We start from the raw sequence: 72,089 nt of genomic DNA on the forward strand, positions 1-72,089 counted from the left end.
GTATCATATTAAAGAATCTTATGGAAATGATTTTTGAATGATTTCAAAACATCTTTATTTATTTAAAACAGTTGAGCGAACAAAACATCGGCCCTCATTGGCCTTTAATCATAAATCACATTTTTCTGTAAAAGAATAGTGAACATTTCAACTATTTATCTCTTTGAATCAAATCTTTGTTTGATTTTATAATCATAAACTATTCAAAAAGGAATGTCGTTAATGGCGATCAACAATAAATTAGACTAGACACTAGAAACCAATATATGCACTATAACCTACTGATCAGTCAGGATATAGTGCGGATCTATATCCAACTGTATATACCCACCAACATATGGAGTACCCAGGCACTATGGCCTAATAATCAAGGGTCCAGCTATCCCTGGCCCTTAGGGTCCAGCTCATTCCTGGCCCTCATTATAACCATCCAGTCTGTGGAGTCTTTTGATATCAAATCATTTTAATTTTAAAGCATCCCAATTCAGGGTTCGCAAATAACCTGGAACAATAGGTATTTTCTTAGGAGATCAATCGATAATCAAGGAACAAGATCAAAAAGTCACTGGCATAAATAAGAGTAATTGCAGCGAGATATAAGAATATTTAACTATTCTGAACTTAGAATAGGAATGAAGAAATATTTGCAGTATTTTAGAAGAAAGTGTAGGAATACTTGCCTCAATTTATAACCCTCTGATCTTTAACTATCTGCCATCATACTTAGTCTTGATGTATTTGTATTTCCATTGACAGGCCACTCGACCTTTCATGTCAATCACCATTTCAGGTTTATCTCTATTCAGAATCCATTCATTTCATTACTACAGGTAATCGGGCTTTACCTTCACTATCACTGCCTGGCTTTGAATGCCTTGAGCTAGTTATATCTATCATAAGATAATACTATTCCAATTAACCGAAAATGTATAATTGTCTATTCTACACTTATTCTTATCGTCTATCCATCTGATAATAACATATAAGGATCATATTCTGATAGGATAATGTTTAAAAGATACGTTGACTCATAATTCACATAAAAGGTACACATAAGACATGTAATCATATTATTCATATAACATATAGTCACATAATTCATGTAGCGCATAAGTTGAATCGTCAAAAGATAGGTCTCTATATGTTTAGAATTGAAATCGGATCAAAACGAGTATTTTATCGATCAATAACCGACTCAGAATGATTAATAAAGCAAACACCCTTTTGATACAAAGGAATTTAGGTCTCGAAAATATTTTTACTAGAAGAAAAATATTGTTCTGAGTCTAGAGGCATTTATTTCGTATTAAACGGACGAACGGTTGATTTATTATGAATAAAATAAGAATAATTCAATTAATAATAATATTAATTGAATTTTAAATACCTTCATATAATTTTAAAGGCTCAAAATGATTTTTAAATCATTATTTGGCTTAATTATAAATAATTATGTTAGATATATTTGATAATGTCATGTGTAATATGATTTGTGTTTAGTTTTCACATCTTAACTAACAGGACAAATCAGTACTTAACTGGAAATCAGCACTTATACTGAAGACAAAACTTAAGATATCAAAACTTAAGTTAAGTTATCAGAAGATATTTATCAGGAGATAATATCAGGACTTAAGATGACTTTCAGATAAGGCAGGCGGCTGATTGAAAGGAAAGAAGATCGAGACTAAGACAGAAAGAAATATGCATAAAGAAGGAATTCTATGAAGAATAGAATACTTGGAAGAAAAGATAACTAGTTGATATATTTTAGGAAGCAGAATTATATTCCATATCAATTAGAACATTATCTTGTAATTGTGTAGTATATAATCACAGACATAAGGTTTACACTATATGTGTTATCAATATCGAAGTTATTATTCAATATAACCCTAGCAGCTCTCGGGATAATTTGTTCATCACCGAGATAGAACAGTTCCATATTATAACAGAGTTTATTGTGTTGAATAAAATCTGTTTTCTGTTACTTGAGTTCTTATATTCGATTTGATTGTAGTAAACATTGTATTCAACCCCCTTCTACAGTGTGTGTGACCTAACAAGTGGTATCAGAGTAGATCTGTTAACACACTTACAGTTTAAGATCCATAAACAATCATGTCTGAAGAAGAAACTCCAACCAAGCCCACCAAAACTGAAGAACCTCCAAAAACCATAACCCATAGTTGATATGAGACTATAAGAGTTCCCATGTTGAAACCGTATGAGTATTCCATATGGAAAGTGAAGATGGCTATGTTTCTGGAAGCTACAGATCCAGAATATCTCGACAGGATTAATGAAGGACCACATATACCAACCAAACTCTCTGTGGAAGTTGCAGGTCAGCCAGCAAAGTCTGTACCAAAGGAGAAAAGTGATTACACTGCTGAAGATATCTCATCGATTGCAAAGGATGCAAAGGTAAGACACTTGCTGCATAGTGCCATTGATAATGTCATGTCAAACAGGGTAATTCAATGCAAGACTGCAAAAGAGATATGGGATGCTTTGGAAACAAGGTTTCAGGGAACTGATTCAATCAAGAAGAACAGGAAGACTATACTCACTCAAGAGTATGAGCACTTTGACTCAAAGCTTGATGAGTCATTAACTGATTTATATGATAGATTTGTCAGACTCTTGAATGATTTGTCAATAGTTGACAAAGAGTATGATATTGAAGATTCAAATCTTAAATTCATGTTAGCTCTTCCTGAAAGATGGGATTTGAAGGCCACAATAATAAGAGACAACTATAATCTTGATGAAATAACTCTTGATGAAATTTATGGGATGCTCAAGACTCATGAACTTGAGATGGAACAAAGAAGCAAAAGGAATGGAAGAAAGTCAAGGACAGTTGCCTTTGTGGCTGAGGAGGAAAGTCCCAAAGAAACTGCCTCAAGGAAAGGCAAGGGAAAAGCTCTCATCACAAAGCCTGATACTGAGTCATCAACTTCTAATACTGATGATGACTCAGAAACTGAAAGTATACCTGAGATGGACCCTGATGAAGAGATGATGAAGCTGTGTGCTATTATGGTGAAAGGAATCACAAAGATTGCATACAGAAAATTCAGGAGAGGAAAGAAGTTTTACAGGAAAGGTGCAAGTTCTGATAAGAAAGGTTTCAGAAAATCTGAAGGCAAAGGAGGAAAGTCTGACAGAAGAGATTACTCAAATTTTAAATGCTACAACTGTGGTGAGAAAGGCCACATATCTCCTGATTGCAGAAAAGGGAAAAGTGACAAAGGCAAGGCTCTTGTCACAAAGAAGAAAAGCTGGTCAGATGCTTAAGATTCTGAGGATGAGGAAAACTATGCCTTGATGGCAAATGCTGATAGCAGTTCTGATACTGCTGACTTAAAGGTACCTCAAACTACTTATGCCTTTCATATTGATGATATTACTGAGTTGAGAAGATATCTTAAAACCATGTTCATTAATTATAAAGATCAAACTTTAACATGTGAAAGATTAACTTCTGAAAATATTGCTTATAAAAATAGGAATGATTATTTAGAAAAAGAGTTAGTCATGTTCCATCAAACTCAGAAAGATAGAGATGATGCCTTTTATATTGGGGATGAAGTGCTAAAAATGAATGAATCTCTAAAAACTGAGTTAGAAAAGGAAAGAGAGATTATTAGGACTTGGATTAACTCTGGTAGAGCAACTCAGGATATTCTTAGTAGTGGAAACTGGAAAGAGGGCTTAGGTTATGGAGATGATAAGAACAGTAAGGGAACTGTAGAAACTAAGCCTATTGTTGTTAAACAAAAACAAAAGGTAAATCCTGTTAAGTTTGTAACTGCAAAGTCTAATATTGAGAAATCAGAAGTTAAGGAGAAAGTAACTTCTGAAAAACCTAAACAGGATAAGCCAACTGAAGTTAACATAGGCTTAATGACCAAGAAGCGGCTTAAGCATAAGCTGAAAGAGGTTAAAAATGTAAACAAGGTAAAGCCACCTAGGAAAAATAGGAATGGAAAGGAAGGTGTGAACAAAAGTAACAATTATAAGCCTGTTCCTAATGCTCCTAGAAAAACATGTCATAACTATGGAAATTCTAACCATCTGGCTTCTTTTTGCAGGAAGAATAAGAACATAAACTCCTTACCCTCAAAGTTAGGAGTTAAGAGTCAGTCTGTTAGATATAAGCCAAAAAATCCTTATTTTCATTGTGGTAGTTTATGGCATTCCATTTATACTTGTAAGAAATATCATAGTTTGTACTGTGATTATTATCAAATAAAACCTTCTGTAAAGAAAGTTAGCATTATTCCTTCTAGTGTAAGTTCTGATGTAAAGTCTGATATTGTAAATTCTGATAAGAAAACTGTTAACATAAACTCTGATGCTAAATCCGCTGCAAATGTTAACAAACTTAATAAGGCCAAAGGATCCAAGCAAGTCTGGGTCCTTAAAACTAATCATTAGTGGTCTTTGTGATTGCAGGGAAACAGGAAGAACATCCTAGTTCTGGACAGTGGATGTTCAGGGCATATGACTGGAAATAAAGCCCTACTATTAGACTTTGTGGAGAAAGCTGGCCCAGGTGTTTCTTATGGAGATGGCAATATTGGAAAAACTCTGGGATATGGCAATATCAATCTTGGGAATGTCATCATTGAAAAAGTAGCTCTGGTCTCAGGACTTAAACACAATCTGCTGAGTGTTAGTCAAATTTGTGACAGAGGTTATCATGTGGATTTCTTTTAAGAACACTTTGAAGTTGTAAGCAAATCTACAGGCAAAGTTGTTCTAAAAGGATACAGGCAATGTAACATTTATGAAGCCAAGCTTTCAACAAGTACTGATGGTTCTGCAATCTGTCTAAATTTGATCTAAAAGCTGATCTAAAAGCTCATCTCAAACAACTATCTAAATTTGATCTAAAAGCTGATGAAGGAATTTTTGTTGGATATCCACTTTCCACAAAAGCCTTCAGATTCTACAATTTAAGAACAAGGGTTGACATGGAATCTATCAATGTCTCTTTTGATGATAAGAAGATTACTGGACTTGAAGATTTCAATGATCATGATCAGCTGAGATTCGAAAATAAAGTGTTAAATTCTGATTCTGTAAATCCTGACAGTCTAAATCCTGATACTACAAACTCCGATGGATTAAACTCTGATGTTATTAAAACTGTGGTGACTATGCCAAAGCAAGATGCACCTGTGCAGGGGGGCATACTGAAGATACAACCACATCTCAAGAAGCATCAAAACCTACAACAGACTCTTCAAGATCTGATGGGCCAAGTTCTGATAATTCTGGAAACTCATGTTCTGATATTTCTGGAAACTCAAATCCTGAAGGATCTAATTCAGAGAGCATAATTTCAGGGGGAGCATCAGAAAATGTTGATGGAGACAGCATGGATCATGGGGGAGCATTCAGTTCTAGAGATAACCTTCCATCTTCAAGGAAGTGGACTAAAGCACATACACCTGACTTAATTAGTGGAAATCCTGATACAGGTGTCAGAACTAGAATAGCTACATCAAATGGATGTCTCTATCATTCTTTTATATCTCAGACTGAACCAAAGAAAGTGGAAGAAGCTCTTCAAGATGCTGATTGGGTGCAAGCAATGCAGGAAGAGTTAAATAAATTTGAAAGAAATAAAGTCCGGACCCTAGTGCCAAGACCAAAGAATAGGTCTGTTGTTGGTACAAAGTGGGTGTTCAGAAACAAAACTGACAGTGATGGCATAATTACAAGGAATAAAGCAAGGCTGGTTGCAAAAGGATACTCTCAACAGGAGGGAATTGATTATGGTGAATTATTTGCACCAGTTGCAAGATTGGAAGCCATAAGGATATTTTTTGCTTATGCTGCTCACAAGAAGTTTAAAGTCTTTCAAATGGATGTGAAAAGTGCTTTTCTTAATGGAGAATTGGAAGAGGAAGTATATGTTAAACAACCTCCAGGCTTTGTAGATTCTAAATTTCCAAATCATGTCTACAGGCTTGATAAAGCACTTTATGGCCTTAAGCAAGCTCCAAGAGCATGGTATGAGACATTAGCTCAGTTTCTTCAGGAAAGTAGATTTAACAGAGGGACTATTGACAAAACACTGTTCTACCTCAACCATGGAAAGGACTTACTTTTGGTGCAGATATATGTTGATGATATCATTTTTAGTTCTACAAATGATAGACTTTGTAAGAAGTTTGCCAAGCTAATGCAGTCAAGATATCAAATGAGTATGATGGGAGAACTTAACTATTTTCTGGGCCTTCAAGTCAAGCAGAATGAAGAAGGAACTTTTATTTGTCAATCTAAGTACACCAGAAATTTATTGAAGAAATTTGGAATGCAAGATTGTTCAAGTGCATCCACTCCTATGGCCACTGCAACAAAGTTGGATAAGGATACTGGTCAATCAGTAGATATTACTGATTATAGAGGTATGATTGGTTCACTACTCTATCTAACTACAAGTAGACCTGATATCATGTATGCTACATGTCTTTGTGCAAGATTTCAAGCAGATCCCAGAAAACCTCACTTAACAGCTGTGAAAAGAATTTTCAAGTACCTTAAGGGTACAGCTGATCTGGGATTGTGGTATCCTAGAGAATCAGACTTTAAGCTAATAGGTTACTCAGATGCAGATTTTGAAGGATGCAAAATTGACAGGAAAAGCACAAGTGGAAGCTGCCAATTTCTTGGAGGCATATTGGTTTCTTGGTTTAGCAAGAACAGAAGTCAATTTCCATATCAACTGTAGAAGCAGAATACATTGCTGCAGGAAGCTGTTGTGCACAGATTCTTTTGATGAAGAATCAGTTACTGGATTATGGGTTAGAATTTTCTAAAATCCCTATTTACTTTAATATTCAAAGTGCTATTGCTGTGACAGGTAATCCAGTTCAACACTCAATGACAAAGCACATCAGCATTAGGTACCACTTCATAAGGGAACATATGGATGAAGGTACAGTGGAATTGTATTTTGTTCCAACAGATCAACAACTAGCAGATATCTTCACAAAACCACTGTGTGAAGCTACTTTTATAAGATTGGTAAATGAACTTGGAATGGTTTCAGGTTCTTTCTCTAAATCTGCCTAGTTTATGTTCTGATACATCAGGCTTTATGATCAGTATTTACAGATATTACTATCTTTGTGTATTATGTGCTTAAATTGAAATTTTCTAAGTGTTGATTGATTGTCTGATGTGAATTCTAAACTCTGATAGTGATATGAATGTTTTCGTGACTATTCAATCCAATGAGGATAACTGTGCTAGATGCTGACCTCGTAGTCTTTAATATACTAAAGATCCCATGTTTGAAGTAATTGTTTATGTGGAAATCTTTTAACACAAGCAAATTCTGATGTTGAGCTTAGTTAAGTTTACTTTGTATATCTTATTATTAAGTCAAAAACTAGAATAGTGCTTCTTATATGTTAAGTTCTGATGTCAGTAAATCTGATAGATGTACTAAGTGCTGATAAGCCTCACTTATCAAAAGAAAAAGAAAAGAAAAAAAATAAAAATCAGGTACTCCTTTGAGATCTAGAGTAAAAATGTGGAAGGGAAGACCCAAGTGCATTGCTAGTATTAAGTAATATGCATTAGAAAAGCAAAATAAAAAAAAATTGGTGACTTTTCACACTCTATGATTACTGGAGAAATACTCTGATAACAGCATAAATTCTGATAAGCAGTTGTGACTTACTTACACTGAGAAGCCACTGTAAAATGGAATTTCAAAAGATGCATAAAATGAGCACAAAACAGTTGAGGTGGACTCATGCATGAACTCATTCTAAAGTAGACTTCAAAATTATTACATATTTTAAGCACAGTTCTTAGTTATGCCTTATTTCTAAGATGTACTGAAGTGAATCAGACTTTACTCTTTTTCTGATATTTAGCTTAATGCACACATATACACTCCATATGAATGATGAAAATTACTGTGGTAATAAATGTTGTTTTAGATGAACAGTTTATGTGTCAGATTGCATAAATTCTGAGGACAAGTTCTGATGGAAGTTCTGATGATTAAGTTCTGATGAAACCATACCAGTATCTGTGTGAAGAATTACAGGAATAAACATTCACTTTTTGAGTTAAGGAGCCATATTCTGATGACTTTTAAATCCTGATAATAATCAAGTTATGATGCTAACGTGGCAATATTTATTTACTTGGTTTATTTTTTATCATTATTTGAACGATAATATTTTTACAGCATATTGGTTAATGTGAGATAAAACAGTCATAATCATTATGGGTTAGTGGTTAGCATGTATGTCTTGAAAAACTGCATGCGCACAGTAATTATTATTATATCCCGTGCCCATTAACTCTGGCTTTAGATCTTTTACTGACTGTTATTATTACTCATCAGTCTAGGGAGTCGAGGGGTCATTATTTTTACTTATAATTTTTAACCAGTCCTCGCGTTCCTTATTATTCCATTGCCTATTTAAATGACTGATCATTCATCAGTAAAACCACATTTGTTCATTTCTCTCAAACAATGGCACATTTTAGTTGGTATTACTCTTATGGCAGAGAAACTGTGACTATCTTTCGAAATGGAATTCCGACTTCATATTCTATCAACAACATTCCATTTGTCATCCGGTTTCAACTTCCAGAGAACATTAAAACTGATTGTTGTCTTTCCAAAGAGAAGCTCATCTTCGTATTCTTAAACAGCAGAAGCAAATCATTCGTCTTACTGTTCTCTTTGTTGAAAGTAGGAAGAAGATTTAATTGTCATCCATCCATTTCTCTTCACCGTCAGCTTTGTCAGCCTTCTTAGACTAGGACTAAGGATGTTAATGTTAAGAATCGTAAAATAGGACTATCTTGTAATTTTTGCATGTAATTGCTAAATTTCATCAAATGTAATCATCTGATATATCAATGAAATTTTCTTTATTTGCAATATTTGTTCTTTGTTTCTCAAATTATGTGACTGTGTATGTTTAATTGCAATTTATTAATCTTTACATCATCGATTTTTAATTTTATTTTGTGATGAATGTTTATATTAAATTCTGTTGATTTGAGGAAACAACTGAGGAACAGGTTTCAATATCAGAACTTGTTATTGTAGAAGCTGAGAAGGTTTCTTCTCAGAATGATACTGTAACTGGGAGTTCTAGGCCCCCCAAAAGGCTTAGAAAGTTAAATTTTGATGATAAAGCTCCTACAGTGTCTCAACCTTTGAAGAAATTAAAGAAACAGAGAGCTCACAGGGACATAGTTGAGTCAGATTCAGAGGATGTAGTGGAAGCAGCTAAGGAAGGGCATCAGGAATCTCTGATCTCAACATAACCAATTGTTATTGAATCACTTCCTTCTGCACAACCAGAAACTGCTCAAGACAGAATACCTACACCTCCTATGTCACCTATAGTTGATCAAGTACATACTGAAGAACCAGGTACAAGTGCTGAAATTGATATTAATAACTTGATTGTGCTTGAGGTTTTGTACTTGGAAGCTCCACCAATTCAACTCACTCCACCAACAACATCAATTTTGGATGTTGATTAGAACATGGCTGCTGATCAGAATTTAGAGGATGATGTTGAAGTCTCTATAGCCTCGCATACTGCTATTTTATCAGAGGATACAGATACTACAGGATCTACAAGTTCTGATACTGCCAATGAAGAAACTACTAGTGAAGCTGCTGCTAATTTAGATGTTGATGCAGCTGGTCCATCAGGACATGCACCTCAACAAACAGTTAATAAAGCTAATTTAGTCAAGAAGTGTGTTACAGGGGAAGCACCAGTACCTTAAAGTGAAACTCCTAGAGGAAAAGAGTGGACTAAAGAATGGAACACAGTTAGTTTTGTTCCTTCTGAAAAGATTCTTGTTGAGCATCTGGTAAAAGATGATGAAATGTTATTAAATGATGATTTCAAGGCACAGCTGAGAGTTACTGCATTGAGTACTAGGCACCTTCAAGGTCAACACTCAACAACTCATGCCAAGCTGAATAAAATTCAAGAAACCTTGATCCAACAAGATATGAATGTGAAACTTGAAAAGAACAGATTTTTCAAGCCAGCATTTGACAGAATTGCCTACATTGAGGAAACTCAGGAGAAGCAACAAACTCAGATTTCTAAAATTCTAAAGAATTAAGCTTTTCATCAAACTCAACTCAATGAGATCCAATCCTCAGTGGAATTGCTTGTCTCTCTTCTTTTACCTGGTGATGCCAAAAAGGGGGAGAAAGTGATTAAGTCCAAATGCTAATCTATTCAGACACTGATGGGAAAGGATGATGGAAATGATGACCAGGGAAACCCTGATAAGGGTCAAGGCAAAGGATTTTCATCAAGTAAAGCTAGAATTACAAGTCAAGGAACAAGTTCTGATACTGGGAGAAGAATAAGTTCTGATACTGGTAAAAGGATAAGTTCTGGTGAATATCTGGAACTTGATGAAGAAATTTCAAAGCAGTTATTTCTTAAAGAAAATCCAGGAATGGACTTTGAGAGTCTAAAGGAAGAAGAAGCTAGACTCAAAGCAGAAGGTGTCAAGACAAAATCTAAAGCTTCTATTGTTGAAAAGAAATTTCCAACGCCTAAGGGTATTGTGATAAAGGAAAGAACAAATTATGAGGCGACCAAATCCAAATCACAAGTGGAAATTGATCCAAGGTCCAAGGGCAAAGAAAAAGTTGATGAACCTGTAAAGATTTATATGCCAGTCATGGATGAAGAAATAATTGATGAAGAAGATACTAGTCTTGCTCTTTTGCAAAAGAAGATTTCTCAAACAACCTCTAACATGGCTCATGTTGTTCAGAGTCAAGACTTAGTAAGTTCTGATATGACGGTGAAGCAAGCAACCTCTGACATAGCTAGAGTTGGCTTGATATCAGAAGATAAGGAAAAGGAAACCTCTGACATTGCTCATGTTAAACCTTCAAAGATACTCCTACCAGGATTCACCAAAGCTAAACAGACTCAATCTTTGAAGACTGTAACAAGTGGTTTTGAAGCAAGAGTTGTTACAGGAAAGGAAGCAAGAGATAAATCTGGATTGGGTAGTTCTGATGAAAGAAGAGTACATAACACTACCAATGATCCAACTTCCTTAAGTGAACCAGGTGTTGGAGCAACTCCTGAAAGATTGAATCGACTTGAATCTGTACAAATGGTTTACCATACCTTTTTGAAAGAACATATCTTGTTATATTTTATGACAGATGGAAGGGTATACCATATCAGGAAGAATGCTATACCACTGAAGTATTTTGAGGAACTGGAACATGTTCTATTCCTACTTCAAGTGAAAGATAGATTAACAAATAGTGTTGCAGGTTATTTAAAGTCACAAATTCAAAGACAGAAGAAGCTTTATTCTGTAAAGTTTGACATCACATACTATCCCAAGTACAGAGATCACAAAGTTAATATTGTCGAAATGAAGTCTAACTCTGCTAAGATTATAACTACTTTTCTGGGTTATAAGGCGGTGGAATTCAATTTAGAGTCTGACAAGGCATATCTGATCAGACTAGATCAGGAGATAAGAAAAGCTAAGATAAATGATCTCAGAGCAGCTATTTTTCAAACTGGTGAAGATACAGCTGAATTGATAAATGCTAAAGGAGGATGATCAATGAACTTGAATATGCTGAGAGATGTTTGTTGAAGAACTCTCTCAGAACAACTCCTGACATCAAAGAGATCAGAAATTGAAGCCAAGTCAAAGATCTACAACTGCTTAAATTCTGAAAGTGTATACAGACTGAAGCTGTTATCAGACCTTAAGATGGTAAAGTTAAAAGGACTGTAAGTTGTAGTAATCTAGTCAAATTCTCATGTATTTGTACTTATGTATTTGACATCATCAAATATCTGTTGAACTTGTATATTATGTTAATTTACAAATTGGGGGAGATTGTTAGATATATTTGATAATGTCATGTGTAATATGATTTGTGTTTAGTTTTCGGATCTTAACTAACAGGACAAATCAGTACTTAACTGGAAATCAACACTTATACTGAAGATGGAACTTAAGATATCAGAACTTAAGTTATCGGAACTTAAGTTATCAGAAGATATTTATCAGGAGATAATATCAGGACTTAAGATGACTTTCAGATAAGGCAGGCGGCTGATTGAAAGGAAAGAAGATCGAGACTAAGACAGAAAGAAATATGCATGAAAAAGGAATTCTATGAAGAATAGAATACTTGGAAGAAAAGATAACTAGTTGATATATTTTAGGAAGAAGAATTATATTCCATATCAATTAGAACATTATCTTATAACTGTGTAGTATATAAACACAGACATAGGGTTTACACTATATGTGTTATCATTATCGTAGTTATTATTCAATATAACCCTAGCAGCTCTCGTGATAATTTGTTCATCACTGAGAGAGAACAGTTCCATATTATAACAGAGTTTATTGTGTTCAATAAAATCTATTTTCTGTTACTTGAGTTCTTATATTCGATTTGATTGTAGTAAATACTGTATTCAACCCCCTTCTATAGTGTGTGTGACCTAACAAATTATATTTTATTTAACTATTTATGGATAAAATTAATTGATTAACTGGATTAATCAATTAATTAGATCAATAAATAATTAACTAAAATAAATTATAAATAATTAAATCAAATTTTGAATTTTTTTTGGAAATAATAAATAATAAAGAAAATAATTTCCTGGGATTTAAATAATTTAATAATTATTTAAAATAATTAACTAAATTAAGTTTTAAATTAAAAACCAAATTTTGAAATTAAAATAGGAATTTTCAATTATTTTTAAAAGCAAATTCCAAAGACAGATTTTATAAACTGATTTGGGAAAAGAATGAATCAAAACCGGGTCCAATTCCCGGGTTGTAAAGAACACAACCGGGTCGGACTCCGGTGACCCCCCTGCTAGAATCAGGCCGTTGTCGATGAGTTCCCGGTCGACTCCGACGAGGGTCAAAATCACCCGATTCGAGCTGCTTTATGATTTAAATCAACTTCGGGTTCAGTTTTATACCCAAATACAACACCAATTCAAACAGCCAATCCACCGATCACAAAGTCCGGCCATAACCACCATTAAAGCCGGCGGGTATTCAAGAAAATCTGGCAAAAATTCGATTAGGGGCAACTCTTAACCAAAAACAACGATTCAGGTGTCAATTTAAAGCTTATAATACATACAATATAATCACATCATCAAAATTTAACAACAACATCATTATTATTCAGAAAATTTGAAAAAAAAACTTCAAAACCCATGAACTCGGGTTGATACTTCCGGGAATCGTTTGGTACAATTAACTATGTAATTCGATTGCAAGTCACCTTAGGAAGTTATCCCAATCATCCAAATCAATCAATAACCCTTAAATTAAAAAGTCCCAAATCCAATTAAGAACATTCAAAGCTATAAACCCTAATTTTTAATTTCAAGAATCAAACTCAATTTTAAACATGTTATTGAACTCCAAATTAGTCATATAACATACCAAAATGACCAGGAAGAAAAGATCTACATGATTCTAGCATCAAATCACACAAACAACATCAAAATCAAAATTTCATATATTAATCATAATTAAATTAAAATTAAAATTAATAAATAAGAAAATCACCTTGATTTATGCACTAAAATTGTTGATTGATTCAGAAAGTACTTTGTAAGAGCTTCGATTTGATATATGGCACGCCCGAATCGGAGTTCGGTAACGCCTTCGTTCGAGAGTTTGATTTTCAAGAACGCAACGAATAATTAGGATTTTCTCTGTATTTTATAAGTTTTAACTGACTGACTATGATTATACGAGTGAAATAAGATAACAAATTGGATATTTATATTTATGGAATATTGGTTCGTGTTGGATCGTATTGAATCGATAAATTAGTTACTTAGCCACTAAGTAACTGTAATGACGATCCGATTTGATACCCGTATTGAATAATTATTCAAACCGGGCTTTTATAAAACACTTTATATGAAAATAATGTAAAATTATCTCATCTTTCGAGAATACGGATTTTGTTGATTTATCGAAATGAATTTCGTATCGAAATATTTGCGCTGGGACGCGAACGGGTCAAACCTTAATCCAGATTGAAAAAGTCAAAATACGGAAAATGTCCGTAAATATCATATTAGGTTAAGAAAGAGTTTTTGGAAGAGTTTCGGGTTGTAAGAACGTAAAAAAGTAAAAACGGTTGAAGTTAGACGATTCCCGGCTTTATAAAATAGTTTTGTAATTATTCAAAAAATAATTAATAAATTCATAAATTCATATAACACTCCAAAAATTATCAGAAAAATATCACAATCATCTATATTTTATTTTGGACATAATAAAATTAACATACTTATATTTTACCACATATAAACATCACATATCAACACCAATCATCAGATAATTCATCAAAAATCACATAATAATCACTTAATAATTATTTATTGATAAAATAATTACACATTATTTCCCGGATGTTACATTCTTCCCCCCTTCAAAGGATTCTGTCCTCAGAATCACACTAAGGATCAAATAATGATACATTTAAGTATCTCACTTTCATTCTCTCAGGTGGATCTTTCAAACTTACGACATTTCATAAACTTTATCTCGCAGCATCAATCATTACTCAACAACATCTTGCTGACATCATAATTTATTAGTTGCTCATAACTCAACTCAAGCCTCCATTTTATATATAATGGAGCCAAATTTACTCTTCCAGAGTATACACATATAAACACCTTATGAATCCACTATACGGGTGGCGGTGAAGCCCACTCAATTCTACTTATCTTGCCTCTTTTATCATTTCAAACGGGACCAACATAACGCATATTAATTCCCTTTTCTTTCTAATTCTAGTAATTGTTGAACCTCATTCCCATATGTTTCTTTGTTCAGTTAACCTAGTTTGTAATTGCTTCCAATCGCATTCGAGGCTCTTTAATCGTTCTCTTATTTTTTCTTTCTCCATTTGTGAATGATATACTAAGGTCATGGCGTATTTGATTTTCAACGTTATCGAAGTTACACTAGACTTAAGAATTAACGAGAAAATCTCAATTAGAAACGATTGATGGATAAACGTATCATTATACCTTACTTCCCTTGAATCACAATCGAGTAGAGAAATTTACTAACCTGGAGGTATCACCCGCATATTCTAACCCATATTATCATTTATTTTGGTTCCAAGGAGTTCTCATACGAAACTAACTACAATGCTCACCCTTGATGTCCAGTCACATATAACATTTATTATTTTCGTTATGTCATATTATCAGAAAGTCTTCTTTGACATCTAGATCTTGTATCCCATTCTTGGAGTAACTTGAATCCCTTGAGTCAACGATGTTTAGCCAAATTCCTCTTTTTTAGTCCTGCCTTACTTAAAATTCGTTCATCTAGAAGTGGTATATACTATTCTGGTTCAACATAACTCATTGTATTCTAAATATTTTTGTCAAATCTCCAATCAAATAGTATTGATCATTTATAATCAATTCCTGTATCTGATGACGTACCACTATTTCTTCAAGCAGCAACTAACCCACTTTTTGGACAAGCTGTTCATTAATAAAAGAAAATGACTAGGTTTGGGATAATCTATCAATAATGATTCAATTGATGTTTTCCCCCATTTTCTCTCCATGTCTGGTCACTAGATATTTCTTCTAGCCATCAGTACTTAATCGTATTTCTGGGATGCATTTCATATCTCAATTTACTTTTGTCCAAAAATATTAGATTAAGTCATAATATCTATCACTTCCCAATCCATACTTGAATCTGACAACACACCACCATCTTCTTGTAGAAATATCAACTTATTCCTCAGGTAAAGTATTCGTTAACAAAAGAATGGTTGGGTTTAATTAACCTATTCTTAATAATTTAAATAATGCTTGCTTTATCTTAGGTTTTCAAGTAATTCTCTATATCACTCCTTAACGAGCTATACTCATTTTTGAAAAGGTTTCGGTAATAGGTTCACCCTCTGATGTTGGCTTTGATTCTTCAATAAATATGACATTTATTTACATGTCCTTCTATTTCCATTCTCATGCCATGTCAATCCATACCTTCGTTTAAATTTGCATACCTAATTGTAGTCTTAAAATGAATTTTCTATCTTCAAATATAGGCGTTTCACTCCATTCCTTACATTAGCTCTGGCACCTGACGTTCATAACTTATTTATATCCTGGTCAATCTTATAAAATTTCTTTATCATCCTTTTGATTCCACTTCCCTTTCTAGTTAAGTTCTTTATTCTCCTGACTTATTGTCTCTTCTTAACATAAGTGATCCCTTCTTTCTAATTGTGCTTATTTGGTTATCATTAGATATGCCATTCTGTGGCTAATATTGGAATGAAATATTTCTATTAATAAATATTTGGATTCTTATTAGCAAAACTATCAAAATCCATTAACAGCTATTTCCATAGCCTTACTTACCCAATCACTAATCGCATAACTTTCATTTTTAATCAACTTCAACTATCTTTTATCACATCTTTAGCTTCTTCGCATTGAAGATATGTTTTAGATTATTGAGGTATATGCCCGCTATACATCATCTTTCCTGCATAATCAAAAGATCTTCTTCTTTAGTTCACATGCCAACATTATCAGCTTATATCATACGTCAAATACTTGTATTCGTGAGTTCTCCAGTATTTTGGAATAATTCTTGTCACCTTGTCGTTCTATATTGATATACTTCCAAATCTTTTAATAAAATTTTATTGCAGATGATAAAATTTCTTTAATCGTCTAACAACATCCATATTGGTGTAGTTTCCAATTTCTTCTTTATTCAACCTCCATTCTCGATTCTCTTCCTTCCTTCTTTTGGTTCTTATCTTGACCCTTGAATTCTTAAAAAACATTCTTCTCACTCGCATGTGCAAATAATGTTTTAATTCTCTTATCTATTATAAAGGCATATTTATCCAATTAAAGCCTTGCACACTTGCAGTAACATCGCGCTAATTCCGTTAAACTTCTGAATTCTACCGGTGTCCTTATTTCCTCCAAATTTCTCATTGCTTTGATATGGATCTGAAAATCACATCATAATTTGACTTAATCTAATTGGAATAGATTTCCATCTAACTAACCATAAGTTGGTAAAATTAACCAATTAACTTTTTTAATTGATCAATCGAACCAAGTGATGACTAGCTAAATGAAATCAGAGACCAATTATATCAAGTCGGTTTGGCTACATCCACTTCTTTCAAGAACTTAGATCACAATCATTTGGAGTTCCAATAGGAATATTAATAACATAGGGAAGTATACTTTTGCCTTTAAAATTTGGGTATTTCCAAAAATTTGGGCAGCATCTCCTCTACATTAGGGATTACCAGTCGGACTCAAGCCGACACCAATAATCAGCCAAACAACCAACAACCATATCAATTCATCACCATCAACCAAACTCATCATTTTATCATACTTCAGAATATATTATGTTGATAACCACATATACTACTAACCAACATAACATACGTCTTTTATCAAACTAGGACATAACCATACCTTTCCTTTATTCCATCAAAATATCTCGGAACTCCACTAATGAATTATTCTGTTGTTTCTCAAAAACTTTATTCCAGGATTCTTCTAGTTCATCATTAAGCTCTTTAATTAACAATTCATATCACTTATACCTGTATGTGGATGCTTTTAAGAACCTATACTGCATCTTTCAACCAATCAACGAATCCTCTGCCCTTGAGAATATATGCTTCTTCTCATTAGTTAACTTGTCTAATTCCTGATAACCAACACATGGTCCCAATCCACACTATTATATTTTATAAAAACTCATTTGGTTTTAAAGTGTTACTAAGTGAGAAATTTCGCAATTGGATCCCCATTTCTTCATTTCCACTTATGTCTTTTTATATGGAACCTTCTTCACTGGCCCAGTTATAAGTATTAAATTTACCATAACTAACTTACTTGGGTTAGGAGTCCTAACAGTTATTTGAAGAACATGCTTAATATTTATCATACACGAGATTTCTTCGATTTTGAAATTTCATGACAAACATCTCCCCGTGATTGAAGTATGTTTCACCTTTTTACGCATTAATCGCTTATCTGGATCATTTTTGAGAATTCCTTCATCTACTCCTGTTATCCCGTCAATAATTTGCCTCGTCTGATGTACGCAACTTTACTTTCTTATTTCTATGGTTAATTTACCTCATACGGTTTGCTAACTACTCCAATTCATACCCGATATCTCAGACTTGAAACGTATCACGTATACAGATTTCCGCTTCTGATTTGATGTCATTGTGATAACCGCGTTATTAGTATAGTGATTCTTCTTTGCACGAAAATTTCCACCATTTATTGGCTTGTAATTATTCATACCCAATATGTAACTCCATCTGCTACACGAGGTCGTTTCACTTCTTTTAAAATACTCAAAGAATTGACCTTACACATGAAGAGAATTTGTGTATATAATTTTGATTGGAAATCTTTTGTAAAGAATAAGAGTACAAGGAAACAATCAGAAGGATCCATAAATCAATAAGTCAGAATAGAAGAGGAAATAATGAATTATGATTTAGATATGAATGAGATAACCATATTTGTACTCAAGATGATCAGTTTTTCATACTATATGGCATACAGCACATGATTAGGTGGCGTCCCACCAGACTCTTCGTTATTTCGATAAAGCGTCATATCATAACACTGCTTGTCTCATTCAAAAAGAAATATTCTGAGAAGAGAAATAATTTGAAAGGGATACAATAAATTTTCTTTCCTTCTTGTCTCATATATTATTGAGAGAAGCTCACACATATTCAAGAATCAAAAAGAGTATATGCAGTCGTGGAAAAGAATGACACCGTTGGTCGCCGTTTACATTTCATGTATGCATACTTTCAGGGCTCGTTCGAGTAACAAATTCCAGATCCACGTCAGATAATAGATTCGGAATATCTTTTGGAAATACCTTTAACATTTTAAATGATTTGAGCATAATTGTCTTCTCGTTGGATTTGCCGTCATCACTTCTTGCTTTATCCCTGCCATGTAGGTTTTGTATTTTCATCGTCATGCTTCCATGTTTGATACTTTAATAATTCAACCATAATCGCGTTCTTACGGAATTTATAATCATAATTTCTAATTTCTTCTATGCCACGTAACGTAACCATTGATCCTGCAACGCCTCGACTTCGTCGATAGAAATATTATTCTTCTTCAATCATCGGGAAGATTCCTCCATTTTCTTCAATCATCCTCGAGCTTCTTTTGGGTCAATGAACCCATCTTAAACTTTAATAATTTCATAAATTGGATAAATAATGTTTCTGCACGTTGATTCGATGGTTGATACTGTTAAACAAGGTTTGCACTCTTCTTTCGAGAAAATTTTAAATTTATCTGTATTAGCGGCTCTACTTGGCCTTCTGCATTAACAATATTGAGTTCGATCAAGTATTCTTCCGGGTAATCTAATACTTATAACAAGAAGAACTCAAGTAGTAGTTTGACAACTAAAATTTTAAAATTCATTTTATGTGAAGGTCTTTTAGAAATTCTGTTGAGAAAGTCTTTTTCGAAAACTTGTTTTAGAATTTTGAAAATCAAACTTCTGGTCGTCCTTACATGCGTGGTTGATGTTCTCTTCAACCATAATAAGGTACCTAATTGAAGAAATGACCACCTAAGGGTCCATCTACTTCAATATCTCTTCTGCTTTTTATTGAATCCATTTCTCCTTCACTAGTCACCGAGAATTTCATTTACCGCTGCATGTAACTTTAACTCCAATGTTGACATCTGGCACTATGTTCGATATTTTCATCGTTGTCCTTGATGTCATAGTTACAACCGATTGATGTAATTCGACGTTATGTCCGTACATAAGGTCGTAACTTCTTGTTAATCTTCAGTATATCTAATAAGATAGATATCATTCCTTACGCGGCGCCCGAAAAGAGTTAAGAAGCTTTCCGCCACAGTAGTGCCTTAAAGCTTGCGACGTTGGCTCTTTTTCAGCTTCAATCAACTCATTGCCTCCGGTCTAAAGCTTGTCCTACTACATAATTCTAAGTTGGATCATCCTGAAACTCATCTATCTTTTCTTATACGAAGTTCTCACACGAATCAATCTCCTCTTTCTTTAAAACCACATAAAAGTAGGGTAATTTAGCCATTCTCCATCAAGCTATCGACTCTTCGCAACCATAGGATTTGGGAACTCAATATATCTATATCGTCAATATACTTACCTTCCACTTATCTTAATAATATTTTATCTTACTAATCCATATGAGATCCGCTAATCTTAATTTACACTCAACTCGAACTCAAAATGAGTATACTTAAGGTCTTCCTTATCTTATATGACCTTTCAATCATATCTTACTTCCACCTATTCTTATTTCAGGGACCAATAACCTGTAGCTCTGATACCAACTGTAACACCCCCAAATCCGGGGTCAGGATTGGGTGTCACTAAATAACTTTAAATAATATAATCTTGTATATTAAAACAAATATACAAATAACCCCTCATTATTCCAGATCGCTTACAGGTTATGGTATGAAATAAGAATCTAATCTTCTAAAATTAGAATATCTAAATACATTTTTATTACCTCTTTACTAACTTCCTCGTATTGATCACTCTCACGCCTCCAAATCCCCTTCAGCTGGAATCTCTTCAATTTTGTTGTCTATTGAAAGCTATTCACTTTTGCCCTCATTTGATACTGAAAGAAATAAGATTTCACAAAGCAAGAGTGAGCCAAAAACACCCAGAAAGTATCATAAATGGTTTCCAGGTATAAGATCAAAGAAACTTCTGGAAACAATTTTTGAATGATTTCAAAACATCTTTCTTTATTTAAAACAGTTGAGCGAACAAAACATCGGCCCTCATTGGCCATTAATCATAAATCACATTTTTATGTAAAAGAACAGTGGTGGTTTCAATGATTCATCTCTTTGAATCAAATCTTTGTTTAATTTTGTAATCATAAACTATTCAATATGGAATGTCGTTAATGGCGATCAACAATAAATTAGACTGGACACTAGAAACCAATATATGCACTATAACCTGCTGATCAGTCAGGATATAGTGTGTATCTATACCCAACTATATAGACCCACCAACATATGGGGTACCCAGGGACTATGGCCTAATAATCAAGGGTCCAGCCATCCCTGGCCCTTAGGGTCCAGCTCATTCCTGGCCCTCATCGTAACCATCCAGTCCGTGGAGTCTTTTGATGTCAAATCATTTTGATTTTAAAGCATCCCAATTCAGGGTTCGCAAATAACCTGGAACAATAGGTATTTTCTTAAGAGATCAATCGATAATCAAGGAACAAACTCAAAAAGTCACTGGCATAAATAAGAGTAATTGCAGCGAGATATAAAAACATTTAACTATTTTGAACTTAGAATAGGAATGAAGAAATATTTGCAGTATCTTAGAAGAAAGTATAGGAATACTTGCCTCAATTGATAACCCTATAATCTTTAACTATCTGCCATCATACTCAGTCCTGGTGTATCTGTATTTCCATTGACAGACCACTCGACCTTTCATGTTAATCCCCATTTCAGGTTTATCTCAATTCTGAATCCATTCTTTTCATTACTACATATAATCAGGCTTTACCTTCATTATTATTGCCTGGCTTTGAATGCCTTGATCTAGGTGTATCTATCATAAGAGAATACTATTCCAATTAACCGACAATGTATAATTGTCTATTCTACGCTTATTCTTATCGTCTACCCATCCGATAATAACAGATAAGGATCATATTCTGATCGGATAATGTTTAAAAGACACGTTGACTCATAATTCACATAACACGAACACATAAGACATGTAATCATATTATTCATATAAAACATAGTCATATAATTCATGTAGCACATAAGTTGAATCGTCAAAAGATAGGTCTCGTTACGTTTAGAATTGAAATCGGGTCAAAAAGAGTATTTTATCGATCAATAACCGACTCAGAATGATTCATAAAGCAAACACCCTTTGATACAAAAGAATTTAGGTCTCAAAAATATTTTTAGTAGAATCATAATATTTTTCTGAGTCTAGAGGCGTTCGTTTCGTATTAAACGAACGAACGGTTGATTTATTATGAATAAAATAAGAATAATTCAATTAATAATAATATTAATTGAATTTTAAATACCTTCATATAATTTAAAAGGCTCAAAATGATTTTTAAATCATTATTTGGCTTAATTATAAATAATTACATTTTATTTAACTATTTATGGATAAAATTAATTGATTAACTCGATTAATCCATTAATTAGATCAATAAATAATTAACTAAAATAAATTATAAAAATTAAATCAAATTTTGAAATTTTTTTGGAATAATAAATAATAAAGAAAATAATTTTCTGGGATTTAAATAATTTTAAAATTATTTAAATAATTAACTAAATTAAATTTTAAATTAAAAATCATATTTTGAAATTAAAATAAGAATTTTCAATTATGTTTAAAAGCAAATTCCAAAAACAGATATTATAAACTGATTTGGGAAAAGAATGAATCAAAACCGGGTCCAATTCCCGGGTTATGAAGAACACAAGCGGGTCGGACTCCGGTTTACCCCCCCGCCAGAATCCGGCGGCCGCCGGCGAGTTCCCGGTCGACTCCAACGAGGGTCAAAATCACCTGATTCGAGCTGCTTCTATGTTTAAATCGACTCCGGGTTCAGTTTTATACCCAAATACAACACCAATTCAAACAGCCAATCCACCGATCACAAAGTCCAGCCATAACCTCCATTAAAGCCGGGGGTATTCAACAAAATCCGACAAAAATTCTACTAGGGGCAACTCTTAACCAAAAACAACGATTCAGGTGTCAATTTAAAGCTTATTATACATACAATATAATCACATAATCAAAATTTAACAACATCATTATTATTCAGAAAATTCGAAAATAAAAACTTCAAAACCCATGAACTCGGGTTGATACTTCCGGGAATCGTTTGGTACAATTAACTATGTAATTCGATTGCAAATCACCTTAGGAAGCTATCTCAATCATCCAAATCAATCAATAACCCTTAAATCAAAAAGTCTCAAATCCAGTTAAGAACATTCAAAGCTATAAACCCTAATTTTTAATTTCCAGAAAATTAAACTCAATTTTAAACATGTTATTAAACTCCAAATTAGTCATATAACATATCAAAATGACCAGGAAGAAAAGATCTACATGATTTTAGCATCAAATCACACAAACAACATCAAAATCAAAATTTCATATATTAATCATAATTAAATTCGAATTAAAATAAACAAATAAGAAAATCGCCTTGATTTATGCACTAAAATTGTTGATTGATTCAGAAAGTACTTTTCGAGAGCTTGGATTTGATATATGGCACGCCCGAATCGGAGTTCGGTAACGCCTTCGTTCGAGGGTTTGATTTTCAAGAACGCAACGAATAATTAGGGTTTTCTCTGTATTTTATCAGTTTTAACTGACTGATTATGATTATACGAGTGAAATAAGATAACAAATTGGATATTTATATTTATGAAATATTGGTTCGTGTTGGATCGTATTGGATCGATAAATTAGTTACTTAGTCATTGAGTAACTGCAACGACGATTTGATTTGATACCTGTATTGGATAATTATCCAAACCGGGCTTTTATAAAACACTTTATATGAAATAATGTAATATTATCCCGTCTTTTGAGAATACGGGTTTTGTTGATTGATCGAAATGATTTTTGTATCAAAAATTTTACGCCGGGACGCGCACGGGTCAAACCGTAATCCGAATTGAAAAAGTCAAAATACGGAAAATGTCCGTAAATATCATATTAGGTTAAGAAAGAGTTTTCGGAAGAGTTTCGGGTTGTAAGAACGTAAAAATGGTTGAAGTTAGACGATTCCCGGCTTTATAAAATAGTTTTGTAATTATTCAGAAAATAATTCTTAAATTCATAAATTAATATAAATTCATATAACACTCCAAAAATTACCAGAAAAATATCATAATCATCTATATTTTTTCTGGACATAATAAAATTAACATACATATACTTTACCACATATAAACATTCATATATCAACACCAATCATCAGATAATTCACCAAAAATCGCATAATAATCACTTAATAATTATTTATTGATAAAATAATTACACGTTATTTCCCGGATGTTACAGGTTGAGTAAAATATCAAAAGATGGACATTTTCTGAACATACAAATTGGCAGATTCACAAGATTCAGAGTTGGTTACCTAAATATTTACTCATTGGATGAATGGATCAAGTTGGTGGAAGCTCTAGGAGGGACATAAATAATTGAATAACTTCAAGTACTAGTAAATCTGAGGGACCTCATTAGAAAAGAATCAGCTAAGAAAAATTTACTTGATGGATGTAACTCTTGAACGTATGTAATCTTCAAATGTATAAAAGTTGTATTCTTTAATCTGTCAGTTTTTATGTAATTGATTATAGCTTAGGGTTAGTCTTTTTATCATGCATGAATTTGTGATAAACAATCTTCTCACAAATTGGGGAAGATTATTGTGCAAGACATTCATGTATAATAACAAGACAACGTCATATTGACAACCATGAGATTTAGTTGTTTGATAATCAATTTTGTATTTTGTATTGTATTACTTGTGTCCGTAAAAAAGTTAGAAGATTATACTGGAGTATTTTTCTGTAAACAGATTCAAGCTAAAAAATAAACTCTGGAAAAAGATCGAGCCATGATCATGCCTCAGAGAAAAGTGAAGAAGCTTGGAGTTGAATAAAACTGTTTTATGAAAAATGTTCTAAGTCAAGATATCGACAAGTCACAGATCAAGTAATATCGAGAAGTCCAGAATGACTTATCGAGAAGTCCAAAATGCTTTATAGAAAAGTCTCAGAGATATCGACAAGTCAAATGAAGATGTAGAGAACTGGAGATATCGACAAGTCATTTCTGCATGTAGAGAACTCAGAGATATCGACAAGTCAAAATAATTGTTGGTGAGATTACGTAGCTGTATGAACAGTTACGTGATAACTCAACACGATAACAACACTAGAATAGGACAGGTTAATAATACTACGTCTACACAAGAAATCGGGAAGAATGAAGACAAGGCAAATACAAAGAATCAGAAGATTAGAAGAAAGCCTGAAGTCTGTCTACAGGTCACTGAATGAAGTCATTAATATGATCATGCCTCAGTGAAGAACAAAGGTTAAAGACTTTCAGGGTTTCAGAAATGTTGAAGATTCAGTATACAAATGCTACCGGAAGATTTCAGTGTATTGGCATTGATTGAAGATAGAGAGTGTTCGAAGCATAGGAATCTAAAGAATTGAAGACAGGTTATAGACAGAGGGTAATGAAGATGTTGTCTAAAGTACCAGAAAGGATTCCAGTAAAAGTATAGTTATTTATTGAAAGCCAGTGTTCACAGCAATAAAGCTGAGGCAAGCTTAACAATGTAATCAAGACTATAATACGAAGACTTGAATCGGGGTTAGTCGTCTGTGAACCAGACCAGTTGCACCAAGCGTCAACAGCTCATGAAAGGAATATGGGTATTATTTATAGAAGAATTGTTAAGTTGAGGAACGTACTTGTATTGAACGTTTATCTGTTAAAGTACGAGAAGAGGTGCGCGGGGTATACAGCTAAATAGCACAGGGGACTGGCGAAGCTCAAAGTTTAATTGTTAAATTAAATAAATTATTTAATGGACTTTAATATAATTTATTTAATAAACTTAAAATGATTTATCTTATAAACTTTAAATAAGTTTATTTTATAAATATAAATTAGTTTATTTATATAAGTTATATTTAAGTTTATTTTATAAATTAATTTAATTACAATTTAAACTTAAAAAGAAAAAAAAAACAAAAACAAAAACAAAAAGAAAAAAAAGAAAAAGAAAAAGAAAAACAAAACAAAACAAAAAGAAAAAGAAAAATGAAACAAAAAAAGAAAAGGAAAAACAAAAAAAAATCAAAGGAAACAAATGTGTACATGTTGGTTAAAGTTTATGTAAAGTACATAAACTTGTACAAGTGAAGCACTTGTCGCCAGAGAGCATTCCAACACCCCCCTTGTCGCCACACGGCCTGTCGTCACAGACCTCTTGCACTCCTTGTCGCCACAGAAAAGCTGGTCGCCAAAGAATTCTCAGCCACACATTTTATTTTATTAAGTCTACACAATTGCAGCAGAAGACAATCAACCATTCATTCTGAATTATTTTCTGTTCATCTTCTCTCCCAAAAGAGAAGTGAAAATGGCAGCATTGATTTAGAGAGAAGCTCAAGCTATTTGTATATCTGTTTAACTTCTCACCGGAGCAACGTTATAATGCCCGATTTAACTCTTGTATATTCTTAGGGGAATTATAATCGTTACCCGGTGATTAAATCATATTACAAACAAAAGCTAGATTATTGTATAGGATTTGATTTGTAAATCTTTGTAGTAGCTAGGAACTTTATTGTTCTTAGATTGTAGCCGGTTAATTTATTTACCGGTGTGTAGCAACACCCCTCGAGGATTTATATACGAATATATATTTCCCCGAATATCTTGTGTTCCTCATTTTTATCGTTCCAAACATTATTCCTCTCAAGAACACGAAACCACTAAACGAGCACTAAATATTTTATCCGCTAAAGATTCGAAAGAATTTTTAATTTAGTGATTATCGTATTCAACCCCCCTTATACGATAATTCGGGACCTAACAATTGGTATCAGAGCAGATTGATTGATACACAAATCAGGATCCAGAAATAAATTTATTTTATTAATTTGAATTTACATAATTTATTTTAAAATTTTAATTCAGAAAATTTATTCAATGAATTTAATTTAAATGAGTTTATTATTTAAACTTGATTAAGTTTATTTTATAAACTTAATTTAAATAAATTTATTTTATAAATTTGATTTGAATTAATTTATTATTTAAATTATTGTAAATAAGAATGTTTAAGTAAATTTATTTTTCAGGTATTTTTTTGTTTTTGTTTTGATTGCTGCCAGACTCTACTCAATTTAGCTGCCATTTTCAATCTAATTTGTTTGTTTAGAAAAGAATGCTGCCAACTTACAGACTTCCAAGCGCGCGGCTCGTCAGCTGAATTCTGTGACGCGTCTGGAAAGGAAGACACCGCACGCGCAGAAACAAATACAGGGTGTTAGGTTGCCGGTGGAAGTTATGCGCAGGAGGTGGTTTAAACAGCTCGCTAAGTTTGTACTAAACGCGCCTGCAAGTTTGGTCCTGAAGATCGCCACACGTGCCTGACACACTCAAAACAAAGGAAAATAGGGGAGTTTGATTTTGAGTCGCCATAGAAGGAAACAGTCTCCGCACAGGGTAATGTCGGCACAGAAATGGTTCAAAAACGGCCCACAAGGGAGCTGAGTCGCCACACATGAAACATGAGGGAGTAATAATTCTAAAGCAAAGACGGTGCAACTGTACCAAGTCCTGTCGCCACAGACTGAATTGTTTTTAAGGCAAAAACTCTTCTACGATCTGTATTGTTTGATCGCCACAGAGAAGTCCAGCAGTCGCCACTCAGCAGTAATTTTTGTTAACCTAAATTAATTATTTTTTATTAATTTATTTTTCCATAAATATTTAAAATTCTTAAATTTAAATTTTTCTTAATTAATAATTTACGTTTGATTTAATTTTTAAGAAAATTCAAAATTCTTGAAATTTAATTTTCTCGTAATTATTTATTTTTGATTAATTTATTTTCTAAGAAAATTAAAAATACTGGAAATTTAAATTTTTCTTAAATATTAAATTAAAGGTACTCAAAGGATTGGTAGACTCAGGATTTCTCCGGGCTTTTAAAGTGAATTTTAATCTTTTGAAGAAAACGAAGACCATGTGCTATTCAGACGGAAATTTCCCGAATACGAAAATAGAAGATAATGGTTTTCTTACTCTGATGGAACTGATTTCAAGACCTACAGACGAAAATTGTGTATCTTCCTCAAAGGCTTACTCCATAGGATACCACTGGGTTTTCAGACGAAGGAATTGAATGAAATTTCTACGGGTACAGTTTTTCTCGGAGATTTTAAGACAACTCTATGATTCCAAATTATACAGTCATACAGTGGTTTGTACCAATGCTACATTTATCAGGGAATCAATGAGATCAAAGAGGCAGGAATTGTGGAGGTCAGAGAGAATAGTGGGGACATACAAATATCTCAGTTACATGCAGTAAAATTGGAACCTCGGGACAGAATGTAGGAGTCACTGAGAGTTGAATCAGAAGAAACTCATGTAGAAGTACTTGAGAGACTGGATGTCAGGGCAGTGTTTCACTTGTCAGGGAAGTTTGGTCGCATCAGATTCACAAGGAGTACATAAGCTATATCCAAGGATCAAGCCTATATATTCTGAAGTAGAGACTTTTACAGATTCAGCTCAAAAGTTGATTACAAGACTGAGATTGGGACAGATACAAGATTTGATAGCTACAGTTATGACAAGACATATGTGTCAAGTAACTATCAGGCATTTTGCTATAATAGAACAAGAAGCTTGACAAACAAGTTTGAGTAGGGATTCAGTTGAAGAGTTGAGACAAAGGTGGAATGTTTTCTTAGGGAAGCAACCAGTCAAAACTTATAGTGCACGAGAAAGATCTGGGATGGATCAGATGACGAGAATCATGAATATCTTGCTTTCACAGCAATCTCTGAAGATGGTCCAACTCACATATCTCAGGTTTCAATTTCTTGAACCACTGCAATATTTTGTTTTCAATATTCAATGCATGATAAGATCTTAGTGTTTAAATGTTAACACTCGCACAAGCATAATAGCATCACACATAGATAATTTTGAACTAGTTCACTAGACTATTTTTCTGGTAACTAGGATTGATGTTTAACTTGTGCATGTTACTTTAGATGATCTTAAATGTGTGTTTGAATATTTGTTGAATATGATTAATTTATTTAGTGAGATATATGTTTCTCCAGCATATAAGACCTTTGTTAATGCGTACTATCTGCATCCTATTACAATGTGATTTATTCATTTAATCTGAATTGTTTGTTAAGATGTATTAATTTATATTTGTATTGAGATAGCTAGATGAGATACATCAACAGGATTGGACTAGATAGAATTAGTGATTTGTTTGATAATTTTGTTTGTTCCATATCATGCTTGCCTTGTTTAATTCTTATGTGTAATGTTTCTGAATGAATGCCATGTGTTCTTGATACAATGCTTACTTAATAATAGTAAAGCATGTTTAGGATTACAATAAGGCAAAGACTGCTAGTCCTCCTTATGTAAGGTTGGAACCAATTTTCCCCTAGCCTAGAGACAATTATGTCAAGGGTATTAATATGGAGAAAAAGGCCAGTCAAAGATAAGAATTAGCATGATAAGGGTGCAGCTGTTGTTATATCTATATATAATAAAATATCTAATCCAACTGGACCCAAACTGATAAGTTGGGTACCAAAAACTGTTAATCCATTTGAGAGTGCATGACATAACAGGTTAATTGATTCATATGTATTCTTGGTAATTCACAAGGCATATTATCAAAGAAAGATCCTCACAATCAAATGTGATTGACAAAAGCTATTCCATCAATAATCTTTGAAGATGACAGCAAAGGTTTTTATTACGGGACAAGCTACACAGAAAAGGGATGTCATCATGAATTGAACAATTGATATCACTGATAACAACTAATTATTGGAGTGATTGGTAACAGTTGAAGCAACTTCTTGCTGGAGAATCAAGGCACAAATCCTCTTATCAGACTGTTCTGCATCAAATGACAAATTGTCAATTCAAAGAAGGATTAGTGTCTCATCTGAAGCAGGAATATTGAGAAGCTTTCTCTGATTAAGAGTAAGTTAGAAGCTCTCACCCTTGAACATCAATACAAGGAACTCTTTTGTAAAAAGGGTTTAGTGAGAGGACTGCCTCATCTAAAATTCAGAAGATGATAAATGTGGGGCATGTCAGAAAGAGAAGTCAAAGATAACATTGCATCAAAGCAAAGATATACTCAGTGATGGTGGTTGACTACTATTATTAAACAAAGTTATGGATTCGTGCATTCTCAAGACAAGACATCACAGATGTTGATTGATCACAACAAAGAAGATCAAGCTGGAAGCAACTATAGAAGAAATGATTTGGTGATCAGATAATAGGACTAAATTCAAGAAGCAGTTCTGATTAATATCTGTAACATCAAGAACATTTTGAGACAAGTTCAACACTAGGAGCTCCGTGTCATAATTGAGTGATACAAAGGAAGAACCAGAACTTGATTAAAGCTACAAGGAGATATCAAGCTAATCAAGACTTTCTAAATACCAAATGGCTGGAGCAGTCAATATAGTTTGCAACAAGTTAGATCAAGCCTTGATCAGGATGTATACATGAAGACCACTAATGAGTTAATGGCCAATAGGAGCAAACACTGGATAACCTGGAAGTGTTTGGAGAGAATATTCTACAGAAGCAAATAATTAAATGTTTTCAGTTGTTTGAGGATCTTGGAATTTACAGCTAAGACTAGATAGGATATTTTCCATGGCTACTCAGTGGAGTATACGACCTACAGGGCATTTGTGGTTGATCAACCAAAGGTGATAGACAATCCAAGTGCACAGTTCAACAACTCCATGCTCCAAGCTGTTAAAGGAGAAATTAATGGTATTGATGATTCATATCCAAACAGTGGAATGGCAATGAATAACACAACTCATTTCTTCAATGAAGCCATTCAGCAAGGGTAAGGATTTTCAGGAAATCCCAGCACCAGCTTAGGGGGAGCAATAGAAGGATCAACTAGTCAGACACAACACCACATTGAAAATTGAGAGGGCACAACAAGAACATATCTGCTGAGACAAAGGGTTTAATATTAATGTTATTCCCAGAGTCTAATTCTTAAGTGGTCCAGATGGTAGAGTAATGATTAGTAGGGCTATTGAGTGCGAATGATTATTTCTTTAGTTTTCTATCTGAGGAAGAAACTAAGAAAGTTACAAAAGCTCTGAGAGATCCGGATTGATTGGGTGATTACAAAGTAAGATGAACTCAATCAGTCAGCAAGCAGATTATAGGGAAGCTGGTATCCAAACCAAATGACAACTTTGTAATTGGTACAAGGATAACCAGAAGTCAAACTGGATGACAATGGCATTATTACGAGGGATAAGGCCAAATTGGATGCTAGGTTATTATCAGGTGGCAGCATCTAAAAGATAGCACCAGTGACGAGACTTGAGAATATTTTGACATATCTGGCATCTGATGCACATTACACTTGGAATTGGACTCTAGTAGATGTGTACAAATGCACTCCTGATTGGCGAGTCAAAAGAGGAAGTCAATGCACAACAGTTCATGGACTTTGCAGTAGCAGATTGTTATTCCCAGTGGACTAACAATGAGATTTACAGAAGGGGGGTTGAATGTAAATCTCAAAACTTTTTCAAGTTTTGAGCAGTTTCTAAGGCTAAGTGTTTTTGAGAGCAAGTGTGTGTGAATTGCTTGAAGCTAATGCAGACAGATATATATTCAAACACAAATGTAAAGAACACAGAGAACTTAAAAACTTTTCTGGTGGATTTGTTGTTCCACCAGAGATGTGTTATTTCAGAAAATCTGTGATTCAAAGAATTAAATCACAACTGCTTCCTAGTACAAACTAGATGATTTTCTCTCTGGATTTTTCTAAACAGCTCTGGAAAATTCATATCTAATTACTAGCTTCTACTTGGTTTATATATCACCAAGTTTACAAGTGAAGACAAAACTGTAAAATACAATTAAAAAGGCTCTTCACATGTTTCTTCTTCATTTCTCTATCCAATGCTATTTAGACTTAGCTGTTAATCTTTGAATACTTCCTTGTTTGCACCAGAATGGAAATGCTGCATTTTCTTGATTCCTCCTAGAGGCTTCCACATTCCAGTTTGTCTCTGTCAACCCATGTGCCTCTGTCAGCTTATGAATTGTCACTATCAACTGCTAATGAACTAAGCATCCGTTGAAGCTTTCATCCGTTGATGCCTTATCCGTTGAGGCTTTATCCGTTGAAGCTTTATCCGTTGATGCATTAGCAGTTGAAGTCTTTATCCGTTGAAGCACTTATCCGTTGATGGATATTATCCGTTGAAGCTTTAGAGACATCCGTTGAAGCTTTGTTTCTTATCCGTTGAAGGTCTTCAATATCAGTTGATACTTCTTCACTAATACAAAATTACAAGGCATGAAATATTTACAATTAGCCCTCCTATTTGCATATCCACTAGTAGTCAACATGACTGATAATTTCCTACAACATCTAAGAATACAACTTGAATCCAGAGAATGAAATGTGCTACAATACTGAACTTATTGCTAAGTAAAGCTACTCCTTCAACGGATAGCCAAGATGGTCTTATCCGTTGAGGCTACGAACACTAGATTTCTACTTAAGTGTTTTGTTTAACTTATCATCAAACTAATACACATATTCCTAACAATCTCCCCCTATTTATGTCTACTAGAACTATAGGCATAAATTTGGGTTTAGCTTGATGATAACAAAACACTTGACAAATATATTAACTGTAATAAAGCAGAAATTTAAAAGTGCTGCAAAAATGTGTATGTTGAGATGGAATTGAAGAATTATATTATTTCCAAGGATGCTCCTTTAGCCTGAGCAGATTAATTTCTTTTCCTTTGATCCCTTGTTTTCTTTCCTAGCCTCCTGTCATTCTCCTCTATTTGAAGTTGAAGTTGTCTGTAGAACTCAGCTTCATCTTCTTCATTGATGTCCAACTTAGATTGCATATCCTTGAGAGTTTCATTACTGGCAATCTTGAGCTGATCTTCAAGTCTAAAAAATCTTCTGACTCCTTTGTTGTCTCTGAACTCCATCAACCAATGAGGTGATTTGTGAACTGTAGTTCCTCTTTCTTGAATGAGTAATGTTCTAGGCAAGGCATTGGGCTCCCACCAAGTCTTCCTTATGTTGACAATCTTGTTGAGAATCTCAGTCTTGGCAGTCCTGGTAAAGCCAGAGTCCCTTTGTATGGCTGAGTAGACTCTAACCAAGGTAGAGTAACCTTCATTCAGAATCCTGTAGAGAGGCCAAGTTCTTTCCCCACTTCCTTTGTATTAGAACACTAGTCTTTCTGGTAGCTGTCTATAGGCAGCTATTCCCCTTACTTCCTCCAGCTCATCCAGATAGAGTTCAATGTCTGAAAATTCTTTTATGTCACAAATGTGAACATAATCATCCTTAGAGGCTTGTGGTTTAGGCTTAGGCTTCTGAGTGAATTTGATTGAGGTTTTAGAAGGTTTTGATTTGATTCTTCTTTTCTGCTTCTTTGATGGTGGAGAAGAGGTTAAGAAGGTGGGAAATTTGATGGTGTCCCAATCAATTGGTTCCTCCTTAGGAATGATTGTTTCACCATGAATGTTTATAAAGGGGTCAGGCACAATGGGTTCAGGAATAGAAGGTAGTGGTTTGGATTTTGATTGGGTTTCTTCAGTCTCATCTACCATCTTTCTCTTTGCATTGGCTTTCTTTCTGTTCCCTTTCTGCCATTCCTCTCTTTCCTTACTTCTTTCTTCCATATCATTATCAACCATGTCCCCCATACCTTCATCTTCACTTTTGTCTTTAATTTCTTTCTTTTCTTCAGCTTGACTTGACTTTAGCTATTTTTCAAGATTTGCTTGTGCTCTTTTGTCAGCCTTTAGCTTTTTGGCTTCTTCCTTCAACCTTCTGGTTTCTTCCCTCTTGGCTATTGAGAATTTGGGATGTCCTTGCATCACACAGATGCTCTTTCCCTCTCTAAAGATAATAGCCATGTTCCTCCTTACAGCCATATCCATGGTCTCTTTGTGCTTTATGATACTTCCACCCAAAACCTTGTCTTCATCAGGCTTTGGAAGAGGAAAATCCATTTCTTTCATCTGAGCAAGGCTTAGAGGATTCTTTGTAGAGTCCTTATTGGATCTGTTGTTGGGCTTGAGAACCATAGGTTTCAGATTCTTGGAAGAAGTCTCTCCAACCTTATTCCTTCTTACTGGCTTGAGCTCCATACTAATTGATTCCACCTTTATGCTATGCTTCACAGATTGTGATTTAGAAGCTGTGGAACCAAAAATTTGTTGCACCTTTTCATCAATTTTCCTCCTTTGCTCCTTGACTTGCAATTCAGCTGCTGCTATCTGGATTAGATCAATTCCATCAAGCTTTCCTTTGATTTGAATAATTGGAGAAGTGGTGATGGCAAGAACTAGCACTTGAGATATTTGAACTAGCACTTGAGATATTCATCTGTAGTCTCCTAAAGGGCCTTCTGAATGGTCATTACTTGCCTGACCAAAGTTACACCAAACTCTCCTGGTGTAGATGCCGTTGCCCATGCCCAATCAGGTAGACCTGGAACAGAACTTGGGCCTGCTACTCCCCCTAAATTCATGCTTTCATCCAAAGAATTAGAGTCATCATCATTAGAATTTACTCCAAATTCTTCAGATGGCTCACCAGCTTGAGAAGGCAGCCTGTTAACAGCAGCTTTGTCTCTGAGAAGAGATTCTGAAGTGTGTACAATGTGCAAAGTCTGTTCTGCCTCCACATTGCCCTGAGCAGCCAATAATTGATAGGCTGGAATAGGGTGAGTAAAAGTGTCAGCATCCAAGGAAATGTTATCAATTACAGCTTTGTAATGTTACTGAAATTGTCTTTCCTTTTCTGCATCATCCACTATCATTGACTCACTAGCAATGGCTGGATCCACCCTTATAGCTTCTGTACCTGCCTTTCTCTCATTTTCTCTATTTTCTTGCATCAGGGGCTCCCCCTGGCTCACACACACCCTCACGCCCTCACCCTCACCTTCTAAGGTGGAACTCCCCTCACTTACTTTTGCCATGCTGGAAGAAATAGCATGCATATGATAACTCTCAACCTCTCCTTTTGCCTGGGAGCAACCCAGCCTCTCACTCAAAATATCACTCCCTTCCCTCAAACCTAAAAGTGATTGTACAGTAACCATGTCTTCTACAGTTGGAGTTGTTTCTGTTATATGTGTAGAGACCATCAACGGATAGGGAGTATTCGTTGAAGTAGAAACTGATGGTATCAACGGATAACTGCTGTTAAGCTTATCCGTCGAAGAACAACCACTTGTCAACGGATGAGAGATATCCATTGAAGAAGGAAAAGATGTAGATATAGAAAGTGACATAATTGTTGAATCTGTGTGAATTGATTTTAAGTGAGTTGACACAGATTCTTCAACCATATCTGAAAGAATTGGCTGATGATCCAACAAATCATCTAAAGATGATGATCATCAGGTTTTGAGTGGGGCTCCTCCCTGAGTTTTAAGGAGGGAGAATCAGGAATTGATGTGAATATCATATCCACATCCAGAGAGGGTGATGGAGAGTTTGATGATTGATGTGTTTCTATTATGAGAGAATGGGGTTGTGACTCCACATTTGTTGGAGTCACATCAAGCTGAATTTGAGAAGGCAAAGATACAGGTGGATGTATTTGTGCTGTGTGTGCCCCTTGTGTGGAAACTATGGTCTTGACCTTCTTCTTTCTTGAAAAGGCTTTGATTGGTGAATTTGTGGCTTCAGTATCCCTCCCTCTTTTGTTTTGTGTCCCTGGTTGGGGACTATTTTCAATAGTTGCACCCTTTTGGGAGGATGCAACTAGGGATGTGTTTGACTCCTTTTGAACCACCACAATCTTTTGAGAGACTGTGGCTTGGCTGGCTGGGGTACCACTCACCTCTCCCACCTTATCCTGGGGGGTTTTTGATGTTCACCCCTCCCCTCACCACTCACACCCTGTTCACTCCCTTCAGGATTTATGGTAGTTGTTACAATTGTTGTCTTTTGAGAGACAACAGAGGTGGTTTTCTTTGACTTGTGTTTTGAAATTTTAGTTTTGGTGGCTTTGGTAGGAACATGTTTGGACAAAGACACAGATTCCATTGCCACACTGGTAGGCAAAGAAACAATGGGGTTGGAAACAGTAGGAGTTATAGAAATGTTTACCTCACTTACTTGTGGTGCATTCATGATTGGAAAATATACCAATGGCACCTGGCTGTTGAGGTTCATTCTCAAAAGGTCTGCAAGGACCCTTTTCTCTTGTGCCCAGCACTCGAGTTTATTGTTCTCATTAGATATAACCAATCCTTCAGCAACATGGTTAGCCAATAACATAAAGAATCTAGCATAGTAGATGTTATGTGGTCTATTAGCTTTGTTACCTAATCTGGAACCTAATTCTAGCATGACATAATTGCTAAAATTAAAGTACCTATCAGAAACTAGCATATAGAGCATATTAACAAGAGATGAAGTTATGGCATCAAAATTGCTAATCTTCCCAGAGAAAACCTTGATAAAGGCATCTCCAAGAAAACTCCATTCTTTCCTAAGGCCCTTCCTTCTAATACTACCTAAACTAGCAGAATCAAAAGCATAGCCTATGGAATCTAACATAGCAGATACATCTTTATCAGTGTGTGGTGTCATGGCATTATTCTCAGGAAACTTAAAGCAAGACTGTATATCATCACAGTTAATGCAATAATCCTTACCTTTGAGAGAGAAGGCAATAGTCATATATGTGGAGTTGAACTCTGCAGTTGTCCAAATCTCCTCAATCACCTCACAGTAGATGGTTGGGGCTTCCAGCATTGCATAGCTTAGTTTGCAGTTTTTGATGAAGTCCATCATCTTGTGATAATCAGAATGGGCTTCATTCTTTTCAACCAAGGCTACGAAATTATTCTTTTCATAAACAAATCCAGATTGAGACATAATTTAAACTACTGGTGCCATTGTTGTGGGTAGAGGTTGCAGAGAAAAACTTGAGAATTTTGGGAGAGAAGGAGAATAAAAATTGCAAGAAAGCGTAAAGTGAAAATAAGAATTCAATGGGTTTTTATACTTTCTTGAATTAAAACATAAATAAAATGATTAAATGATACTTTTAAACAAATTACAGCCGTTTAAGAATAAAGAAAACTGTAGAAATTCTGAAAACTGCCTTTAATACAAATACATACAACAGTGTATATCTGTATCAACGGTTAAGGAAAAGAATCAACGGCTGTGACTTACTTAAAGTAACTGATGTGACACTTCAACAGATAAGGTAAATAGTTATTCGTTGATGATCAACACTATTTTATCCGTTGAGGGATAAAATTACCAGAAATGTATTTGTCTTTCAACGGATAATGAACATCCGTTGATAGAACAATTTTGGCTTTCAACGAATAGGGAATATCCGTTGATAGGATAAGTCTTGCTTAAAGCCAACTTTGTTCTTGCAGCAAATTCATTTCAGGCTTCAAGGCAGATTATATAGAGGACATAAATTTATGAATAATTAAGCATACCTAGCTCACTTACTAATCTTGTGAATGTTGATTCATCAAGTGGCTTGGTAAATATGTCTGCAATCTGCTTTTCACTTGGAACAAAATGAAGTTCCACTGTACCTTTCATCACATGTTCCCTAATGAAGTGGTACTTGATGTCAATGTGCTTGGTTCTTGAGTGCTGCACTGGATTTTCAGTATTGGCGATGGCACTTGTGTTGTCACAGAGTATAGGAATTTTGTCAACAGTTAGTCCATAGTCAAATAGTTGATTCCTCATCCATAGTATCTGTGCACAGCAACTACCAGCAGCAATGTACTCAGCTTCAGCTGTTGATGTAGAGACAAAATTTTGCTTCTTGCTGAACCATGACACAAGCTTGTTCCCTAGAAATTGACAGGTGTCAGTTGTGCTTTTCCTGTCTATTTTGTAACCTGCATAATCTGCATCTGAGTAGCCAATTAGATCAAAACCAGACTCTCTGGGGTACCAAATTCCTAGATTTGGAGTCCCTTTGAGATATCTGAAGATTCTTCTAATAGCTACTAAGTGAGATTCTTTAGGGTCAGCTTAAAATCTAGCACAGAGACATGTAGAAAACATTATATCAGGTATACTAGCAGTTAAATATAAAAGTGAGCCAACCATGCCTCTATAACTTGAAATGTCCACAGACTTTTCAGCCTTGTTTAATTCAAGCTTGGTGGCAGTGATCATGGGAGTTTTTGCAGATGAACAGTCCATTAAGTCAAACTTCTTTAAAAGATCATAAATATATTTAGTTTGACTAATGAAAATTCCACCACTAACTTGTTTAACTTGTAAACCAAGAAAATAAGTTAGCTCTCCCATCATGCTCATTTCATATTTACTTTGCATTAACTTAGCAAACTTTTTACAAAGCTTATCATCTGTAGATCCAAATATAATATCATCTACATAAATTTGAACAAGTATTGTAGAGCCATTAACATTTCTAAAGAAAAGAGTTTTGTCAACAGTACCTCTTGTGAAGTGATTATCTAGAAGAAATTTTGACAAAGTCTCATATCAGGCTCTAGGTGCTTGCTTTAGTCCATAGAGTGCTTTCAACAGATAATACACATAGTCTGGAAAGTTTGGATCTTCAAATCCTGGAGGTTGGCTTACATAAACTTCTTCCTCCAATTCCCCATTTAGAAATACACTCTTGACATCCATTTGATAGACTTTGAAATTGGCATGGGCTACATAGGCTAGAAAGATTCTGATGGCCTCAAGTCTGGCAACTGGAGCAAATGTTTCATCAAAATCTATTCCCTCTTGTTGAGAATAGCCTTTAGCAACCAATCTGGCTTTATTCCTTATGACAATGCCATTTTCATCCATCTTGTTTCTGAATACCCATTTTGTGTCAATAGAACTCTTGTTCTTTGGCTTGGGTACCAGCTTCCATACTTTGTTCCTCTCAAATTGGTTTAGCTCCTCTTGCATTGCTAAAATCCAATCTGGATCCAATAGAGCTTCTTCCACTCTCTTAGGTTCCTCATGTGATAGAAAGCTACTATACAGACATTCATCTTGAGTAGCCCTTCTAGTTTGCACTTTAGATGTAGCATCACCAATGATCAGTTCAAAAGGGTGATTCTTGGTCCATTTCCTTTGAGGTGGTAGATTAGCTCTAGATGAGGTTGCCTCAGTATTGTCATGATGTGAGATAGAATGTTGATTGGTTGACACTCCCCCTGAGTTGCTGATCCTTTGAAAGGAGTTGGGAGCTCTATCAACTGATGAAGTGAATTGATTATCCATTGACAGACTGTGATCAACGGATGCTTCATTATGAACTTCAACGGATGATGCACTTTGTCTTTCAACGGATGCTGCATTGCCTCTTTCAACGGAAGCTGAATTATAACTTTCAACGGATGCAGCATTCTGTGCATTATCCAAAGGCAGATTTTGAATTCTTCTTGAGATGCCTTCTTCATCATTCTCATCTTCACTATCATCACAATATATCTCAATATTGTCAAATTTGAGTCCTTCATAATGTCCCTCATCTGTTAGTCCATCAATCTTTTTATCATCAAACACAACATGCACAGATTCCATGACAATGTTGGTTCTTAGAGTGTAGACCCTATATGATTTTCCAGCAGAATAACCAACAAATATTCCTTCATCATCCTTTGCATCAAACTTCCCTTTGTGATCAGATTGATTCCTTAAGATGTAGCATTTGCAACCAAAGACATGCAGAAAGTATAAAGTTGGTTTTCTTCTCTTGAATAATTGATAGGGAGTCATGCCTTTTGCCTGATTGATTAGAGAAATATTCTGAGTGTAACATGCACAGTTAACAGCCTCAGCCCAAAAGTAAGTTGGGAGTTTTGACTCTTCAAGCATTGTCCTTGCAGCTTCAATTAGTGATCTGTTCTTCCTTTCTACCACACCATTTTGTTGTGGGGTCCTTGGAGCTGAGAACTCATGCATGATACCATTTTCTTCACAGAACAACTTCATGGTTGAATTCTTGAACTCAGTTCCATTGTCACTCCTAATATTCCTTACTTTGAAATCAGGATGATTGTTGACTTGCTTGATATGATTGATAATGATTTCACTAGCTTCATCCTTTGATCCAAGAAAATAAACCCATGAAAACTTTGAGAAATCATCTACAATCACTAGGCAATATCTTTTCCTTGAAATTGACAATACATTGACTGGTCCAAAGCGATCCATGTGTAGCAGTTGTAATGGTTCATCAATTACAGATTCAAGCTTCTTACTGAATGATACTTTCTTTTGCTTTCCTTTCTGACAATCATCACACAGTCCATCCCTTGTGAATTCTACTAGAGGCATTCCTCTAACTAAGTCCTTTTTTACTAGATCATTCATTGTCTTGAAATTCAAATGGGATAGCTTCTTGTGCCATAGCCAACTTTCAACTGGACTTGCTTTGCTGAGAAGACAAGTAATGGATTCTGCATCTGTAGAGTTGAAGTCAGCTAAGTACACATTCCCTTTTCTAACTCCAGTTAGAACCACTTTATTGTCCTTCTTACTTGTGACAATACAGGCTTCAGAATTGAAGGAAACGGTATTCCCTCTGTCACATAGTTGACTGATGCTCAATAAATTGTGTTTGAGACCATCAACCAATGCAACTTCATCAATGATGACATTTTCTTTTGAAATCAAGCCATATCCCATAGTGAATCCTTTGTTGTCATCTCCAAAGGTTATGCTAGGGCCAGCTCTCTCCTTAAACTCTGTGAGCAGGGTGAAATCTCCTGTCATGTGTCTTGAACAGCCACTGTCCAAGTACCATAGATTCCTTCTTTTTCCCTGCACACAACAAAATCAATCAAGTTGATTTTGGTACCCAAGTTTCCTTGGGTCCAGCCTTGTTAGTCTTTTTCCTAGACTTCATTCCTCCTGCATCTTTTGACTTAGGTAACTTTGGGTCAACCTTGATCTCAGATGTGGTTGGTTGAAGTGTAGGGTTAGTCACAGAATCATTTAGCACATTTGATTGAATTTGATATGGCATAGATTGTGCAAACATGTTACTCCACATAGGCATATTGTATGGCATTTGAGGCATACTAAATGCAGTAAGATAAGGATTATTAATATATGGCATGTTTGTAAAATGTGCATGGGGATTCTGATGAGACATAACCGACATAGCATGCAGAGGTGACAAGGATATGTTAGGCATGTAGGGATTTGAAGGCATGGGAACATTTTTAATAGATTTGCAATTATAAGATAGGTGATTAACACTTTTACAATGCACACAGCTTTTTCTAGGAGCATACCTATCAGGTGTGTAATTGTTATATTTATTAATCCCTACCTTCCCATTTCTTTTAGATTTTCTTTTAGTTTCCTTCTTATCCTCAACCAACTTAAGCCTATTTTTTAGCTGATCTAAAGTCATGTGTCCTATATTCACCTTACTGACATCTTTGGATGTGCTAGCTCCTTCTTTGACAAAGTTCTTGAAAGTTGAATCATCCTTCTTATTGAGATTTTTATTTTTAAAATTACTTGCCTATTTTAATTGATGAGCCTTCAACGGATAACTTTCATCATTCGTTGATTCCACATCCGTTGACAATCCATCAATTAATTCTAACTCATTTTTGTTTTTCTTCCAGGCATCCTCACAGAATGATTCAATTCCCTGAACCTTGGCAATCTGAACACTAACATCCCTAGATGTTTTCCAGGCCTTGATTACCTCTTGCTCACTTTCTAACTGTTTAGAAAGAATTTCTACTTTCTTAACAGCTTCTTCTAGTTCACTCTCAACAATCAAGCATTTAAGTTTAATCTTTTTAAGCTCAATTACCTGATCCTCTAACACAGCATTCCTATCACTTAAAAACACATTATTCTCATTGATGCTAGTGTTTTCCTTGGCTAGTGATTTAAGGGAAACTCGCAAATGGTATAATTCATTTGACATATCATTTATGGCTTCATTACATTCATTTTTAGAAAGCTGAGAGAGATCAGTAGTAATTACCTGGTTGCTTGATGAACTAGTTTCATTTTCATCAGAATTAGCCATCAGGGCTAGGTTAACATATTCCATATCATCATCTTCATTGACTCCATCTGCTGCCCAATCATCTTGAGTGAGAAAAGCTCTTTCCTTTTGTTTGAGCAAATCAAAGTACTTCTTTTTGTAATCAACTTGCTCAAATTTCTTCTTATCAGAGGTTGGCTTCCTACACTCACTTGTAAAGTGTCCACTAATGCCACAGTTATAACATTTGAACTTGGATTTGTCCACCATGTTTTTGTTTGGCTTAGTGAATTTTGTATTTTTCCTGAACTTCATCTTTACAAACCTCCTGGACAGAAAAGCCAGATGTTCATCAACATCATCAGAGTCATCCTGACTGGAATTGTTTTCATCCTCAGCTACTTGCTCTTTACCCTTGCTTGATTCTGATTTGATTGTGCCAATTTTGAGCCTTGGCATTGTCTTCTCCTCATTCCTGGCTTCAACCTTCTCACTGTCAGCTACAAGTGCAACTGATCCTCCTTTTCTCTTCCCCTTTTCCAACAGCTCATCTTGCTCCATCTCAAGTTCATATGTCTTCAAAATTCCATATAATCTTTCAAGTGTGAAGTCCTTATAATCTTGAGAATTTCTTAGAGAAACAGTCATAGGCTTCCATTCCTTTGGTAGAGACCTTAGAAATTTTAAATTGGAATCCTTGACTTGGTACTCTCTCCCATACAGCTTCAATCCATTCAACAGTTTCTGAAATCTGTTGAATGTATCATTCAATGATTCTCCTTCTTCAAAATGAAAATATTCATACTGTTGAATGAGAAGCTGCATTTTGTTTTCTCTAACTTGCTCAGTGCCTTCACAGATAAGCTGCACAGTATCCCAAATTTCCTGAGCAGTTTGGCTGTTAATGACATTGTCAAACATATCTTGATCCAGGCCATTAAACAGAATGTTCATGGCTTTCTTGTCCTTGTGAACCTCTTCAATATCTTCAACAGTCCATTCTGCTTTTGGCTTGGGAATAAACTGTCCAACAGCAACTGTTGCAGTAGCAGCTGTGGCCACCTTGTGAGGGATGTGAGGACCATTTTCAATGCAGTTGATGTAGCTTTCATCTTGAGAGAGAAGATGTAAATGCATCTTCACCTTCCAGTGATGATAGTTATCTCTTTCCAGGATTGGAATCTTTACACCAATATCCTTCTTACTCATGATGTTAGTAGAATAGATCTTTAAACTCTTTGTATATTAAGAGCTAGCTCTGATACCAATTGTTATTCCCAGTGGACTAACAATGAGATTTATAGAAGGGGGGTTGAATGTAAATCTCAAAACTTTTTCAAGTTTTGAGCAGTTTCTAAGGCTAAGTGTTTTTTAGAGCAAGTGTGTGTGAATTGCTTGAAGCTAATGCAGACAGATATATATATATATATTCAAACACAAATGTAAAGAACACAGAGAACTTAAAAACTTTTATGGTGGATTTGTTGTTCCACCAGACATGTGTTATTTCAGAAAATCTGTGATTCAAAGAATTAAATCACAGCTGCTTCCTAGTACAAACTAGATGATTTTCTCTCTGGATTTTTCTAAACAGCTCTGGAAAATTCATATCTAATTACTAGCTGCTACTTGGTTTATATACCACCAAGTTTACAAGTGAAGACAAAACTGTAAAATACAATTAAAAAGGCTCTTCACATGTTTCTTCTTCATTTCTCTATCCAATGCAATTTAAGCTTAGCTGTTAATCTTTGAATACTTCCTTGTTTGCACCAGAATGGAAATGCTGCATTTTCTTGATTCTTCCTAGAGGCTTCCATATTCCAGTTTGTCTCTGTCAACCCATGTGCCTCTGTCAGCTTATGAATTGTCACTATCAACTGCTAATGAACTAAGCATCCGTTGAAGCTTTCATCTGTTGATGCCTTATCCGTTGAGGCTTTATCCGTTGAAGCTTTATCTGTTGATGCATTAGCAATTGAAGTCTTTATCCATTGAAGCACTTATCCGTTGATGGATATTATCTGTTGAAGCTTTAGAGACATCCGTTGAAGCTTTGTTTCTTATCCGTTGAAGGTCTTCAATATCAGTTGATACTTCTTCACTTATACAAAATTACAAGGCATGAAATATTTACAATTAGCCCTCCTATTTGCATATCCACTAGTAGTCAACATGACTGATAATATCCTACAACATCTAAGAATTACAACTTGAATCCAGAGAATGAAATGTGCTACAATACTGAACTTATTGCTAAGTAAAGCTACTCCTTCAACGGATAGCCAAGATGGTCTTATCCGTTGAGGCTACAAACACTAGATTTCTACTTAAGTGTTTTATTTAACTTATCATCAAACTAATACACATATTACTAACACAGATCAATTGAACTATGTATATCTCTTCTTCACAATCTCACTTCAGGTTGGTATGAACTGGTATACTACTCAAGCAATCGTCAAGGATATGGTATGGCACTCTAACTGAAGTTACAGTCTAATATGAACTAGTAGAGTCGTCATATTAATAACTCTCTTATCACTAGGCACAAACATAATGTTATATATGTGCTCCGATATAATGATAATGTTATATGTTGGTCTACTAACAAAAACTTATGTAAGATTATTTGCTAAGTAATTGCAGAGTAGGTATGAAGGAGCATGTTGGAAAGGTTACAATTCTTTTTGGAATTACTTAAAGCAAGCCATTAGGATAATTCTTTTAGGAGCTCAAGCAAGCCAAAAGAACAATTCTTTTAGGAGCACAAGTAAACCAGAAGGATGATGGCAATACAAGTAAGTTAAGGATCTTTTGAAGATGCAAAATTTGGAAGATTCTGAACATGCCAAGACTACTTACCAACAGAAACCACTAAAGCTTGATTAGTGCAACTCAAGTATAATGACAAGCTATAGAGGTATGACGAAATCACTCTTTTACTCAAATGTTAATGGATAACATGTAATGTTCTCAAGATGCCAATGTGTAAGGTTCCAAGTGGATCCTAGAGAATCCAATTGTATAGCTATTAACAAGATTATTATATATCTTAAGGGACTACCAACTCTTGGAGTAAAGTACCCTAAAGATATTATGCTTAACATGTTTGGCTATATAGATACAGATTATGCAGGTTGTAAGAAAGACAGGAGAAGCATCTCTGAAGCTGTCAACCTAAGTGACAGGAGAAGCATCTCAGGAAGCTGTCAACTTCGTGGAAGAAGATTGATTTCTTGTTATAATAAGAGACAATCCCAAATCCAACAACTCTGTAAACACTCTATGACAAGGTACCTTCACACCAGGTTTCATCACTTTAGAGAGCATGTCACTTTAGTCAAAGAGTTACTGACAGAAACAATTATTAAATCACTTGATAAAGTTAATTTTTGAAGACCGGTTTGTAAGTGTGGGATATCACTCATTGCATATTAGTTGGAAATCCCATTTGTAAGGAATTCTTAATATAAGTTCACAAGTATTAAATCTTCAATATTAAAGGACTTGTGAATTTATCAATAATCCAGTACCTCGTACTTAGTGCTACTATCTTGATTATCATGATTACAATGTCAGATACATGTGTGGTAGTTAAGTATTATAGCATTAAGTTTAAAAAATATTTTAATTGATTTAAATTATAACTGTAGACAATTCCATTCCATATCAGTCTCATAATTTAAATTATATTAAAATAATATGCAGCATAGTTATTTGTATTTTGTACAAATAATTATGATACTTTTAGTATTAGTGATATTATTTAGAATTTTTGTTCTAAGTAACCAATGCTGATTTCTAAAATCACTAATATTGAAAGTTGAAGTATTTTCTAAGTCATGTGTATGAAACTCTCAATATTTTATATTCTTAGAAAGTATTTCTAAAATTATTAATTATCCAAAGAGTGATTTCCATGTATATAAGTAATATATTCTATTGGTGCTTTCTCAAGGATAATTATAAATATTTAAGTGCTAGTATCTAACTCATAGATATTTAGTATTTATTCATTTAATATTTATTCTGGGTAGTTTGGATTATGGAAATTGAAGCAATTCAATGATTTTATTTGCTCCATAATTCAAACTAACTTCAAATAAATAAGCAGCATGATTGATTATAACTAAATCTGTCAATAATTGATATATAGTATATTGATTGTAACTTATGTGTTATAAGTTAATTATGAGATTTTGGTTTTAGTGAATTTAGCAATGCTTATATCTCAAGAATTCACTGAAATCAGAATATGATTGTATCATGATTAGTTGTGTGTAAATTATTGACTTCTATCAGTTAATGATATTTAGTTAAGAGTTCAACTATGAACTAATTGTGAAGTATCAGTATCTGTGACATTACTTAGAACTCCTCTAAGTAATCAATTCTTATCTTCAGTCACTTATACTAATATAAAAAGTGTGGAAATCTTTCTTAAGTACAACAATGGTTAAAATGGTTGATTGCTTTATTATAAGTAACCATATGTTGTCAAGATAGAATAATTTTTATACTTATTTGCAAATTCCTAAACACTTTGATAATAGATGTAATACTCAATGGATCAAAGTATATGGAACTTAGAATGGTTTTCTAAGATTGCAAACAAGACAATGTTGGTTAATGTTGCTTTATTTATCAAACCGATATTGTTTGAGATATTACAGTTGTTAGGAGTTAACAATTGTATGATATATGAAATTGAATGCTAATATCTTTTTGATAGATAATTGGTATTTAATTCATTGATATCTTACTATAATATATTTGAATTATGATGTTCGACAATTCCATGTCAAATCAGTTTCATGATTTAACTTATATTAAAATAGGATGCAACATAATTATTGGTATCTAAAGTACTTGACAAGTATCGGAAAATGATATATTGTTAATATTCTGTTGCAGATAATTGTGAGACTTTAAATTCTAGTGAATTTATATGAGTTGCTATATCTGACAAATTCACTATAATTCAAAATTAGCAGCATAGTCATTCTTGTTAATATTGTTTATCAATACACAATGTTGTTGGTAATAATTTTATAAAGATAGATTATGGAGCTTTTGACATGAATGAGAATTGCTTAGACTTTACCCTAAGTGAACAATGATTTTACAAAAACGCATTCATATTGAAAGACAAAATCTTTCTTTCTCTTCTTAATACTGCTAGGTCATCAGTCTGTGTCTTATCAAATCATTTATCTTTTTAAGCATAAAAACAGACTTGTGCACTCGAACAGTTTTAGGAGAAAATTAAACTTCTTTTTACAGTGGTGATTACTCATTTCATTAAAATCTTTTAAAATAATTGTTGTACATCATTTCTCTCAAAAAGATTAAATGCATAGTTTTCATTCAATATAGATCTTAAGTGCATTTTATCTCTACATTGCAATATGTTCTGTGATGCAGGTTCAACCTCCAATGGTATTCTTTCATTTGATAGTCATGAGGTTGAAAACCTATAACTTCTATCCCAGACTGTAAAGACAAACACAGGAACAGAACCAACCAACACTCTCTTACCCCTAAAATGAAGTATGAATGAGCGTGAGGGAGAAAGTGCCTTAGTGCACCACATAAGGAAGGTTCTGAAGTCAACCCAGCAACTCTGTCTCCTACAAAGATGAGTAGTATTTAAATTGAGACAACTACTAGCCCCCATACATCTTCTCAAAAAGATGTAATGGCTGAAAAGGCACTAAAACAGTTACTAGATTCATCCTCTCAACAGGGTGCGTCTATTGAAATTCGTCTGTCGGCCAGGGTATCCGATGTAGTGTCACCACCTCAAACATAAACAATTCTTGATGTACAAGGAAAGGTTACACACACAAAGGATGAGTTGACGGAAACAAGAGTTTCGACCATTTTACGGTCAGATTCAATTGTTCAAGGTTCTTTAATGGACCAATTGCCTTTGCAGGTGTTAGGAGAGGATATTGATCCAATAGCCATATGTCAGTGGTCAGTGTCTACCTCCCCAGGACTAATAAACCTGGATGCATCTGCGGATAGTGGATCTGACATAGGTGCAGATCGGCAACTTATCGACAATGATTCAGATATTACCTGATGAGTCACAAAGAAATGTCTTCATAGACATTAGAAGGAAACTTTGATCTTTATGCCAAATTCTTTAGATCATTGTTTACCTCCCAGAGTTCAAATCTGGAACCCTAAAAGGGAAACTAGCAACTTGTTGATTATGACTCAGATTCATCTGACGAGTTTAACAAGGATGGGGATTTGCGAACTCCCATTGCACCACCTGTGACCTCCTTAAGGATGGCTAAGGTGATTTTTCTTGCAGGTACAGCTGGATTTTGGAGCTATGAGAGGAGTGATACACTTGTGAGAATGAGTGTAAACATGAGTGGAGAGAAGAGTGAAACACTTATGAGGTACACGAAACATAATCACACACTCACAGTGAGGAAGAAAGACAAACACCATATCCCATTCCCTATCCCTAAACATGGTTCTTGATACTTCGGGTCTCGAATCTGTTTATGATTGGAACCTAACTCTAAAGGACCTAACATTTACAGATTGGATTAGAATACTTCGGGACCTTTGGGAGCTCACAATTGGCAACACTTGGTGATCTCATATTTGGGAGGTATAAGGAGTTGGGAAGATTGGTGAACATGATGATCAATAGTGAAGTCATTCTTGCAGCATTTAAAGGGACATGGTTGATCAGACTCTGACTTGTTATTTCTTTTCCAACCAAGTGAAATATGAGAACTCCTTCAGACAACAGCATACATTCCTTCTCTAAGGGGGAGATAAAAGCTTATATAATAGTTTGGAGGATTCATCAACTAAGGGGAGAAATAGCAGGGAGGAGGAAAAAGGTAAAGCACATGTACACTACACCACAGCATTGTTGTTTGTAACTATGGATCCTATTGTACGGGAGAGGTGGTAAACACAAGGTGATTTCCTAGTGATCAGAAGAAGTGGTTTAGTTCATCACTATTCTTCATAAGGGGAAAGGCTGTTTTCCAAAAGGGGAGTACCATTGGTTCTTATCTGCGGATCCTATTGTACGGGAGAGGTGGTAGACGAAGGTGATCTCCTTTAAGCAGTTGATTCTCATAGGGGGAGAAGCAAGAGAGATATGCGCTCCTCAACAGGAAATGTGGTTGTACAAAAGAAGCTGCTGAATATTACTTCAAGACTGAGAAGTATTATCTGGAAGAGATTTGAAGAACCGAGGAAATGAAGATCAGTTCAGTGCTAGAGGAACAAGCATCTTTCATTTCAGATACTCAAGAAATCTAGAAATGTGGTATTTGATCCAGAAAACTAGTAGCATTATTTACAAGTGGTACATTACTTTTTCTAGTTGTTAGTTGAGTTATCCTCTCTATTTAATTTGTTTGTTAAGTTTAACAATCAAATAGGGGGAGATTGTTGGTGAGACTGTGTAGTTGTAAGAACAGTTACGTGATAACTCAACACGATAACAACACTAGAACAGGACAGGTTAATAATACTACGTATACACAAGAAATCAGGAAGAATGAAGACAAGGCGAATACAAAGAATCAGAAGATTAGAAAAAAGCCTGAAGTCTGTCTACATGTCACTGAAAGAAGTTCATTAATATGATCATGCCTCAGTGAAGAATAAAGGTTAAAGACTTTCAGGATTTCAGAAATGTTAAAGATTCAGTATACAAGGGCTACCGGAAGATTTTAGTGTATTGGCATTGATTGAAGATAGACAGTGTTCGAAGCATAGGAATCTGAAGAATTGAAGACAGGGTATAGACAGAGGTTAATGAAGACGTTGTCTAAAGTACCAGAAAGGATTCCAGTGAAAGTACAGTTGTTTATTGACAGCCAGTGTTCGAAGCAATAAAGTTGAGGCAAGCTTAACAATGTAATCAAGGCTATAATACGAAGACCTGAATCGGGGCTAGTCGTCTGTGAACCAGACCAATTGCACCAGGCATCAACAGCTCGTGAAAGAAATCTGGATATTATTTATAGAAGAAATGTTAAGTTGAGGAACGTACTTAGATTGAACGTTTATCTGTTAAAGTACAAGAAGAGGTGCGCGGGGTATACAGCTAAACAGCTCAGGGGACTGGCGAAACTCAAAGTTTAATTGTTAAATTAAATAAATTATTTAATGGACTTTAATATATATGTATATTTAATAAACTTAAAATGATTTATCTTATAAACTTTAAATAAGTTTATTTTATAAATCTAAATTAGTTTATTTATATAATTTATATTTAAGTTTATTTTATAAATTAATTTAATTACAATTTAAACTTAAAAAGAAAAAGAAAACAAAAAGAAAAACAAAAGAAAAACAAAAAGAAAAACAAAAACAAAACAAAACAAAAAGAAAAAGAAAACAAAAGGAAACAAAAAAGAAAAGGAAAAACAAAAAAAAAGAAAATAAATAATTAAAGGAAATAAATGTGTACATGTTGGTTAAAGTTTATGTAAAGTACATAAATATGTACAAGTGAAGCACTTCTCGCCAGAGAGCATTCCAACACCCCCTTGTCGCCACAGACCTCTTGCACTCCTTGTCACCACAGAAAAGCTGGTCGCCAAAGAATTCTCAGCCACACATTTTATTGTAGTAAGTCTACACAATTGCAGCAGAAGACAGTCAGCCATTCATTATGAATTATTTTTTGTTCATCTTCTCTCCCAAAAGAGAAGTGAAAATGGCAGCATTGATTTACAGAGAAGCTCAAGCTATTTGTATATCCGTCTAACTTCTCACTGGAGCAACGTTATAATGCCCGATTTAACTCTTGTATATTCTTAGGGGCATTATAATCGTTAGCCGGTAATTAAATCCTAGTACAAATAAAAGCTAGATTATTGTATAGGATTTGATTTGTAAATCTTTGTAGTAGCTAGGAACTTTATTGTTCTTAGATTGTAGCCGGTTAATTTATTTACCAGAGTGTAGCAACACCCCTCGAGAATTTATATACGAATATATATATCCCCGAATACCTTGTGTTCCTCGTTTTTATCGTTCCAAACACTATTCCTCTCAAGAAGACGAAACCACTAACCAAACACTAAATATTTTATCCGCTAAAGATTCGAAAGAATTTTTAATTTAGTGATTATCGTTTCAACCCCCCCTTCTACGATAATTCGGGACCTAATAATGAAGATGTGAAGAATTGAAGATTCGACAAGTCAATTTCTCATATAGAGATCTCAGAGATATCGACAAGTCAAAATGTATATTGAGATCTCAGAGATATCGACAAGTCAAAATGTATTTAAAGATCTCAGAGATATCGACAAGTCAATTCTACATGTAGAGATCTCAGATATATCGACAAGTCATCCACATGCAAAGATCAAGAGACTTCGGCAAGTCAAATATTCCTATAGAGCACTCAAGGATCTCGATAAGTCATTATACTTATCGAGATGTCACTTCTCTACAGAAAAAACTGGAGATCTCGATATGCTTCTCAAATACATAATGCAAACAAATTCGAGATTCAAGATTATCATTCAAAAAATGATATATCAACTAGATTGAAAAGTCTACAAAGTAGCTGGAGAGGATACAAGATCTAGGGCCAAGAGTAACTGGACAAAGGATGGTCACAGACCTGCAAGATTCTGTATAGATTTGCTAAGCTAAAAATGGAAATAGAAAAAGGTTGCTTTAGAAAGTAGTTTAGTACATTTTAGTGCAAGTCTTGTAAACCCGTGTTGTTAGTGTATAAAGTATGCACTGGTCCTTAGTTTAGAATTAACAAATAGATTCATATTTTCTTGTATTCTCTCAAGGAAGAAGTCGAGTTCTTATATTTTTAAGAACACAGAATTTGTAGCATGGAAAATTTAGTTAATACAAATTAAGTGAGTTTGAAATATTGTGCTTGTTGTTTATTTTTGTTAACACAATATATATGTAAATTAGAACCTGCTTTATTCACCAAATATCCAAACTGTTTAAAAAGGCTAAAAATTCAAAGAAACACATGCACTCCTCCCTGTGTTGTACTCAATATCTAACAAAAGGGGTGGTTGTACTTTTCATCCATTTACTAGTAGCCAAATTTTCATATGTTTGTACCATCTTTTCTCACCTTTTAAAAAAATGACTCCCCTTAGATCATTATTCGCGCTCACACCTTCATTGCCATAAAAATATATGATACTGTTAAACAGATAGTTACAAACACAACTTAAATCATCCATCTTTCTCTTCCTTTTTTTTATTTCTTGTAATTCAGTCAAGAACTCGAATTTCACTATTTTTAACCTCTCCACATAAGATCACAAATTAAAATTTTAGCACAATTAAATTGTAGGGATGAGCGTCCACCATCGAAAAAACTTATAAATAGCGTGATCATCGAAACAATTTATAAATCTACGTATAATATTAGCATCAATATAGACAATTCTCTACAACTTCTCTAAAATGCCGGTATGTCTTAATTGAATTATTATTTTTAGATTATAAATCTAGATTGTAAGTCGTAGATTTGATAATAAACATGGTCTATATTTTAGGGGAGTCATCTGTTATATATATAATAGAGCAACTTGGTGGTTGGTTGAGATAATTTATTCATGTAAAATGACTAAATTACCCCTCATAAATACATGTTCATTAATGTCAATTTAAGAGTTTATATTAATTACATATACCTCATTAATTATTAACAATTTTATATTTATTACAACTTCATTTTAATATAGTAACAACTTTTACTTATAAAAAAAGTTGTTATATTTATTAATATGTACAAGGATCTTATTTATAACTATGTATAGATAAGTTAAGTACTTTTTTAGGAAAAATAAGATTAGACTATAAAGACTGAAGCATGAATGGAAGAAATTTTTCTTGATTCTAAGAATATGGCAGGGGAACTATTATAAAAAATATAATTTTCATAAAATGGTTAAAACTGCAAATAAATAAACATTAGATTGAAAGTTTTAAAAATATATGTGATATAATGCTGAAAAAATTTAGCGGTATTTATATATAACAAATATTGAACTTTCATGTATAAGAAAAAACAGTTCATCAAACTTAAGGATCATTAATATTACGATACTTACTTCGAGTCGAGGGTATATTAATCAACAATTCATACTTACACAAAATCAACATTCATGTACCTCATTTATCGTACTTTTATATTCAAATGTATTAGTTATTTCAAAAAAAAAATCGTATTTTGAAAATGCGCGAGCAAGGTCATGGCTAAAAATACCATTACAAACATTTATTATTTCAACTTAATGTTGAATGTCGGAAAACATGTTTTGCACCAATAAAAACACACCCCAAAAAAAGTAAAAATTACTTGTATACACCAACAAATTAATTACCGTTATTGATTTACCAAAAAACAACAAGAATATACTATCAATAATTACAATTAAAAAAAAACAGTTCACGCAATATAAAGTATGCATGTGCATTACACCGATTATAGAGCTAGTTTTCTTAAAAGGTGAAAGGAAATATTATCCACTATTTTAAAAATATGAAAGTTTGGCAATTATTTTAAATTCAATATATAGGAAAGCGATCATTATGTAATTACTCTTTAGATCATTTAATCAACAGCAAAAATTTAACGAAAATTGACGGCAATCATTTTTTAAAATATGAAAATAAATGTTAACCACTTTTTTGAAAATCTGACATTTTTCTTACTTATTCAAAAATCAGTATACCATGCAATATCTTATAAATTACTCCTTTTTATATAATTGTATGAATAGTATATAGTTGGACTTCTAATTTTTAGGAAAAAGATTGGCCCCTCAGGCTGCAAAAACTTTTTGGACTGGTTATTGCATGTACTTGGGACACTCAGCCCAATATCTGGTTGTCCTCACATGTTCATGGGCTTAGCCGTTTAGGCATTATTTATTGACCATTTTAAAGTGGAAGCTCGCCCAATAGTATATCCTAATTTATTTGTCCATTACGTTACTCTATCTTTAAAATCTCTCATCACTCATCAGCACTCTAGATTATTAACTACATGCAAAAAAAACAGAATTTTAAAACATCGGCTTTGATAAGCGAGAAAGAATTAAAATCTTCCCGTAACCTATCAACAAATTTTCAATAACCAAATTCTGTCTTCTTCTTTTTTAAAAAAATAACCAAATTTTGTCTTAAAATCGTTATCTTCTGCGTCAAAATGATTGTAAAAATTTCATTTAACATTTTAAGATTTGACCTGCATGTATTGAATCCATGGCTAATTCTAATTATTGGTGAATAAAAATTATTGTCTCCGCTTTCCAGGATCCCAAAAATTTTAATATTGTAATATATATATATGCTATTAATTAAATAATTCAACAAATTACTCATTTTTTTTGTAATTTATCCAATTAAATTATTTTTTCTCAAATAAACCCAACTAACTTTACAAATTATAAAAATATCAAATATAACTATATTCTTTTAAGTATACATCTTCATATATAATATACGTCCATATGTATCGATATATTAATATAAAATAAATTAATATAAATTTATTAATCAAAATATATTTTATTAAAATTTGATACTATATATGAACCCGCAATAATAAGATCAAATTTTTATATTCGAGACTTGGCGTTTCATGTTTACAATATTTATGCTTAATTAAAATTATTAAACACTGAATCCTACAAATATAAACAATAAACTTATTTTCTCATGTGTAAATATCATTACTTATATTTAGCAAAATATATATATATATCATCGCTTAAATGCGGTTTACCTTTGTCACGTGATTTGCAGTCTATTGCGTGAGCCCGTGGAATTTACCCAGCGCGCACCAGAAAGGTAGCGGTTGTGGTTTTTTATGATAAAAAATTCATTTATTGAGTCAAATTGAAATATAATAATAAATATGTTTATTAATTTTATTGATATTGTTAATTTTATCATTTTAGATTAATTTAGTTAAATATACAATTTTATTAGACATAGAATATTTTAACTAAAATAATAGTTTATATATATTAACTTATTCTTCTATTTTTTTAGATTAGTTATTAATTAACTATTATCAACTTTCTTTTTAAATTTAAATCAAAACTTTTTTATAATTTATAAGTTACATGGGTTTTTGGGAAAAAAGAAGATGGTTGGTCAAAGTGCAAAATCGTAACAAATTGATTAATTTTTTTGGCTAGCAAGTCTTTACGAAAATTAGTGAAAAAATATAATTTAGTGATGAAAAATAAGAAGATTAATATTAACTATATAAAGTTGGTGTAGTGAAACAAATTGGCCCGGATGTGAGTGGATGCATTCAAAATTTATATCATAAAATTTTATTAATTTAGAATGTATATAATTTAGAGCGACTTTCCACCAACAAAATGTATAAAATTGAACGGGATTGAGAGAGTAGTAATAAAATACGCTCTAAAGTTTAAATCTTCTCATTAATAATTATTTAGATTTATAGACTATAAGACTTGTTGAACAAGTTTAATATCTCCTAACAACGGAAATAAACATATCTTTATAATATTCTAATTTATCACTATTCTCTCCTTATTTTTCTATTTATAATACATTTATTTTATCTCTTAACACATCCCCTAAACTCAACATACTTATATTGAGAGTTTGTCAAAATTAATAAAAGTTCAGAATCTTCAGCTTCAACCAGTCACTTGAAACAGTTTTTCGTCACTTGAATCATTATTCTCTTTCTAAATTATTCGCTTTAATTAACCACTTGAATTAGTATTCTTGTTCTGAATCGTTCATTTTAATCAGCCACTTGAATCAGTTTTTACATACCGGTTAAATCTCCATCCCCCTATATTGTTCTTTTTGTCCTAATTTTTATCACTCGTCTTTATCACTCGTAGTCGTTTCCAATCAAGAAACGGTCATCAAGATATTGTTTTTTCATATCAAGAAATAATTATCAATTTGTCGGTTGTCTTTACACGCCACAAATTCTTGTAATGTTAATTATACTTGATGTGCCAATAATATTATTATTAGACTACAATTTTAGGAGATGATCCCTTTGCTTAATTTTCCAAACCCCTTTCAATGAGGTTGTTGTCCTTTATTTATACCAAGTCCCAAATGAGCTTTATCTTACAAATTGGGCCTTCTTGGGCTTTACATAACGTTTCATAATTATTCTAACTATGAATCCTTTGGGCCGTCTTGTCTTGGTCCAACATTTGTCCCCCTCCTAGTGCAAGCAATTATCTTTAGATTTGCGCTTTTTATTTCGGGACCTGAGAATTAATGAAATGAGGAAGATGCGATAAAAAGAAAATAGAGCAAAATAAAATAGTAGGATGATTAAATATTAGTGAAATAAAAATAAAAATAAAAATAAAAATAAAAAGACAAGGGTATTGAGATAGGAGAGTATGTGTTGTGTATATCGTTATATCTGAATTTTATTTCTTTTCTTCTCTCTCTCTTTTTTTTTTGAAACGTATAAATATTTTGGTTTTTATTTTCTGGGGGTTACTGCTTGGACATTGGAGCCTTGGCTGTTCGACTTCCGTTTCAGTTAACAAAAAGGGGGAGGTGGCTGGCCGGATCATCTCTTATTTCATCCTAAACCCTCGACCTCTGCTGTAACTGCCTGTAAGTTATTTTCCATCCTCTATATTATCTTTTGCTACTTTCTCCTTTGTATCTTGCCTCTCTTGATTTAGTTTATTCAATTACAATCATTTAATGGATCAGTCTAGTTCGTCATCTATCCGTACTGTTTCTGATCGAGATCCTGGTAAGCGACCTCTCGAGGACGGTGATCACGAGTCCTTTCTAAATTTGAATAACCTAGAGATTCCAGATTTAGAGCAGTGTGGGTCCTTCGATTTCATGAACGAGGACGAGTTCTTGGGGAATGTCCCTATTGGGCCTCTTCCCTCGCCTCCCCCGAGTCCCGGGACCTTAGAGAAAATACGACAGGTTGTTGATGATAGTCTTCGATTAGGTAGGGAGGAGTTCGAGGGTAAGGCGAGTTTAAACTACCTGAGTCATTATATTACTAAGGATCCTCCAATTGACAAGATAAAGGCGTATGTTGATTTGGCGAATGGGTATCGATATCGAGTGCCGACAGCGGATGAACGAGTGTGGATGATGCCGGAGTTTGGGATGCATGGGATACCAATGATATTTTTCCACTTCGGACTTTGGTTGCCTATGCATCCTTTTTTCCTGGCGATATTCGAGGCTATTGGATGTGGGGTTAGTCAGTTGACGCCCAACTCCATTGCTCAACTTAGTGGGTTTGTCGCTCTTTGCTGTGATAGAAATAGAACTCCTTCTTTTAAACTCTTCTTTTCGATATATGCAGTTAGGTATCACGATGGACAGGTTTATTTTGATTGTCCTTATAAGAGGGTTAAAATTGTCAGTGTTCGATCCTCTAACTCTGGATATCACGCTAGGTGGTTGTATTTTGGGGGGCATGATCTAGAGTTTGTGAAACCATGTGGTAAAGTGAGCCAGCTTACCATTGATTACTTAAATAACCTCGAGAAGTACGACGTGAGGTATCTAAATGAGTTTCATGGATTGAGGTCGATGTACACACATCTTCAACTAAACGAGCCTGATTTTTTGGAAATGCATGATTGTAAGAGGGGATTTTTAATAGATTATTTACTTTTTCATATGCATTTTACATTTATTGCATGTTTCCCCTCTTTCTCTCTCTCCCCTTTTTTTATATGTTGACCCTTTTCTTCCTTTTTGTTTTGTTTTAGTGGCTGGGGTTTCTTTACAAAAGATTTTGGATAACGGAGTGAGAAAGGAGATGAATAAGGCCATGATACTCCTCATTCAGCGTTCATCGAGGAAGAATATCGATGGAGCGGGTGTTGGTACCTCTAGGGTCGGGGCTTCTAGTGTTGGGCACTCTGTGTCCATTGAATTATTAGATGAACAGGGAAACAAAGTTGAGGAGATTCCTGAGGAGGCTGCGATTGATGTCGATGCGGGGGATTTAAATCCTCGAAAGAGAGGACGTCATGAGATAGACGGTGGTAAATTAGGAGGAGGGGATTTCGTCGAGCCGACTGCGGGAGGCTGTGGGGTAAATAAGACCCTTACTTTGGTCAACAGTAGGGTTTTTACATCTAACCCTGGTGAGCCTCGGTCGAAGAAGGAACCAACAAGGGTCGAGATTCAACCCCACGAGCGATGGACCGGAGGGACAACAGTGCCGCTAAGGGCTTTCAATCTGTTTCATCTTCCCCAAGACTCGATTGCCTTCGATGGCCGGTGTCGGGATGATCTTTCCGACTGATGCAAAAGTCGAGCCGGAAGGGTATATGAATTTTATTTACGTGTATATATATTTACGTATCTTTTCTTCTCTTCTATTATTATATCGTTTACTTTGATTTGTGGTTTGTGACAGTTCCTCGCAGATTTTATGCATATTGTGGAAGAATTTCGCACTGACGGTAATGATGCGGCTTGTAAGAGATTGGAAGCGGAGGTGAGTTCTCTCAGGGTTGAGAGAAAAAAACTTATGGCAGGTTATTCAGAATTGGAAAAAAGATCGTCAGATTTGACGACAGATAATACCGCGTTGTCGAAGAAGGTGGGTGAGATGGAAGTTGAGAAGCAGTCATTGAATGTCACAGTCTCGGAGCTCGAGAGGAGGCTTTCTGAAGTAGAGAAGGAGCGAGATGAGTTGAAGGGAAAGTGCGAGGGCTTGGAGCGTCATGTTGAGGGGATGGATTCCTCTTACCGTTTGATTGTCGAGGAGAATACCAGCTTAAAGGCGGAAGTGGAGAAAGCTGTGGAGGACATCGCTAGTGCTCTTGGGGATGGCTATGAGCGGTGTGTTGCCCGCATGAAAAATGCAGGATTCGACACGACGGGACATTCTTTCGAGGACTATATTCGCGATCTTGCTGCCTCGCGACCTGATGATCCAGCTGGAGGTTCTTGAAGGCGGGGAATGCCCCGTGAGTGATGTATCTTTAAGTTTATTCTCAAAGGCTCGTGTTTCCTATTTGCTGCTGGCAACTTGTATTCTCCATTTTTATTTAGACCCTACAACGATCTGGTTTTCTTTGGGATTTTTTCCTTGGAGTATTTTTTGTGGTAGATGAACGATCTTGTTTAAAAGATATCTGTATTTATGCTTTTTGTTCTTCGTTATCGCGTTAATTTCCCATTTTTAGTTGTTTTGTATATCTGTTTTGAAATCGTTAAGAATGTGTTTAACAAACTACATGTCGTTTAGTGTGCATACTTGAGAGAATTGTGTTGTGTTGTTTGCCTTGTGTAGATAAGCTCTTGGGAAGTAAAAATTGTTATAATTTAAAGCCCCTCGATGTGGGTTAGCTCTTGGCATGTCGACTGTCGTTGTTCGTCTTCTTAAAAATACAAGCAAGATATCAAAATAAGTTAAAGCTTTCATAACTTAAATTCCCTCGATGGAGATCTCATAACGACCCTCATTGCATCGAGGGTTGGTTTTGGTAGGGCCTGCGGCCTCGAACTTTTAATCATTACATAGAGAATTAATCACTGATAGAATTTTTTGAGGTGGATACCATTCCAGGCATTCTTAATTGGTGGACCATCGAGGTACGAGAGCTCGTAGGTTCCTGCACTGACAACCTTCGATACCTTGTAGGGGCCTTCCCATATTGGTTTAAATTTTCCTGAGATTCTTGGATGCGATGCGGCGGAGTCTCGAAGGACGAGGTCTCCTACTTCAAATCGTCTATCTTTAACTTTCTTGTTGAAGTACCTTGCCATCTTCTCTTGCTGAGATATCATGCGAAGTCTAGACTCCTCTCTTGTTTCTTCAAGCAAGTCATTGTGGAAACGTAATCCTTCAGCTGCAAGAGAGGGATCAAAGACCCCGATCCTAGGGGAAATCAGGCTGACCTCGACGGGCAAAACGGCGTCGACACCGTACGCGAGGTGGAAAGGAGTTTCTCCTGTTGCACTTCGAGGAGTTGTTCTATAGGACCACAGCACATTAGGGAGCTCATCAACCCAACACCGAGGAATTTCTTCAATCCTTTTCTTTAATCCTTGTAAGATGGTTCTGTTTGTTACTTCTGCAAGGCCACTGGCCTGTGGGTATGCAACTGACGTTTTGATGTGTTGGATTTTCAAGTCATTTAAAACTCTCTCGAATTGTGCACCAACAAATTGCGTCCCGTTATCTGAAACTAAAATCCTTGGAATTCCAAATCGAAATACCACATATTCCATAAAAAATTCAATCATCTCTTTTTCTCTGATCTTTGAGAGGGATTTTGCCTCGACCCATTTTGTCGCGTAGTCGACTGCAACCACGATGTATTGGCATTGGCCTTTAGACTTGGGAAAAGGTCCAACGATATCGACCCCCTATTGATAAAAAGGGCAGGGAGTGAGAATCGAGTTGAGCTCCGTTGTGGGTCGATGACTCACGTTCCCATATCGCTGGCATGCCTGACATTTGCGCACGTAATCCTCACAATCTTTTCGGAGAGTGGGCCAATATATGCCCTGTCTCATGATTTTAAGAGCTAGGTTCTTTCCCCCGAGATGTTCGCCACATATCCCCGTGTGAACCTCGAGAATTGCTTGATTGGCCTCTTTCGGGCTTAAGCATCGGATAAGTGGTTCAGTTAGAGCACGTCGATATAACATTGAACCGATCGTGCAATAATTTCTTGCTTTAAACATGATAGCGCGGGCTTCACTTTTTCCCATGGGAAGTTTGTTTTCTAGAATATATTCAAGGATAGGGCTTCACCAGTCGGAATTGCTTTGAATATTGTGGACCATCACCATGTCGATAGCGGGGGATTTTAGGCTGTCAACATATACAGGGTCGAGGTTCAATTTCAGATTGGACGAGGCTAGCTTGGCGAGGGAATCCGCCCATTGATTCTCTACTTTATCCACATTTGACAATTTCCAGGAGGAGAACTTTTTGAGCAGCTCTTGTGTCATCGCGAGGTATTTAGCCATGCTTTCATTGTGGGTCTTAAACTCTCCGCTTATTTCCTTAGCCACCAGCTGGGAATCGCCAAATATGTCAATGATATCTACCTCGAGGTCCGTTGCTAATTTTAATCCCGCAATTAATGCCTCATATTCAGCCACGTTATTTATTGCCTGGAATTCGAACTTAAGGGCCTGCTGAACTTTAAATCCTTCTGGGCTGTTAAGAATTATCTCTGCACCACCAGAGTTCGAAGTCGATGATCCGTCAACGAATAATAGCCATGGCCTTGGCCGGATTTCCTCAGGGTCTGACCCTTTGGTTTTGAATTGGCATTCTGCGACAAAATCCGAGAGGACCTGAGCCCTTATAGCTGTTCGTGGCTTATATTCGATGTAGAATTGACTTAATTCGATGGTCCATGTGGCAAGTCTTCCTGTCATATCAGGTTTGTGCAAGATTCTTTTGAGTGGAGCATTTGTCAACACATGTATTTCTCTTGCTTGGAAATAATGCCGAAGCTTTCTGCATGCAACGACCAAGGCATACACGAGCTTTTCGACCTGAGGGTATCGATTTTCAGCGTCTCGCAGGGAGTGACTAATGTAGTACACGGGGACTTCCCTCCCTTTATCGAGTTGAACCAGAACGGCTGCAACTGTTTCATCGGATGCCGACAGATAAACACGAAGGGCTTCGCCTGGAATTGGCCTAGTGAGAATGGGAGGGTTTGTTAAAAATGTTTTGAGTTCTGAGAAGCTGGATTTGCATTCGTCATTCCATTCAAATGGTGTTGACCTTGAAGCCTTTTTTATGGTGGTGAAGAAAGGAAGACATCTTTTGGACGATTGGGGGATAAATCTTCGAAGTGCTGCTATGCACCCTGTTAGCTTTTGCAAGTCTTTGATGGATTTTGGATCCTCCATTTCTAGGATGGCTTTTATCTGCACGGGGTCGCCCTCGATGCCTCGCTGTGTGATCAAAAATCCCAGGAACTTGCCGGACGTAAGCCCGAATGAGCATTTGTTAGGGTTGAGACGCAAGTTATGTTTCCGGGCATTTTCAAAAGTCTCACGAAGGTCAAGTGAGTGATTAGCGGTGAGATTGGACTTGGTTATCATGTCGTCGACATAGATTAACATGTTTTTTCCTATTTGCGAGGCAAAGATTGTGTCCATCATCTGCTGGAAGGTTGCGCCAGCATTAATCATTCCAAAAGGCATGACTCGATACCCGAAGACTCCTCTGTGAGTAATGAATGCCATTTTCTCCCAATCACAAGAATCCATTTTTATCTGGTTGTAACCTGAAAACGCGTCCATAAAGAAGAGGAGTTCATTTCCTGTTGTAGAGTCGATCAGCTGATCGATGTTTGGAAGTGGATAGAAGTCCTTGGGGCATGCTTTGTTAACGTCCGAATAATCAACACACATTCGCCATTTTCCATTGTGTTTCTTGACTAAAACGACATTGGAGATCCATGTGGGGAACTGAACAGGCTCGATGAATTTAGCTTCGAGGAGTCGGTCAATTTCTTGCTCGATAGCTGCCCTTTTTCATCGGATAATATTCGACGCTTTTGTCGTACTGGAGCGACATTTTTGTTGATGTGGAGAGAGTGGCGTGCAACAACTTCGGGGATTCCCGGCATATCATTCGGGTCCCAGGCAAAAATGTCAGCAAATTCTCTGACAAGGGCAATGATATCTTGTTTCAAATGCCCAGGGAGTCCTTTTCCCACCTTGGTTGTCTTTGATGGGTTACAAATAATCACTTCGATCTCTTCTGTTTCTTCCGCGGGGGAACATGAATTCTGGTTTGTAAATTCAATTGAGTTGCGGGGGTAAATCTCCAGTACCTTGTTGACTTCTAGATCTTCTTCCCCCTTTTTCCTTGGGGAAACTGTTGTCAGGTAACATTGTCTCGCGGTCGTTTGGTCTCCAATCATTTCTCCGACCACAAAGTATGTGGGGAATTTCATCTTCAGATGGGAGATTGAAGTTATTGCCTTTAGGGCTGTAATAGTAGTGCGGCCAAAAATGGCATTAAAGCTGGAAGAAGCACTGATCACATGAAATTTACCGACTTTCCAAACTTGACAAGGTGGTGAGCCAAAGAGAACTGGCATATCAATGGTTCCTACCACATGGACCTCATTTCCCGTAAACCCGTACAACGGAGTTCGGGAGTTCTCGAGCCGTCGGTCCCCGATGTCCATCCGTGAAAAGGCGTGGTGATAGAGGACATCGACAGAACTTCCGTTGTCGACGAGCATCTTTTTCACAGTATTATTTCCTACTCTGGTTGTGATGACAAGAGCATCTTGATGGCCCTCGATGAGACCCGGATGATAATCATCATCGGAGAAGGAAATGACTGGGCCTGGGCTCGCGCGAGGGCGCTTAACCGTTGGAGGGTTGACATTGAAGACTTCGTGAGCATATGCTTTTCTGGAGTTGTGAGAAAATCCTCCAGAAGTTGCTACCCCGAATATGATGTCAATGACTCGATCGTCTTGACCTCGATGGTGATGTCTAGGATTGTCTTCTTGTTGTACGTAATGTACCAATTGTCCTCGACGAATCTTTCCTTCTATGAGATTGCTAAGCTGAAAGCATTGATCTGTGGTGTGACCGGTATCTTCATGATACTCACAATATCTGGAACTGGGGGGTCTCCCGGCTATCATAGGCCTCGGTGGTCTGTAATCTGGTTCTGTTTTTAGAACTGCCAGAATTGTTGTTTTCTCTGTGTTTAATTTTGTGAATTCTTTTTCTGGTCAAGTGTGGGGCTGCCAGTCCCTTTCCCTTCTGTCCCTTGGAAAGCGATCATCCACACGCGATGGAGGTGATCGACGACGCTCACGGCGTCTTTCTCTCGCGGGGGATCGCGGGCTATAACTACGACGGCGTTCATGCCTTGAAGAGCGTCGTGCTGACTGAATGCAACTTACTGCTTCTTGTAGCATCATACGGTGTTCAATAATTTAGAATGCTGTTTGGAGAGTCTTTGGTCTTTTTTCAAAAATTTCTTCTAAGAGTAATCCGTGTCGTGACTTATCGATGCCTGCCGTTAAGAAGTTGACGGCCATTTGTTCAATTAAATCTGGAATCTCGGTGATCTCTTCCCTAAATCGGGTTAAAAAGCTGCGAAGGCTCTCACCTGAGCGCTGATGCATTGTCATCAAAGATGTTGTGGCATCGATGCCTTTGTAATTTATTGGAGAATCGGGCTTGGAATTTGCTTTTTAAGGTTGCCCATGAATTTGTTCAATTGAAACAGTTTTTCGTCACTTGAATCATTTTTCTCTTTCTAAATTATTCGCTTTAATTAACCACTTGAATTAGTATTCTTGTTCTGAATCGTTCATTTTAATCAGCCACTTGAATCAGTTTTTTATACCGGTTAAATCTCCATCCCCCTATATTGATCTTTTTGTCCTAATTTTTATCACTCATCTTTATCACTCGTAGTCGTTTCCAATCAAGAAACGGTCATCAAGATATTGTTTTTTCATATCAAGAAACAATTATCAATTTGTCGGTTGTCTTTACACGCCACAAATTCTTGTAATATTAATTATACTTGATGTGCCAATAATATTATTATTAGACTACAATTTTAGGAGATGATCCATTTGCTTAATTTTCCAAACCCCTTTCAATGAGGTTGTTGTCCTTTATTTATACCAAGTCCCAAATGGGCTTTATCTTACAAATTGGGCCTTCTTGGGCTTTACATAATGTTTCATAATTATTCTAACTATGAATCCTTTGGGCCGTCTTATCTTGGTCCAACATTTGTCCCCCTCCTAGTGCAAGCAATTATCTTTAGATTTACGCTTTTTATTTCGGGACCTGAGAATTAATGAAATAAGGAAGATGCGATAAAAAGAAAATAGAGCAAAATAAAATAGTAGGATGATTAAATGTTAGTGAAATAAAAATAAAAATAAAAAGACAAGGGTATTGAAATAGGAGTGTATGTGTTGTGTATATCGTTATATCTGAATTTTATTTCTTTTCTTCTCTCTCTCTCTTTTTTTTTGAAACGTATAAATATTTTGGTTTTTATTTTCTGGGGGTTACTACTTGGACATTGGAGCCTTGGCTGTTCGACTTCCGTTTCAGTTAACAAAAAGGGGGAGGTGGCTGGCCGGATCATCTCTTATTTCATCCTAAACCCTCGACCTCTGCTGTAACTGCCTGTAAGTTATTTTCCATCCTCTATATTATCTTTTGCTACTTTCTCCTTTATATCTTGCCTCTCTTGATTTAGTTTATTCAATTACAATCATTTAATGGATTAGTCTAGTTCGTCATCTATTCGTACTGTTTCTGATCGAGATCCTGGTAAGCGACCTCTCGAGGACGGTGATCACGAGTCCTTTCTAAATTTGAATAACCTAGAGATTCCAGATTTAGAGCAGTGTGGGTCCTTCGATTTCATGAACGAGGACGAGTTCTTGGGGAATATCCCTATTGGGCCTCTTCCCTCGCCTCCCCCGAGTCCCGGGACCTTAGAGAAAATACGACAGGTTGTTGATGATAGTCTTCGATTAGGTAGGGAGGAGTTCGAGGGTAAGGCGAGTTTAAACTACCTGAGTCATTATATTACTAAGGATCCTCCAATTGACAAGATAAAGGCGTATGTTGATTTGGCGAATGGGTATCGATATCGAGTGCCGACAGCGGATGAACGAGTGTGGATGATGCCGGAGTTTGGGATGCATGGGATACCGATGATATTTTTCCACTTCGGACTTCGGTTGCCTATGCATCCTTTTTTCCTGGCGATGTTTGAGGCTATTGGATGTGGGGTTAGTCAGTTGACGCCCAACTCCATTGCTCAACTTAGTGGGTTCGTCGCTCTTTGCTGTGATAGGAATAGAACTCCTTCTTTTAAACTCTTCTTTTCGATATATGCAGTTAGGTATCACGATGGACAGGTTTATTTTGATTGTCCTTATAAGAGGGTTAAAATTGTCAGTATTCGATCCTCTAACTCTGGATATCACGCTAGGTGGTTGTATTTTGGGGGGCCTGATCTAGAGTTTGTGAAACCATGTGGTAAAGTGAGCCAGCTTACCATTGATTACTTAAATAACCTCGAGAAGTACGACGCGAGGTATCTGAATGAGTTTCATGGATTGAGGTCGATGTACACACATCTTCAACTAAACGAGCCTGATTTTTTGGAAATGCATGATTGTAAGAGGGGATTTTTAATAGATTATTTACTTTTTCATATGCATTTTACATTTATTGCCTGTTTTCCTTCTTTCTCTCTCCCCCCTTTTTTATGTGTTGACCCTTTTCTTCCTTTTTGTTTTGTTTTAGTGGCTCGGAATTCTTTATAAAAGATTTTGGATAACGGAGTGAGAAAGGAGATGAATAAGGCCATGATGCTCCTCATTTAGCGTTCATCGAGGAAGAATGTCGATGGAGCGGGTGCTGGTACCTCTAGGGCTGGGGCTTCTAGTGCTGGGCACTCTGTGTCCATTGAATTATTAGATGAACAGGGAAACAAAGTTGAGGAGATTCCTGAGGAGGCTGCGATTGATGTCGATGTGGGGGATTTAAATCCTCGAAAGAAAGGATGTCATGAGGTAGATGGTGGTAACTTAGGAGGAGGGGATTTCGTCGAGCCGACTGCGGGAGGATGTGGGGTAAATAAGACCCTTACTTTGGTCAACAGTAGGGTTTTTACATCTAACCCTGGTGAGCCTCGGTCGAAGAAGGAACCAACAAGGGTCGAGATTCAACCCCACGAGCGATGGACCGGAGGGACAAAAGTGTCGCAAAGGGCTTCCAATCTGTTTCATCTTCCCCAAGACTCGATTGCCTTCGATGGCCGGTGTCGGGATGATCTTTCCGACTGATGCAAAAGTCGAGCCGGGAGGGTATGTGAATTTTATTTACGTGTATATATATTTACGTATCTTTTCTTCTCTTCTATTATTATATTTTTTACTTTGATTTGTGGTTTGTGACAGTTCCTCGCAGATTTTATGCATATTATGGAAGAATTTCGCACTGACGGTAATGATGCGGCTTGTAAGAGATTGGAAGCAGAGGTGAGTTCTCTCAGGGTTGAGAGAAAAAAACTTATGGCAGGTTATTCAGAATTGGAAAAAAGATCGTCAGATTTGACGACGGATAATACCGCGTTGTCGAAGAAGGTGGGTGAGATGAAAGTTGAGAAGCAGTCATTGAATGCCACAGTCTCGGAGCTCGAGAGGAGGCTTTCTGAAGTAGAGAATGAGCGAGATGAGTTGAAGGGAAAGTGCGAGGGCTTGGAGTGTCATGTTGAGGGGATGGATTCCTCTTACCGTTTGATTGTCGAGGAGAATACCAGCTTAAAGGCGGAAGTGGAGAAAGCTGTGGAGGACATCGCTAGTGCTTTTGGGGATGGCTATGAGCGGTGTGTTGCCCGCATGAAAAATGCAGGATTCGACACGACGGGACATTCTTTCGAGGACTATATTCGTGATCTTGCTGCCTCGCGACCTGATGATCCAGCTGGAGGTTCTTGAAGGCGGGGAATGCCCCGTGAGTGATGTATCTTTAAGTTTATTCTCAAAGACTCGTGTTTCCTATTTGCTGCTGGCAACTTGTATTCTCCATTTTTATTTAGACCCTACAACGATCTGGTTTTCTTTGGGATTTTTTCCTTGGAGTATTTTTTGTGGTAGATGAACGATCTTGTTTAAAAGATATCTGTATTTATGCTTTTTGTTCTTCGTTATCGCGTTAATTTCCCATTTTTAGTTATTTTGTATATCTGTTTTGAAATCGTTAAGAATGTGTTTAACAAACTACATGTCGTTTAGTGTGCATACTTGAGAGAATTGTGTTGTGCTGTTTGCCTTGTGTAGATAAGCTCTTGGGAAGTAAAAATTGTTATAATTTAAAGCCCCTCGATGTGGGTTAGCTCTTGGCATGTCGACTGTCGTTGTTCGTCTTCTTAAAAGTACAAGCAAGATATCAAAATAAGTTAAAGCTTTCATAACTTAAATTCCCTCGATGGAGATCTCATAACGACCCTCATTGCATCGAGGGTTGGTTTTTGGTAGGGCCTGCGGCCTCGAACTTTTAATCATTACATAAAGAATTAATCACTGATAGAATTTTTTGAGGTGGATACCATTCCAGGCATTCTTAATTGGTTGACCATCGAGGTACGAGAGCTCGTAGGTTCCTGCACTGACAACCTTCGATACCTTGTAGGGGCCTTCCCATGTTGGTTTAAATTTTCCTGAGATTGTTGGATGCGATGCGGCGGAGTCTCGAAGGACGAGGTCTCCTACTTCAAATCGTTTATCTTTAACTTTCTTGTTGAAGTACCTTGCCATCTTCTCTTGCTGAGCTATCATGTGAAGTCTAGACTCCTCTCTTGTTTCTTCAAGCAAGTCATTGTGGAAACGTAATCCTTCAGCTGCGAGAGAGGGATCAAAGACCCCGATCCTAGGGGAAATCAGGCTGACCTCGACGGGCAAAACGGCGTCGACACCGTACGCGAGATGGAAAGGAGTTTCTCCTGTTGCACTTCGAGGAGTTGTTCTATAGGACCACGGCACATTAGGGAGCTCATCAACCCAACACCGAGGAATTTCTTCAATCATTTTCTTTAATCCTTGTAAGATGGTTCTGTTTGTTACTTCTGCAAGGCCATTGGCCTGTGGGTATGCAACTGACGTTTTGATGTGCTGGATTTTCAAGTCATTTAAAACTCTCTCGAATTGTGCACCAACAAATTGCGTCCCGTTATCTGAAACTAAAATCCTTGGAATTCCAAATCGAAATACCACATATTCCATAAAAAATTCAATCATCTCTTTTTCTCTGATCTTTGAGAGAGGTTTTGCCTCGACCCATTTTGTCGCGTAGTCGACTGCAACCACGATGTATTAGCATTGGCCTTTAGACTTGGGAAAAGGTCCAACGATATCGACCCCCTATTGATAAAAAGGGCAGGGAGCGAGAATCGAGTTGAGCTCCGTTGTGGGTCGATGACTCACGTTCCCATATCGCTGGCATGCCTGACATTTACGCACGTAATCCTCACAATATTTTCGGAGAGTGGGCCAATACATGCCCTGTCTCATGATTTTAAGAGATAGGTTCTTTCCCCCGAGATGTTCGCCACATATCCCCGTGTGAACCTCGAGAATTGCTTGATTGGCCTCTTCCGGGCTTAAGCATCGGATAAGTGGTTCAGTTAGAGCACGCCGATATAACATTGAACCGATCGTGCAATAATTTCTTGCTTTAAACATGATAGCGCGGGCTTCACTTTTTCCCGTGGGAAGTTTGTTTTCTAGAATGTATTCAAGGATAGGGCTTCGCCAGTCGGAATTGCTTTGAATATTGTGGACCATCACCATGTCGATAGCGGGGGATTTTAGGCTGTCAACATATACAGGGTCGAGGTTCAATTTCAGATTGGACGAGGCTAGCTTGGCGAGGGAATCCGCCCATTAATTCTCTACTCTATCCACATTTGACAATTTCCAGGAGGAGAACTTTTTGAGCAGCTCTTGTGTCATCGCGAGGTATTTAGCCATGCTTTCATTGTGGGTCTTAAACTCTCCGCTTATTTCCTTAACCACCAGCTGGGAATCGCCAAATATGTCGATGATATCTACCTCGAGGTCCGTTGCTAATTTTAATCCCGCAATTAATGCCTCATATTAAGCCACGTTATTTGTTGCCTGGAATTCGAACTTAAGGGCCTGCTGAACTTTAAATCCTTCTGGGCTGTTAAGAATTATCTCTGCACCACCAGAGTTCGAAGTCGATGATCCGTCAACGAATAATAGCCATGGCCTTGGCCGGATTTCCTCAGGGTCTGACCCTTTGGTTTTGAATTGGCATTTTGCGACAAAATCCGAGAGGACCTGAGCCCTTATAGCTGTTCGTGGCTTATATTCGATGTAGAATTGACTTAATTCGATGGTCCATGCGGCAAGTCTTCCTGTCATATCAGGTTTGTGCAAGATTCTTTTGAGTGGAGCATTTGTCAACACATGTATTTCTCTTGCTTGGAAATAATGCTGAAGCTTTCTGCATGCAACGACCAAGGCATACACGAGCTTTTCGACCTGAGGGTATCGATTTTCAGCGTCTCGCAGGGAGTGACTAATGTAGTACACGGGGACTTCCCTCCCTTTATCGAGTTGAACCAGAACGGCTGCAACTGTTTCATCGGATGCCGACAGATAAACACGCAGGGCTTCGCCTGGAATTGGCTTAGTGAGAATGGGAGGGTTTGTTAAAAATGTTTTGAGTTCTGAGAAGCTGGATTTGCATTCGTCGTTCCATTCAAATGGTGTTGACCTTGAAACCTTTTTTATGGTGGCGAAGAAAGGAAGACATCTTTTGGACGATTAGGGGATAAAACTTCGAAGTGCTGCTATGCACCCTGTTAGCTTTTACAAGTCTTTGATGGATTTTGGATCCTCCATTTCTAGGATGGCTTTTGTCTGCGTGGGGTCGCCCTCGATGCCTCGCTGTGTGATCAGAAATCCCAGGAACTTGTCGGACGTAAGCCCGAATGAGCATTTGTTAGGGTTGAGACGCAAGTTATGTTTCCGGGCATTTTCAAAAGTCTCACGAAGGTCAAGTGAGTGATTAGCGGTGAGATTGGACTTGGTTATCATGTCGTCGACATAGATTAACATGTTTTTTCCTATTTGCGAGGCAAAGATTGTGTCCATCATCTGCTGGAAGGTTGCGCCAGCATTAATCATTCCAAAAGGCATGACTCGATACCCGAAGACTCCTCTGTGAGTAATGAATGCCATTTTCTCCCAATCACAAGAATCCATTTTTATCTGGTTGTAACCTGAAAACGCGTCCATAAAGGAGAGGAGTTCATTTCCTGTTGTAGAGTCGATCAGCTGATCGATGTTTGGAAGTGGATAGAAGTCCTTGGGGCATGCTTTGTTAACGTCCGAATAATCAACACACATTCGCCATTTTCCATTGTGTTTCTTGACTAAAACGACATTGGAGATCCATGTGGGGAACTGAACAGGCTTGATGAATTTAGCTTCGAGGAGTCGGTCAATTTCTTGCTCGATAGCTGCCCTTTTTCATCGGATAATATTCGACGCTTTTGTCGTACTGGAGTGACATTTTTTTTGATGTGGAGAGAGTGGCGTACAACAACTTCGGGGATTCCTGGCATATCATTCGGGTCCCAGGCAAAAATGTCAGTAAATTTTCTGACAAGGGCAATGATATCTTGTTTCAAATGCTCAGGGAGTCCTTTTCCCACCTTGGTTATCTTTGATGGGTTACAAATAATCACTTCGATCTCTTCTGTTTCTTCCGCGGGGGAACATGAATTCTGGTTTGTAAATTCAATTGAGTTGCGGGGGTCAATCTCCAGTACCTGGTTGACTTCTAGATCTTCTTCCCCCTTTTTCCTTGGGGAAACTGTTGTCAGGTAACATTGTCTCGCGGTCGTTTGGTCTCCAATCATTTCTCCGACCCCAAAGTATGTGGGGAATTTCATCTTCAGATGGGAGATTGAAGTTATTGCCTTTAGGGTTGTAATAGTAGTGCGGCCAAAAATGGCATTAAAGCTGGAAGAAGCACTGATCACATGAAATTTAACGACTTTCCAAACTTGACAAGGTGGTGAGCCAATGAGAACTGGCATATCAATGGATCCTACCACATGGACCTCATTTCCCGTAAACCCGTACAACGGAGTTCGGGAGTTCTCGAGTCGTCGGTCCCCGATGTCCATCCGTGAAAAGGCGTGGTGATAGAGGACATCGACAGAACTTCTGTTGTCGACGAGCATCTTTTTCACAGTATTATTTCCTACTCTGGTTGTGATGACAAGAGCATCTTGATGGCCCTCGATGAGACCCGGATGATAATCATCATCGAAGAAGGAAATGACTGGGCCTGGGCTCGCGCGAGGGCGCTTAACCGTTGGAGGGTTGACATTGAAGACTTCGTGAGCATATGCTTTTCTGGAGTTGTGAGAAAATCCTCCAGAAGCTGCTACCCCGAATATGACGTCGATGACTCGATCGTCTTGACCTCGATGGTGATGTCTAGGATTGTCTTCTTGTTGTACGTAATG

The sequence above is a fragment of the Apium graveolens genome, chromosome 8, assembly GCF_009905375.1.
Source record: "Apium graveolens cultivar Ventura chromosome 8, ASM990537v1, whole genome shotgun sequence".
In the NCBI taxonomy this organism is placed as follows: Eukaryota; Viridiplantae; Streptophyta; class Magnoliopsida; order Apiales; family Apiaceae; genus Apium; species Apium graveolens.